Genomic DNA, 71,668 nt, shown 5'->3' with positions numbered 1-71,668 from the left:
AAATCAGCACAAAAATGGTGGGGACAATTCTCAGTATTTTTTCTCTTGCCACTTTGCCCCTAGGGAGGCCCCATCCCATGGAACTGTGTGACAACATGGGGGTATACGAAAACTCTTAGAAAACCTGTATTTCTTGTCAAAGGAAACAAGACAAGAAGCGCATCAAATTGGGGGCTGGGGTAATTTTATAGAGAAGAGAGCTGGAGAAGCAGCCACCATAATTCTGTGTAGGAACCATTACAAACCCCAAGCTCACTTTTGAACGGCACACATGTGGAACAGATCCAAAGAAGCATAGTGAAGACTTTGAGAAATGAACTATGATATAAAGACTGACTAAGTCCCAGACTAAACTCTGAGTGGTACATGTCTGCACAGATTCATCAAACTGATGTTGGATCTACCACCGCTAAGTAGGTAACACTGAACCTGCAGTCTGAACACAATCAGGTTGATTGCCTGTTAAAACAAAAAATAAATAAATAAACATTCTCCAGAGGATTTTAACAGGACTCAGATTTTCACAACATACTATTCAATGTGTTCACGGGATACAATCTAAAATTACTCAACATGCCAACAATGAGGAAAATATGGCCAAGGCTCAAGAAAAGACAATTTGTCTATGCCAACCCTGGGAATACCTAGATATTGGAATGATCAGACAGAAACATTAAAGCAATACTATAACCACACTCCATGAGATATGGATATATACTTTTGACAAGAATATAAAGACAGACATTCTCATCAGAGAAAAACTACTTTTTAGTGTACAACTAAAAGATATTATATCTGAAATAAAGAATTCACTCAATAGCAGAGTGAAGATGACAAAGGAAAAAGTGAGTGAATCTGAAGGTAGAGCAATAGTGATTTTCCAATCTGAAGAAGAGAGAAAAAACAAATTTTCAAACAAATAAATTTAGCTTTAGGAACTTGTGAGATGATATCAAAAGTTTAACATTCATGTCACTGGAGTCCCAAAATGAGAAGAGACATATTGGTACAGAAACAATATTTGAAGAAATAAGGGTGAAAACTTTCCAAATTTTGTGGAAGATATAGATTTACAAAGCAAAAGTATCAGTGAACCTCAATCAAGAGAAACTCAATGAAAACCAGCAAATCATAACCAAATTGATGAAAAACACATGGTAAGAAAAAAATCTTGAAAACAGCCAGAGAAAAATGACATATTACATACAAGAGACGTTAGTCAAATAACTGCAGATTTCTCATCAGGCACCATGGAGGCCAGAAGACAATGGAACAGAACCTCTAACAATCTGAAAGAGTTGTCAACTCACCCTTTAAACCCATTGAATATAACCTTCAAGGCAAATAAAAGACATTTTCAGCTTAAGGAAAAGTAAGAATTTGTTAGCAGAGGATCTGCTCTAAAAGAAATGCTGAAGGATGTTCTTCAGCCTAAAAGGAAATGATACCAAAGGGAAACTTAGAACTTCAGGAATGAGGAAAGATAAAGAATAACAGAAATTCTAAAACTCCGGATAAAAATCATGGGCTATTTTTCTTGTCTTACGTTCTTGAAAATATGTGTTATCATTAAGAGCAAAAATTATGTCATATTGTTTAGTGCCACTGGAATTCTCATACATTGCTGGTAAGAATACAAACAATACAGCCATTTTAGAAAGCCATTTCGCAGTTCCTTATAAAGATAAACATACACTTACCATATAACCCAGCAATCCCATTCCTAAATATTTACCTTAGAGAAATGAAAACTTATGTTTATACGAAAACTTGTATGCAGATGCTTAGAGCAGTTTTATTCATAATCACCAAACTAGAAACAATCCAAATATCCTTCAGTTAGTGAATGGATAAACAGAGTTACATCCACACCATAGAAAATAGTCTACAATTTGTATGACCTTCTGCAAAAGGCAAAACTATACAGATGGAGAACAGTTTGTCAAGGGTCAGGGGTTGAGAAAAAATTTGACTATAAAAGGGCAGCTCAAGGGAATTTGGGGGAGTGATAGAAATATTCTGTACCTTGATCATGGTGGTGATTACATGACTTTATACATTTCTCAAAACTCAGAACTGAACACCAAACAAGTTCATTATTCTCGATGTAAATTTATAAATATTTTTTTAAAATTTAGCAGTCTGTTAATTTCTTCAATTCCACATGTCCCTTCCTTAGGTAAACATACATATTTCTAAAAGCTGAATGCAAATGGGATTCTTGCATATTTCAATATTTACAAATTCACCAAGCAGGCTTACTTTTAAAAAGAATCTTCGTGTGTATTCTTTCGTGAGGTAAACTTATTGTATCTGATATGCACTATTATCTACGTAAACCAGAGTTTTGAATTTCATCGTCTGCTTAAAGTGAGGTGAATCTGCAACTGTGATGATCTCCCAGGATATTCTTTTTTCTCTACAGTTCTAATCAAGAACAGGTTGGTTAAGTTATTCTCACAGCCTTTCCAATACCACGACAGGAAGAAAAAAAAAAAGAGAGCAGTCCTAGGCAGTTCAAGTCCCCGGGACCAGCCACTTGAGAAACCCACATTCTCTGCCTTAATGAAGAGGACACCAGGAGACGGGGCTCCGGTGCCTGGTTGCACCAGGACTTGCCCTTTCTTAGACTGTGCTCACAGCTGAAAGTCACTGGGTCTTGAGCTCCTTTGAGCTGGATCACGGTCACATCCCTCCTCTCATCCTGCCAGTCCTAATGTCAAGTGCAAACAGCAACACCATGAGAAGGAAGAAGTCGTCTTTGTCTCAGCCTGGCGCTTAGTGATGTATGACAGAGATGACACCTGTTCAACAAACCAGGTAAACTTTGTGCACCTCGTTCTGGCTCCCTCCTCCCCCACAGTTAGCTCAGGTGCTCTGCTCATCAGTTTGCACATCCTCGTCACATTTCCTCAGGCCCCACTTTCCTGAGCTGTGTTTCAGGTTCAGTAGTCTTTCAAAAAATCACAGACAACTCTGGCTTTGCCCTTCTAGGATGGAGTTCCTCACTTTGCTCAGTAACTTTCTGGAAAAACAATGGATGCAAATCTTATCAATCACAGAGCATAACAGGTACCTGGGAATATAGGCATCCTCTATAATGCAAACCAGTGTGGCTTCTTCTACAAACTGAAGTCTCCTTTTGCAAAGAAGCTAATCCACCCCTCTCGCTACACACCAATTTCTCTGGCAACTAAATCCTTATTGGCATATAGTGGAGGTTTTGTCAGGTGAGCAGTCTAAGCAGTCTAGCAGTCACTCTCCTGGGTTCCTAAAATTCCCTGTGTTTTAATGCAGTGACTCTGGGAGACGTAAGCTTGAACTTAATTGCTGGGTATCAAAACCAGTCCTGGGAGCTCCAAGCTCCTGGCGAACCATTTCCTCCTCTTTCTATAGCATACAGATGCTTCTGCTTATCTCCCAGCTTCCTCCAGCACTCCCCGCCTTTACAGAAGGAGAAGGTAGTGCCATAGCTCAACCCAAGGGGAGGATGTTCTTACATAAAGCGTGCATTTAGTAACTAAGAAGAAATAGACTGTAATATGAGTGTCCTCTCATATTACCAACATACACCAAGAGTTTTTCTTTTTCTGGGGCTCTCACTGCCAACTTGAAAAGATCCATGGATGCGGCTAGATTTTTAAAATAAAGTTTAAGTCAAATTTAAATTGTTAATTTCCTTATTACTGAGAAGCCAAAGAGTATTCACTAATGAGAAAGAATCCACAGAACACTTTTTCCAATCCATTCTTCATCCTCTGTCAGGCTCACCCTCTGTCAGCTCACCACAACTACTGATCTAGCTGTTGAAGGAAAGTAACAGGTCGGGAGGACTGATAAGCCCCCAGGCCCTGCCTCATTTGGCACGACAAGCCAGCTCATCCTTAAGGATTCCATGACTGCACCAGCCATAGGAGTGGAACTGTTTTAAGAACTTTATAGGCCTGTGTCCCTAAGTCTTCATCCCACATCAAATCAAAAAGCTTTAATTTACTCACATCCCACGTTAAATATAATTTCTACGTGGCTATATAAGAGCTAGAAGCAGTTAACTAACTGATATAATGTTTAATAGACATTTAATTAAATGTTCATTAATTTTGATTTTTCCGTTTTCTTTTCATATTTCGAAATCAGTACATTTCTTTTTGGTTTCCAAACATTCCCACTGTTCCCTGTAAAGCTGGTACTCCTAAGGCACTGAACTTATAGTGCTTAATGGACACAACAGTTTTGCACACGGGAACGCGGGAATGGTGTCTCTGGGCCAAATCCTTGGGACATCCAGCTCAAGATGATTTTACATGTTTGAAAAGAGAAGAAACGCAGGGCCCTAATACCCACTGGCAGTTGGTTTCATTTATATTATTCACTCAATCTTTACAACAGTCTTTTGAGGTTTTAATTATCATCCTCACATAACAGAGAGGAAAAATAGAGCACAAACCATCTTAGTGACTTGTTCAAGGTCCTACTGCTAGCAAGCGGGCTTTTGAACCCAGGTCTCAGGGTCCCAAAGTCCACAGTTTTCAGCTGAGTCATGACCCCTGCAGGTACTGTGCAAGGTGCTAGAAACACAATGGTGAACCCAATCAGACTTGATCCCTTCCCTTAATGATCTAGAGACCTTACTCATACAAATGGTCTTCAACTTAGCCAATTTGCCTTGGGAAATTTTCCTTCAGGGTTGTTTCATGCATATATCTTGTATAGACCCAGCTTGCAACCTAGATTTTTGAGTAAAGGCTTCTCTGTACTGTCTCACTCCCAAGCAAAATAGCACGTGGCATATAATAAGCATATGTCAAAATAATTCATGCCTCCACTCTTGGGCGTAAGGCAAAGAAACACAAGGGAAAAGTTCCCAAACTATGAAGGATCTGCAACGCAATGATCAATTAAAAAAATGTGAAATGCACGAGCATGCCTTGATACAGATCTGAGTTACAGATACAAAAGATTTAGTTCAAGACTCCTAGAGGAACCCAAGGTAAAGCAATATCCTTTGGAAATGCTGCCATTTGAAAAAATTGTGGTACTCTAAGCAACCAGAGGCTGCGACAGATGTGGGCTTCCAGTTTGAGTGGTGAGAGATGAAGTGTGTCTCGGATATTAATGAAAATCAGATGCCACCCTGTGGCAAGAAATAGAAATTCAGCAAAAAAAAAAAAAAGAATTTGATTGCTCTGAGAATCAAATACTACTATAGAATTGTGTCCATAAGTAACACAGTCCATCCAAGTGGAGACAGTGTATTCACACATTAATCCTCAAAACACTTTTTTTTCTCTAATCTATGACATCCTTGCAGACATAATTCTTAACACACACACACACACACACACACACACACACACACACACAGGACATTTACAAGCCTCCTGAACGCCCTCCTCCTCCACTCTGATCTACAGGGCTGATTGTCACCTCCCTAAATCCAGGGCTGATTAACCCCTAAGGCATTGCAAACTCAGTGGGACTCCAGAAGTTTGCTAAAAACAATTAACAGTGATTGTTGCTTGAGATGGGAATGCAAAAATAGTAGGAATGCAAAATGGGACGGCCACTTTGGAAAACAGTTTGGTGGTTTCTTACAAAACTAAAATAATCTTACCATATAATTCAGTAATCACTTTTCTTTCAACCCAAAGGAGTTGAAAACTATGTCCGCACAAAAACCTGCACATAGATGTTTATAACAGCTTTATTCATAATTGTCAAAACTTGGAAGCAACCAAGATGTCCTTCAGTAAGTGAATGGACCAAAACAAAACAAAACAAAACAAAACGAAAAAACTGTGGTACAACCCGGCAATGGAATATAATTCAGTGCTAAAAAGAAATGAGCGATTGGGGCTTCCCTGGTGGCGCAGTGGTTGAGAATCTGCCTGCCAATGCAGGGGACACGGGTTCGAGCCCTGGTCTGGGAAGATCCCACATGTCACAGAGCGACTGGGCCCGTGAGCCGCAACTACTGAGCCTACGCATCTGGAGCCTGTGCTCCGCAACAAGAGAGGCCGCGACAGTGAGAGGCCCGTGCACCGCGATGAAGAGTGGCCCCCCCTCGCCGCAACTAGAGAAAGCCCTCGCACAGAAACGAAGACCCAACACAACCAAAAATAAATAAATAAACTTAAAAAAAAAAAAAAAAGGAATGAGCCATCAAGCCACGAAAAGACATAGAGGAAACTTAAAATGCATATTACTATGTGAAAGCCACTCTGAAAAGATGAAATACTGTATGATTCCAAATATATGACATTCTGGAAAAGTCAGAACTATGGAGAGAGCAAATCGATCAATGGTTGCAGGGGTTAGGAGGAAGTAGGGATGAATAGCAGAGCACATAGGATTTTTAGAGCAGTGAAATGACCCCGCATGACACTATAATGGTGGACACATGTCATTACACGTTTGTTCAAACCCATAAAATGTACAACACCAAGAGTGAACCCCAAGGTAAACTATGATTTTGAGTGATTATGATGTGTCAATGTAGGTGTTATCAATAGTAACAAATGTACCACCCTTGTCAGGGATGTTGATAATGGAGGAGGCTATGCATGTGTAGGGTCAGAAGGTATATGGGAACTCTCTGTACCTCAATTTTACTGTGAACCAAAAACTGTTCTAAAAATTGAAGTATGTATTTTTTAAAAGTTCAGACATACAGACCCTACAATTTTTTTAAATGCCACAGAAAAACCTCATTGTGTCTTCCTATAATTATGTACAATGTGAAAATGAGGGCCTTGCTGCTATCACGTTCCCCAGACTGCAGGCTCTCAATGTGACCTCTTTTGTTTCAGGCACTGGACCTGGAGTTCAACACAGACAACAGTCGTCACTCAGAATTCAGAATGACATAGGCAAATTATTTAATTACCATTGCATAGAGATGCAGCAATTAAAAACATGGTAAAGACAAGGATGTGAAATACATTTACATGCATCATTTTCCTATACTGAGTTCCTGGATTTTTATATTTTATTTGTAGAGTAGTTTAGGAAGTGAGAAGTAAATATCAGTAAAGCAAAATGATAATGAATGATTCCTTCTGGCAGGTACGCTAAAAGGCCTGTGAAGAGTCTCCTTCTCATCTCATATAAAAGCATGTAACCATACTTTAATTACAGACTTGGAGACTGGATAGAGCCTGTATTAAACAAACATAGACTATTGCAGTTGGAGTAACTATTACAGGTCATCTGACCCAACCCTTTCATTTTCCAGATGAGGAAACTAGACCAGAGAGAGTAAATGATATGTCCAAGATCACTCAAGTTTACCCCACTAGTTAGTGACCACCAGGACTAGTGTCCAAGCCTTTGGACTGCACCCATCTGATATGGTTTAATGGTTAAAATTAACCAGAGCAAATAAATTACTTCATTATATCAACAATAAAAAAATTATTCTCATATTAGTATTCACTATAAGGTAATTATACACTTTTCAAATTTGGCTTTTAGAAACTTGCTGATCTTAGAAACAAAAGAATTATAGAGGCCAAGGTTGAAATACAAGATAGCATCAATAAACAAAGATTTTCGACCTAAGTCAAATCAGCAAAAATAATCTCTTCAGAATAGGAAGCGGGATCAAATGAAGCATGACAGTAGGAATCTAAGAACATTTGCAAATGAGTGCTCTTGGCAACCCTAGCTCACTGGAACACCAAGAGGCTTAGAACCCCATGTTCCATGCTGTGTGAAGGGAGTTTTTCTATGATGAATAACAGGATCAGGGTTTGGTCCAGTATTACCATCTAGAACATCCCAGCTGTTCTTCCCAGTACAGTTATCATCTCAGTGTCATTAATCATAATCTTCTTAATGTGTAATTTACCCAGATCTCATTCGTATCATGAGTTTGAGGGGAAACATGAGAGGGAGACATACAACAGGCCCTCAGCCCCGGGCCCCTGCCTAAAGACTGTGAACTGACCATAGAGGTTAATTATTATGGACATAAAGTAATCCATAGATAAGACCACTGGAAGTGCTAGAAAATAAGCAAGAACCAAAGGAAGCTGCTAGCACTTGGGTCTTATCAGCTTCCAGGCTGGTGAAGTTGTTTTAGTCCTGGGCCAAGGCAGTTGAAATTTGGACACTGCTTTGAGTCCCCAGATAATTCTGTTGTCAAGGACTTTCACTACTGAAAGTGGTTTCTACCAAAAGCAATCTACAGATTCAATGCAATCTCTATCAAATTACCAATGGCATTTCTCACAGAATTAGAACAAAAAATTTTACAATTTATATGGAAACACAAAAGACCCCAAACAGCCAAAGCAATCTTGAGAAAGAAACACGGAGCTGGAGGAATCAGGTTCCCTGACTTCAGACTATACTACAAAGCTACAGTAATGAAGACAGTATGGTACTGGCACAAAAACAGAAATATAGATCAATGGAACAGGATAGAAAGCCCAGAGATAAACCCACACACCTATGTTCATGTAATACATGACAAAGGGGGCATGAATATACAATGGAGAAGAAACAGTCTCTTCAATAAGTGGTGCTGGGAAAACTGGACAGCTACATGTAAAAGAATGAAGTTAGAACACTACCTAACACCATACACAAAAATAAACTCAAAATGGATTAAAGACCTAAATGTAAGACCAGACACTATAAAACTCTTAGAGGAAAACATAGGCAGAACACTCTTTGACATAAACCGCAGCAAGATCTTTTTTGATCCACCTCCCAGAGTAATGAAAATAAAAACAAAAATAAACAAATGGGATCTAATTAAACTTAAAAGCTTTTGCACAGCAAAGGAAATCATAAACAAAACAAAAAGACAGCCCTCAGAATGGGAGAAAATATTAGCAAACAAAACAACTGACAAGAGCTTAATCTCCAAAATATACAAACAGCTCATGCATCTCAATATCAAAAAAACCAAATAACTCAATCAAAAAATGGGAGGAAGATCTAAATAGACATTTCTCCAAAGAAAACATACAGATAGCCAAGAGGAACATGAAAAGATGCTCAACATTGTTAATTATTAGAGAAATGCAAATCAAAACTACAATGAGGTTATCACCTCACACCAGTCAGAATAGCCATCACCAAAAATGTCTACATATAATAAATGCTGGAGAGGGTGTGGAGAAAACGTAACCCTCCTACACTGTTGGTGGGAATGTAAACTGGTACAGCCACTATGGAGAACAATATGAAGGTCCCTTAAAAAACTAAAAATAGACCTACCATATGACCCAGCAATCCCACTCCTAGGCATATTTCCAGAGAAAACCATAATTCGAAAGGACGCATGCACCCTGGTGTTCACTGCAGTGTTATTTACAATAACCAGGACATGGAAGCAACCTAAATGTCCATCAACAGAGGAATGGATAAAGAAGATGTGGTACATATATACAATGGAATATTACTCAACCATAACAATGAACAAAATAGTGTCATTTGCAGAGACGTGGGTGGACCTAGAGACTGTCATTCAGAGTGAAGTAAGTCAGAAATAGAAAAACAAATATCGTCTAGTATTGCTTATATGTGAAATCTAGAAAAATGGTACAGATGAACTTATTGGCAAAGCAGAAATAAAGTCATAGATGTAGAGAACAAACGTATGGTTACCAAGGGGAGAAGGGGGGGTGGGACGAATTGGGAGATTGGGATTGACATATATACACTACTATATATAAAATAGATAACTAATGAGAACTTACTGTTTAGCACAGGGAACTCTACTCAATGATCTGTGGTGACCAAATGGGAAGGAAATCTAAAAAAGAGTGGATATATGTATACGTATAACTGATTCACTTTGCTGTGCAGCAGAAACTAACACATTGTAAAGCAACTATACTCCAATTTATAAAAGTGGTTTCTATAAAGCAACACCCGTTAAAACTTTGTGAAGCCCAGCATTACAGAAAAAAAATGGCATATGGGTGGTATCCATAATTATTTTCATTAAAATTTGTACATTATTTTATTCCAAACTTTACACACATACAATCAGGCAAAGGGAGAAGATTTGCTGCAGTATTTCATTCACCTGATTGCATGAAGTTCAAAATATGAATGTTGAGATATATGTTTGTCACCTGTCAACCCAACTAGAGGCATCCTCTAAAAGTATATTCTCACTACTCAGCAGAAGCCACAATCTATATCTACACACCCACAAACAATAGGAGCAAAGGCTCCCAAGACCACTCTTCATTTATTCTTGTTTTTTTTCCTTCGTTGACTATAGATTTATTGTTTTCCAAGTCCTGGCAAGTTAAATGTCTGAGTTTTAAAATTATGTATGTATGTATTTAAATTTTTATTTTGAACCAAAACAAAATTATGCAGAATAATGTAATAGACATCTATGTATTCACTGTCAATACTGAACATATGTTAACAGTTTACCTTATTTGTTTCACACTTTTTAAAAAAGATGGAAAAAATCACAAATATTTGGAAAGACTTCCCTCATTCCTTCATTTCCATTTGCTTTTAAAAACTTAATTCTGTCTCTGAGATTATCCATGTTAATCTACATGGCTCAAATGCTTTCATTTAAACTGTTGTATAGTATCCCAGTGTTTGAGTAAATCAGTTTATTATTTATTCTCCCAACAAGCTCAATTTTTTGTGTTATTATCGAGGCTGAAGTGAATATACTTGTATGTATCGCCTTATGCCCAAAGTGAGTTTCTTTAGTGTAGAATTCTAGGCGTGATATTGTTGGATTTCCAAGATGAAGATCTATACCTTTTCTGTTTGGTTTATTTCTAAATTTCATGTAGTCTTTGTTGCTAGTGAAAATATCTTTTAAAGACTGTATTTTTAGATTGGTAAAAAGGGAATAATAGGAATGTTGGAATAATAACTGATTTCTGTTTATTAATCTTGTATCTAACAACATTTCTCAACTCATTATTATTATTTTATTATTATTATTATTTTTGCGGTACGTGGGCCTTTCACTGTTGTGGCCTCTCCCGTTGCGGAGCACAGGCTCCGGACGCGTAGGCTCAACGGCCATGGCTCACAGACCCAGCCGCTCCACGGCATGCGGGATCTTCCCGGACCGGGGCACGAACCCACGTCCCCCGCATCGGCAGGCGGACTCTCAACCACTGCGCCACCAGGGAAGCCCTCAACTCATTATTTTAACAGTTTATCTAATAGTTCTGACTTTTCTATGTGATTTTCATCTGGAAATAATTTTTATTTCTTAGCTCTACGTATACTGTTTTCTTGTACTGGCTGGTGCAAGAAACTCTGGTACAGTGTCTAATCGGAACAGTAGTAGAAGCATTCTTGTTTTGTTCCTGACTTTATGAGAATGTTTCTTACACTTAACCATTTGGTAAGATGTTGGTTATCATTTCTTGGTATATTTCTTATATCGGGTTAAGACAGTCCTATTTTATTTTACCAAAACTTTGTATGATGAATGTTTGTTGAAACTTACCAAAAAGTTGGTAAGATTGGGGATTCTTTTGACCATATGTTACTTTTCTCCTTTAATTTAATGTGCAGGAGATAGTTAACATAGCAGACTTGAAGCTGCTATCTTTAGAAGAACCTGCTTGCAACGATGGGCTCCCGCTAAGGTGTGAGAACTTGACTGCTGAAACATTCTCTAACGGGTATAGATGTTTCACTGTGGCTAGGTTGTTTGTATATTGTGATTTATGGTGAGCACCTGATTTCTTTCTCGGAGGCTAGAATTTTGGTACTTGAGGGCAGAGAATGTCTGTGTGACCAGACCCCCAGTAAAAACCCTAATTTCTGAGTCTCAAATGGGCTTTTCCAAAAGGCTTCATTTTTCTTCCTGGAGAAAGAAGCACACTCAAGTGTGTCTCTTCCTGGGCTGGGAAGGGGAAGCACAGGAAGCCTGTGTATTGATTTCTCCAGACCTCACCTATATCTTTTTCCCTTACTGAACCATCTAGCTGTATATTCTTACTGTGTTGTTTATAATAAATCTTAGTTGTGATTACAACTGCCTCTGAGCCCTGTGATTGCATCATCTCATCTTGGGGGACCCCTGAAACACTCAATAATGCAGTGATAATGTACACTGATAGATATTCTGTGTTAAACTGTTCTTACATTCTTGGAATAAATCCTGTTTCGGCATGATGTATTTTTTTATATCTATTTATTTATTTAAGTTTTGGCTGCATTGGGTCTTAGTTGCGTCATGCAGGATCTTTCGTTGGGGCACGCGGGCTCTTCATTGCGGTGCGCAGGCTTCTCTCTAGTTGCTGCGCCCGGGCTTAGTTGCCCCGCCGTAAGTGGGATCTTAGTTCCCCCACCAGCAATCAAACCTGCATCCCCTGCATTGAAAAGTGGATTCTTCCCTCCACCAGGGAAGTCCCTGGGCATGATGTATTTTTTAATTGCTTGATTCAGTTTGCTAATTTTCAGCTGAAATTTTGCATCTATATTTATAAGTGAGAACCGTCTGTAATATTCCTTTCTTTCACTTTCCTTCTCTGGTTTTTCTATCATGGTCACATTGATCTCAGCAGCTTTGTAAATCCGGCTTATAAAACCACTTGAGTTTGGACTTCCCTAGTTGCACAGTGGTTAAGAATCTACCTGGCAATGCAGGGGACACGGGTTCGAGCCCTGGTCCGGGAAGATCCCACATGCCGCAGAGCAACTAAGCCTGTGCACCACAACTACTGAGCCTGTGCCCTAGAGCCCGCAAGCCACAACTACTGAGCCCACGTGCCACAACTACTGAGCCCACGTGCCACAACTACTGAGCCTGCACGCCTAGAGCCTGTGCTCTGCAACAAGAGAAGCCACAGCAATGAGAAGCCCGCGCACCACAACCAAGAGTAGCCCCCGCTCGCCGCAACTAGAGAAAGCCTGCGCACAGCATCGAAAACCCAACACAGCCAAAAATAAATAAATGGATTTATTAAAAAAAAAAACAAACACTTGAGTTTGAAGAAAGGAGAAAAAAAGATGAAGAATTACTCTAACCAGTATTAAGTTTCATTATATAGCTATAGTAGTAAATAATCTTTCTCTTTTTTGTGTTTTATTCTTTGATTTGTTTTTATATTATTGTTTTATTTTTAAATAGTTTTTTTTTATTTTCAATATTCTGTTATCTGAATTTCTGGTGGATATATTCCAGTTGTTTGTCATGATTACTGACTTTAGCTTTCATTGGTTTGTAATTGTAGATTGCAAACTCATCTTTGGCAAGGCTTACCTTCCTAAATTGTTTTACCTATTTTACTGCTACTTCATACTTTTAGCTGTTTGCTGTGGGAGGATTTTCAGTTTATCTTAGTCTTCCACATTGCAGAAACCGGAAATCAAACCCAACATTATTTGCTTATCTGCTGTTGATGTTAGAGGTAACTTGGCAAGGCTGCTCACCTGATCTTCTGAGAGAGCACTGCTTGTTCTGCCAGCAGTTTTTGTGGGTTCTGATCCATCTGCTTCCACGTTAGGCCAGACTTTCAAGTCATGCATCCCCTGGCAAAACATGCCATATTTTCCAAACCGTGAAACGGTTGGTCCTCCCACAGACACTGCCTTTCCTGGCCCAACACATCCCAAACAGTCAGGGCCACTTGGGCATTCCTGGGCCAGTCAGGGTATTTCACAGGCAGATTTAGCCATTCATTCCAGTTCCATCTCATACTAAATGCCTTGTAGGAGGGTCTCACTGGCAAGGCCAGAGGCTTCCCTTCTGCAAAAACTTGGCAAGTAACATAGAGGTCAGAACATGTTTTTTGGTACAGTCCTGAAAACTTCCACACTGGGTCTTCTAGAACAGCTTTATAACTCTTTTGTTCTCTCTTCCCTTCCAAACTTCCTGTGTTAAACTGCACACTGATGTCCAGGTCACAACGGTAGATGTAGTGAAACTTCTCCGCTTCCCCCATGCCCTGCTCCACCCACCCCGGGCAAGAGCAACACCTAAGGCTGAAAGCAGGATGCTGGGCAGACTCCAGGACTGAACTCCTTCATTTATTCTTTTTAAACCACCTGTTCTCTTAAAGGAAGCCACCAAAAGCCAGGGTGACAATGACAAAGAACCCAGGTGTCCACAATGCCTCTGTCGCTCTGGGTTTCATGTGGGTTCTGCTTTGTAGTAAGTGATTTCAGTAGTAAGTCCTTGATAACAGAAATTCACGAGAACTCTAAGGCAATGCCTGGACTTCAACTGCCTTGGGTCAGAGACCCAAACATCTCCAGTGTGATCTTGATTTTATAGTTTTTCTTTTCACATAGGACTTTCAGATGACAGCAGACACAGGCTGGGCTATCCTTCCTAAGGTGGCACTTGTGTCCTCTCAGCAGTGGTGCTGGTGGCTCTCCCCAGCTGTCCCACCTGCTATAGAAAGTGAAAGATCACGGCTGCCACGTGTAAATAAAAACAAGAGCAAAGGTTTTCTTAAAGAAGCCATGTCAACAGGAAACTAAAGTGGAATTCTAAACCGTGGATATGCCATCGCATATCCACCCCTTCACAAAAGGGGACTTATGTGTTCCCCAAAGTAAGGTTACTTTTAGGAGGAAAGGCTAGAGAAATGAGTAAGCTTGGAAGTATTCTCGAATTTTATAAAGGTATCGGGGAGTCCACATTTTAAACAATGTATCTGACCCAGGACTCCTGATGAAACTTCCTTGGTTCCCACTAGAACACCAGGGTAGCTCGGATGCTCTATAAATCATTTAACTTCTTGATAGATATCCAGTTTGCTTCCAGATTTGACTTTTGTGACGGGCATTTCTGATTACTTGCCTGATTATTGTCTTAGGTGGCTATTGGAATATTCTGTCAGGTATATTAGGAACGGCGCTTGGAGGGCAAGCAGCTGAACCTGGGGGAGGTGGGGTTTAGCAAGGAATCAGAAGAGGCAAGAGTAAAGGGGAAGGGAGACAAACCAGGGACAAAGAGGGCAAGAGCAAGGAGAGACAATCTGGGAATTTGTAAATGGCTGTCACTGCTTTTACATCACACCTACCCAAGTCGAATGGATGACTCCTCCTCACCTCTTGGCTATCTTCATAGTTTTCTGACCACTCCAGTCTCTCCTGGTCCCCATTTCTCTCCTCACTATTAAATGTAAGCATTGCACATGGTTCTTGTCCTACCCTGTTCATGAGATCAAGACCTCAGGGTCTCATATGTCCATTAGCTGTTCTCTTTCTCTTTACTCCCTGAATCTGGCACTGCCATATGCAGGTTAGCCTATTCTTAAAGTCAATAAGCACTGGGGAGCCCTGGAAGGTTTTGAGCAAGTGAGTAACATGGTGAGTAGCATGGCAAGGGAGTAGCATGGTAAGGGAGTAGCAGGGTAAGGGAGTAGCATGGTGAGGGAGTAGCATGGTAAGGGAGTAGCACGGTAAGGGAGTAGCATGGTAAGGGAGTAGCACGGTAAGGGAGTAGCATGGTAAGGGAGTAGCACGGTAAGGGAGTAGCATGGTGAGGGAGTAGCAGGGTAAGGGAGTAGCACGGTAAGGGAGTAGCATGGTGAGGGAGTAGCATGGTAAGGGAGTAGCAGGGTAAGGGAGTAGCAGGGTAAGGGAGTAGCATGGTAAGGGAGTAGCAGGGTAAGGGAGTAGCACGGTAAGGGAGTAGCACGGTAAGGGAGTAGCAGGGTAAGGGAGTAGCATGGTAAGGGAGTAGCAGGGTGAGGGAGTAGCAGGGTAAGGGAGTAGCAGGGTGAGGGAGTAGCAGGGTGAGGGAGTAGCAGGGTAAGGGAGTAGCAGGGTAAGGGAGTAGCACGGTAAGGGAGTAGCAGGGTAAGGGAGTAGCACGGTAAGGGAGTAGCATGGTAAGGGAGTAGCAGGGTAAGGGAGTAGCATGGTGAGGGAGTAGCACGGTAAGGGAGTAGCACGGTAAGGGAGTAGCACGGTGAGGGAGTAGCAGGGTAAGGGAGTAGCACGGTAAGGGAGTAGCAGGGTAAGGGAGTAGCAGGGTAAGTGAGTAGCAGGGTAAGTGAGTAGCACAGTAGGGGAGTAATAACGTAAGGAACATGGTAAGCCTCCGGCAGGAGGGGCCAAAGTCTCTTGGGGTTAGGAGAACAGTAGCTGAGATCTGGGAGATCTCCAGCCAGCACCTGAACACCTAGATCTGGAGCTCCGGAGAGAGGTGGGAGTGCTATCTCCCACATCTGGGAATCATCTTTCCAGGGGGGCCAGGTGAAGCTGTGAGGGCAGATCAGCACCAAGAGGGGTGGAGAGCCAGGAGTTCCAAAGGCAAAACCTTCTCAAGCAGCCATCCTTAGGAGGCCCGGAAAGCAACAAAGAAGGTAGCCAGGGTGTGGCCCGAAGAAGGGCGAGGAACCAACACCAAGCGCGGGGGAGGTGGGAGGTGAAGAGGAAGGTCTGGCCAAGAGCTCAGCTCACGTCGAGCACGCCCAGGGAGGAGGGGGACCGAGGGGAGCCCAACGGCTCTAGAGACGAGGCACTTCCTCCACCACCTGCTCCTCCTGCCAGCCAGGTTTTCCTGCCGACGCGGCCACTGCCCTCAGCCAGCCCATCCTCACCTTGCCCTGCAGCCGCGCCCCGCCCCAAGCTCCACTGTACACGCTCATCAGCCACGCTCACGCTGTTCCAGTGTCCCCTGCCTTCCCCTCAGTCACCTCTCTTCTGGGCAACTTCACTGTGACACAAATCGACCATCTCCCGGCCTCCTTGGTATTCCACCTCCACTCCATTCTGTTACATCTGCCAGATGACTCTTCCGAAAGCTGAGCTCCAGTCGTGGAGTCCTCCACTCAGAGACCCTTAATGACTCCCCATTACCCACCGATTCAAGGTCAGATGACGGTCAAAGCTCACCTTTGCAGCTCGGCACCGAGGTTTCTCCTACAAGGCCTTTATGGCTCAACCCAGCTGTTCTCCCGAACTCTTAGGCCATGCATGCATTCTGCCTTAGACCAGAGCCAAGCCTTCATTTCTCTGTAAGCAGTACTAGCCCCCCTCCACCCCTCCCAGGGGCCGTGTCTATCTCTTGGACAACCCTGGGCTTCTTAGATGCTTCTCGGAGGTGTCTGTTGCATTTAGGTCACTCGAGCGGGCAGAAGTGGAGTCTCTCCCCGAAGAGGTGAGAACTGGAACAGAATGGAGCGCTTGGCCCGGGAGGAAAGGGAAGCCCTTCCCTTCATGGATTTTCTGGGCTGGAATTTAAAGAGTGTGGATGGGCTGGAAAGGGCTCCTAAGTGATGAAGATGGTCTCTGTCGTAGGACGAACCAGGAGCTCCAGAACTAGAGGGGACCCCGGGTCGAAGACAAAAAGTGCGGCCAGCATCTCTTTCACTCAGTGAAACTTCAGCGAATATCACACACCAAGCCCCATGCTATGTGCCCATAGTAGTGGACAGGTAAGCTGGCTCTTCAAAAAGAAAGAGCCCGGATTTATAGCACTGGCCCATTTCTGTGGTGTAAACATCCCTACCATTGCTGATTTCAAGCTACCAGCGTGACATTACCGAATTCGAAGCTGGGGAAAAATGTGCCCAGTCAGCTCCGGGGAGCTGGTGCAGGACAAGACGGCACACCAACAGTGGGGACAGAGCTGGGGATTGGATGGACTAGCAAGTGTCTCATGGAGCCTGGTCTAAAGGTTATCAAGTTACTGTTTTACATCCACGGCAGCCTCCACTACCATCTTGGTGGGTCTTGATTTGATGTCTTCCCTTATATTCTTCTATTAGACTGTATGGCCTGAAAGGGTGGGAACACCACTGACACTTGGCTCGTGTCCCCAGGGCGCCAGGCACGGTGCTCTGCTCGCGGGAGGCGCTCTGGACTTGCTGGCAGGTGGACTCCGTGGGGCAGGGAGAGAAATCTGCTGAATGGGTACATACGCACTGGAGGCCCTCCAGCCCGGAGTGGAGGCAATCAACAAGCCACAAGGCAGCTTTGAGAAGCACAGTGTTGGCCTTTGGTAAAAGTGCAAAGCAGGAAGTTTACCTAAAGCCTTCTCCACTCTCTGATCAGCACCGCTGCCCACCTCCTGGCACCGCTGCCCATGGCTGGTTCTCAAGCCTGACCTCAACCCTGACTCCCCACCCTCACTAAAGTCTTTGGTGGTTATGCTGAAAGCAGGCGCTCTGACCTCCCAGACTGTGATGAGTCAAGAGCTGTCCCTGGCTTTTCAAAGGGGTCCGAGACACCCCAGCCCCATTCTCAACTCCAGAATAGGTCTAGTTCCTGGTTTAAGCTGTGCTCTTTAGGAAGTATGGGTGGATTCTGGTCCCCCTCGGGGTCTTCCGTGTAGAGGGACCCTGATTAAGCCTCCATAAAGGGATGAGAGAGGGAAAACAGGCATGAGCGTGCCAGGCACCAGGGCTGGGCATCCCAGGTGCTGGCAGCCTCTCACACTCATGATCCCACAAGGACAGAAGAGCTGCCACCCTCCCCAGCAGAGTGAGCAAAGCCATGGAGGCTCCCAGCCCTGCTCCATCATCTCTCGTGACCATCCCTGGCCACCTGCTTCCATTTTGATAAGAGGGCTGAGGGGCACTTCCCATCGAAGCCATAGATCCTGGTCCTTAATGCACCAGACTGCAGGAGGCACAAGCTCCATGAATTAGGTTCCTTTTCTCCATCCACTTCCCTCTTATTTCAACATCCCCACCAAAGAGCCCACAACACTTCAAAGATCAAGGCTTTATTTTCTGTAGCTCCAGTGTCACAACTGTAGCAGCATATCAGAAATATCCCCACACAGAAACACACATTCCTCCCCTTCTTCCAGGAACTGGTGACAATCAAGAGGCAGAAACCATGATATTTACGACAGGAATTTAAGAAAGGACACTGGCCCACCCTAGCAACATACATCGTGCGTCTCGCAGGTGGGAAGCAGCAGTACATTTGTATTGAACAGGCACAATCATCCTTAAATAAAGTTAAATAAAACCTTAATGGCATAACAACGTGTTGCCAGTGCAGCCTTGGGGGGGGGACTTTGGAGGACAGCTCTTGGAACAAGACATCAGCATTTAAAAAAAAAGAAAAGAAAAAGAAACCACACAAAAGGATGCAGGCCAGTATCTAGCGAGTTTCGATCCAAAGTTAAGAAAAAAAAGTCATGGCTTGAAGATTTATCCCATTTGGAAAAAAATCAATTTTTTAATTCTAAGAAGTAAAACTCAGATGTGTGAGGGGTTGGATCACAAATCATGGTCTGGACAGAAGTCACTGTTATTGAGTATTGTACTCAAGTGGCATTGCTGGGCGGCAGATGACGCCCCCATGACACCGAAGACACCAGTGACCAAGTTTGTGCCGTGACTGACTACGTTAGGTTGGTCATCGCCAGGGCTGGGGGATGGGGAGAACATGTTCCTATTTCGTTCTTGGCCAAGTCAAAGTCACAGTCAACTGGGCTGCAGTCTGCATGGGGCAGCAAGACAAGCTTTGGAGCTCAGGGTGAGGCGGGGTGCGGTGGTTACCTCCCCCAGAATTCAAGACCACTTCTAGTTGTTTAGCGCTTCACAACTTCCAAAGCTTTTTCAGATACATCGCTCGTTCAGCCTCTGGAAGACCCAGTGGGGAAGGCAGGACAGGTGGCATCACCCCCATTTCCCAGCCGATCCCTACACACTGGGAAAGGAAAGCCAGGATCAGACCTTCCGACTCTGAAATCTGGACTCTATCTCTCCCGACCCAAAGGAGTTCTCCCTGAGAAGTGAGCCGTTTCTTTCCTCAATACCATCGAAAAACAAAATCCCATAAGAAATAAGGAATATTTTGCAGCAGTGTGGTGTATCTGAAGTGGACAAAAAGGGGTGGTTGGATAATTATTTTAGAATTCGATCTGGATTTTCTTCCATCTGCAAAATGTAACACTGACGGGGTATATGTTTAGAGATGTCAACACTTCCCCCAGCAGTTTGGTCTCCGTGGGCTTCTGGCATCCCTGAGTGGGGATGCAACTGCAACGGAGCGGGGAAGCTCGCTGCAACTGATTTCCACCGGGGGATGGGGGTGGGCTAACTCCGAGGTGGGACAGGTCAGCAGGCAGGCCCCCCAGCCCCTGCTCATCGGGGCACGTGTGGGAGCTGCCTGACATGGGTTTCTGCTGTCCTGGACCTGCAAACTACTCCCAGAGGCACAGCACACGATGTTCTGAGATGCGAAAGTCCCAGCACCACCTGAGTTCATCCCAGGAGTCACGGCATCCGAAGGAGCCCGGGTCTGAGCCTCGGTGAGAATGCAAGACATGGACCGTGCCTAAGGCGAAGGGCGAAAGGCGAAGGGCAAAGGGTCAAGGTCAGGACCAGGCCGACCAGAAGGAAAACACACACATACTTCCTGCTCATTTTGAAAGACAGCTCTAAAGGAAACTGTGAAGCCACTGGGTCTTCCCTCGGAGGGAGGCCTGGGAAGGCTTGGCTGGAGGAAACAGGCTTGCGTTTGCTCTCAGGGATAATCTGGCTCAGATAGGCCATTTCAGGAAACAAGGCATCGTGTTCCCAGCTGGCGTGGATCAAGCAAGGCTATAAAGATGGTTCGAGAGGCGTCCTGACTGAGCACGAGGGCCCGGGTCCCTTGCGCAGTGGGGCTGGGGAGCCTGGCCTGTCCCTGCGCGGTGAGAGGCTCTTAAGGTGGAAATTTGTGATGGGCAGGTGTACAGACAAATGCCGTAGATATGCTTGCTGTGTTTTGTAAAACCCCTAAAACTGCACAGGGAAACACAGGAGATCAGGAGATTTAGTCAAACACACACACAGACAAGGATACCTGAAGTGCCTGGGTTAAAAGACTGTTGGAGAATTAAGTCCTAGGATCAAGGTAGGATTTATCACACATGCCCGCCCAACAAGTGGCCAAGCATTGGCATTTCAAGGGCTTTTAAGTGCTGGCCCCGCGAGGCATACATTCACGTCACCCACAAGGGAAGGAAATGGTTTCAGTAAGTGTAAGACCAGCCACCCTAATTCCACTGGGGCCACTGTGCTCCAGTGTGAGCCGTGCTGCCGCCCAGTACGTGTGCGTGAGGGCGAGCGCACAGCAAGAGGAAAAGCCCCAGGGCCAGATCTTTGGTCCTGGAATTTCTAGGAAAAGACCAAGGGAAAAGGCACATGAAGGTGACTGATTGAGTAAGAAAGAAAAAAAAAAAAAAGTAGCTAAAAGTACTATATCATTATTTTGACTTGTTTTTCAACGTACCATTTTCCCCTATGAAAAGAAAATTCAAAATATAAACCTTATATTTATTATTTTACATTCAAGTGGAACTTCCATCTGGGGGGGGCTCAACACAATTTTAGGCCACGTGGAGCAACGTATTACTTTGGTGCCTTTTGACTTAACCCGATGGAAGAATTCAGCTATTTTTTTTAAACAGCTTTATATTCCCAGCTGTAACACTTGCTTGTACACACGCACAGGCACACACGCAAATCCCAAAACTTCTACATAGAAAAATAAAGGATAAACATTATCCATCTATGTGCTACTGTGTACTGGAACTTCTATATACATAATTTTTTTTTCCTCTTTAATGTTTTCAGTCACTCCACATTTTCTTCCCTCCTGGGTGATCTACGTACGATTCTAGGGGAGGAGATGCTATACTGAAGCAGAAAGGCTACATCGCTCTCGGGGGCGGGGGGCGGGGGGGGGGAGGAAGAGAAAAAGCACTTTCTCGCTCCCGTCAGTCTTTCGACACGTTCTACCACCTGGGATGTCCCTGCGGACGGACGGCCGTCGTGTAAGCGGCTGTCCCGTCCTCTCCTCTCTCTAAGGCGTCAAAGAGCAGATCCTGCCAACACTCTGCCCCAGGAATCTTGGTGTGAGGGCAGGGGAAGGGCAGCAGTCAGGGAAAGTCTTTGCACCATCAAAGATTCTGGCATCACTTCCCACAGCCCGTTCCTTTAGTACGGAGTTCGATTCTCTAGCTTGTGCTTGGTGAGGAAGTACTTGAAGAACTCGTAGACGGACCAGGAGATGGCAGTGGACGGCATCTGGTAGATGACGCGGGCCTGCACGCCCTTGAAGTAGCCCGGCAGGCCGTTGAGCTGGTACACCGTCCGGAAGGCGTTGGCCATGCCCGACAGCCGGCCGCTGACGTTGGCCAGGTTGAGGGCCATGTTCTCCTGAGTGTTGAGGAGGGTTTTACAAACGTCCAGAGGGGTGGTAGCGGCTGCAGCCAGGGCCCCGGCCAACCCGCCTGAGATGATGTGGGACTGCGGGTTGTAGCCCCGGTACGGGTTGATCTGCTCCTGCAGGAACTCATAGGTGATGAAGTGGATGGACTGGAAGGGAACGTTCATGGTCAGCTGCGTGGTGTAACTCCGGTAGAAGGCCCCCAAGCCCTCCGTCCCCCACACGGTCCGGATGCAGCTGAGGGCCGACCGGTGCGGCGAGTCGTACATCTGCAAGCGCTGCTTCACAACTGTGGGCGGGTCCCGGGTGGTTGGGTTTAGCCCCACCCCAGGTCGGAGTGAGATGGGAAGCCAAGCCATAAAGAGAAACAAGCAAGTTTAGACACATGGGTAACAGGGCACAGAGAGCTAGCACACACCCAGCCCCAGCCCGAGAAACCACCGAGGGCCAGCTCCAGGGCATCCCGTTTAAACACTTGCCTCCGGGATCCAGGGCCAGGAGGTGGCTGTCTCCTGACGTTTCTCCTGCCTGACTCCTGGTTGACGTGGCCCCCAAACCAGGCAGCCACTTCAGACGAGACTCCCCGAGCTGAGCCCCCAGGCCCTAGCTGCCTCGGGCTTCACACACGCTGAGAAATCTAAACACTGCTCCTGGCTCCTCGGCCCTCTTCCGTCCCAGTACGTCTATTGGACACGTGTCCCGTCTTTTATTCTCAGTGGTCTGTACCTCTGACAGTGTTTTTAGCTTCTGGGTCTCAGTGCTCTTGGAAGAGACACTAGAATGATATCAGCCCAAGCTCAATGGCAAACTCCAGTGAGGACCCTGGCTTTATTAATACAAAAGTAACTGGCGGGTCAAAGGACATGGGCCAAATACTTAGAATTTTAATTGTCCCCACGCTTTGCAAGATAAACACGTACAGTGTGCTTTACTTTTAAAGAAATGAAGTCCTTAAAACGATATAATGTCAAGGAGAGGAGGGTGGAGTTGAACCTCATTTTTCTCTCCTTCAAAAAAAGTAGAAATAAAATTCTTGCCTGGTTGACATGGACTAACTTACTGCTCATTGATATGAATTGCCTTAAACACACAGAAAAAGCAGCCCACCTCCCAATCTGACCCATACATCCCTGAAAGTCAGAACAAGTTTCCTATCTGCTAAGGCATGGGAGGCAGCTGACAGCAAATAAATTGTAACCTTAAACCAGACAAACTTATAATGCAAGATTTAAAATGCTGCACTTTTTAACCTCTGATTCTCCCTTCTGGCAAGGGACCATTTTCAGATAGAGGAGGAAAAGGGAGAGAGTCCTACATCTCACACAGAGAATAACCCAGCTGAAGGTATGCCCAGCACTGGGTCCAAAACCTCCTCACCATTCAGACCCAAGTTGGCTGAGGACGCGAGGATACTGAAAAAGCTGACAGAACTCGTCTGAACAGCTAAGAATTGCTTTATAATGCTCCCAAAATTCCAAAGGAAAAAAAAAAAGAAGGTAACGTGGGAGAAGACAGCTACAACAAAATGGCCAAATATTAATTTATGAAGTAGAGCGATACACACATGGGGGTTCACCATACTCTTCTCCCTACATTCGCCTGTTTGGAATTTTCCATAATAATTTCAAATTTCTTTTAAAAAAGCAAATTGAACATAAGTCCATAAGCCCTAATGAATGGCCTCTGACAGGTTCCTTCTAAATTCGTCTATGGTTGATAATGGTTAACGAGGGCCCAGTGGGGTGTGTGTGTGTGTGCACATGTGTACGCATGTGAGCACACACAGGTTTCAGAGTAGTGCAAACGTACACAAAAGAATTGGCAGGAGAGCCTGTTAAGCAGATATCCTGTCTCTACCCCCAGATATTCTGGTTTAGTAGGTCTGGGGTGGAACCTGAGAATCACCATGTTTAACATGCTCCCAGGAGACACTGATGCTACTGGTCTGTGTAGCTCTGTTTAAGCGAACAGGAATCCCAGAGCTCAAATGCTCACGTGCCTTCTCGAAGCCTTTGAGAACATGGTACGAATTCTCCTGCTTATTCCGACTGGGGACCAGGAGTTCCCTTGCCCGACCTTCTGTCCCCACCCCCCAACTTTGCTCCGGCCCCTCTGCGCATCCCCTACTGCCACTCCCTGGGACCATGAAACATTACCTTCTGCTGGATTCATTACCGCATCGTGGAGCAGGGTGGCCATACTCCCAGCTATCCCTGCAAAACAAACTCCAGAAAATTACCCTCTGGGACCAGGGGTTCTGAGGAAGTTCCTGGAACTCTGGACCTTGCTTTCTAAGAAGCAAAACTCACTACCAACTCCACCCAGGTGAGCACTGACTCTTAAAACCCTAAAGTGATCATGGAAAATACTGGATAAAAATGAGGAAGGTAACACAGGCACCGTTACTCACATTTCAATACTGCAGAACCTCATTTTCCCTAGGAAAAGGCTAGACCTGCCAACACTGGATGCTACCAGAAAACACACTTGGTGGCTTTTTCCACCACAGAGATTTTAATTCTCTCGCATCTCTGGCCTTTGTCTACAGATTAACCCACTCTGCCCTTACGCTGGGGGCAATGGAAGGGGATATCATGTATACAGCAGAGACGGGGTGGGGGCGGGGAGAGAGAAATCTTTAAGAAAATTCCTTAATAAAATCCAGGCATTTTTTAAAGCAAATGGCCAAGGGCAAAGGGCGTCAGGGAGATCTGCATATGGCAGATTTCCAGGGTGAGTCTGCAAAGTGATGACGTGTCTCAGAAATGGCCGAGCCCATCTGAGGGTCTCCTCTGGCCTGGCTTCAAGAACCAGGAACTTCGAAAGCCAGATTCCAGCCTGGAATTTTGCATTTGGCTCTGGGTTTCCTCCCTCTGTGGGTGACACTGCCCAGTAATTAAGATAACTGCTAAAAGGTGGGAAGAATGAGGGACACAGGCTAAGGCTTCACAAATGCATATCTATCCCCCTCCCTCCCTCCCTCCCACACGCTTAGGATCATCCCCAGAAAGGTCAAAACGCGACCAAAGCACACACCACAGTGAAGCAGTAACAGTGCTGGGTAGAACTTGACATAAACTGGGCTCCGTTCAAAACCGCCTTCAAGGGGCTCAGAGACCAAGGAGCTAAAAAGGCAGTTTCAGCAAAAGGAGGGCCCTGAGGCCACGAACTTGAGGACAGCATCAAGAGTGCAGATCTTGGTGACGGTCCGGACAAATGCAACTAGGGGCCGATTTTGAAAAAGCAAAACCAATGTCTGCAAACCAGCCAGGTTGGAGTCATTATTACCAGGGTTTGCTGATGGGAGGGATGCTTTCTCGTTCTGAGTAGCACAAAAAAGAGAAGGGGTAGAAAGTTGTTGCCAGTCACATCTACCTCTCTGTTGCTGAAAAATAAATTTGTTAAAGTAAGTTCTCCTTATGCCACTAGCCAGAGTCTCGCTCCAAACCCAAACAGAAACCAACAAAAGCCAAACCCACAGGAGGCGAAAATAACCACTTGGCAGGACCCAGTAAGACAAGCCTATAAAACAGTTGCCTGCGGCCAGCTCAGGCCACCCCCCACCCTCCTGGTTCCCTCAAAACAACAAAAGAAAACGATTTCAGCCCTTGCTTGCAGAGAGATGCAACAGACGGAAGAGAACGGGGGCGAAATTCCCCAATCCCCAGAAGCTTAGGTGGGAAAGGTCCTCTGCGCAGGAGCAAATCCTTTGTCAGCCATAAAACTTCTTGACCTTTTAAAGCTTAGTTAGATCTTGACGTTGTAGAGACCTGTTGGGCCAGTTTTTAAATAGTCTCAAAGAAGCTGTCCAGATAACCTTTTTTTTTTTTTTTTTTTTTTTTGGAATCCAGCATTCAAAAGTTTTGTTTCTATTCAGGGTTGTTTGTTTTTTTGTTTCTTTTTTTCTCCCCTAGATCTGATCATTAATGGCTTTTGAATTTTTTTTTTTTTTTAAAAAAAAGCAAAAAGGCAAAACCCACTCAACAATGAAACACCTCTGTCACTGATTCTCCCTGGGCTTCAGAGAGCGAAGGAGGGGAATGAAAAAAAGTGCGTGCGCGTGTGTGTGTGCGTGTGTTTGGGTGTGTGTGCACACACATATCTAGAGTCCTCGATTCATGAGCAAGCGTGGCGGAGATGAGGCATCAGGCTGCTGGGTCACAGGGAGGAGAACCCTGGGGAAGGGTCTGTTGAAGGAGAGACCTTTCTAACTCCAGACAAATGCTTGCAAATACCGTTGGCTAGGTGGCTGTTCCCTTGGTGGTGGAAAACGGCATTTAAAGTCCTTTTCATGTTTTCGTAGCAGGCAAAATACAGGGCGTGGGCCGGCCCCGCGCCCATCATCATCACGTTGAGGCCTCGCAAGGGCCTCCAGAAGCCTTCAGTCCGTATGATTTTCTTGAGGGCTCCGTAGACGCTTGTGTAATGGGCCTTGGGATCTGGATTCAAACTCTGCATTCGTGTCTGGGGGAGGGCGAGAGAAGAAAAGAGTGGGGTTAATGAGGCTGGTCAGGAGCGAGAGGAAGACCCAGGGAGAGAGTGAGAAAATAACAGGCCATTTTTATAGATTCACAGGATTTCTGGGTGAAGAAAACTTTTATTCTTCTCCTTTCTGGAGTAATCCACACACACACACACACACACACACACACACACACACACACACACACACACACACACACACACACACACACACACACACACACACACACACACACACACACACACACACACACACACACACACACACACACACACACACACACACACACGTTCACATGGATTTCACTATGCCCAGCAAAGGCGGTAAAAATGAGGGGCAGGATTTGGAGTAGGAACACCTGCCCGGCCACTGGGAAGCTGTGTGACTTCTGATGAATCCCTTAACCTCTCTGGGCCTCGGGATTTGGCACCAGAGACCAGTTTCCACGGATCGGAGTGGGGGGGATGGTTTCAGGATGATTCAAGCGCATTACATTTCTTGTGCACTTTATTTCTATTATTATTACATTGTAATATATAATGAAATAATTCTACAACTCACCGTAATGCAGAACCAGTGGGAGCCCTGAGCTTGTTTTCCTGTAACTAGACGGTCCCATCTGGGGGTGATGAGACCGCCTCAGCCCCACCTCAGATCATCAGGCATTAGATTCTCATAAGAAGCGCGCAACCTAGGTCCCTCGCATGTGCAGTTCACACATAGGGGTCGTGCTCCTATGAGAATCTAATGCCACTGCTTATCTGACAGGAGGCGGAGCTCAGGCAGTGACGCAAGTGATGGGAAGTGGCTGTAAATACAGATGGAGCTTCACTCACTCACCTGCTGCTCACCTCCTGCTGTGTGGCCCAGGGGGTGGGGACCCCTGAAATAGAAGTATCATTATTATCCAGGGGTTCCCACTCCGGTCCTAAAGTCTTCTGTGCCCTCACTTATCTGAGACCTCTGTGTTGTGGAAGCTCCATTCAGCCCCAACCATAAATCTCCCTGGAATCCTCCATCACCCACCCCCTCATCTCCTCTAAATGCATTTTACGTTTCGTCTATACAAGTTAGCACTGAACTAGATGGTCTTGTTCTTAACTTCTTCCTATGTATAGTCTTGCCCCCTGGAGGCAAAGACCAACTTTCCCCATCTCTGTCATCCCCATCACATTCCCCAGGCACTTGAGTAGGTGTGATGGTGAATCTTATATGCCAACAACCCGGCGAGGCCACGGTACCCATGCTGGCTCCAATTATGGCCAAACACTAGTCTACATGTTGCTGTGAATGCATTTTATAGTTGAGATTACCATTTAAAGTCAGTAGACTGTGAGTAAAGCAGATTACCCTCCGTTGTGTGGGTGTACCTCGTCTAATCAGGTGAAGGCCTGAAGAGAAAAGAAACTAATGTCCCCCAAAGAAGAAAGACTTCTGCCTCCAGTCTTTGGTTGTAACATCAACTCTTCCCTGGGCCTCCAGCTGGCCTGGCCTGAAGATTTTGGACTTGCCAGTCTCCACAATCATGTGAACCAATTTGTCTCTCTCTCTCTCTCTCTCTCTCACACACACACTCACACACACACACATATACACATTATTGGCTCTGTTTCTCTGAAGAGCCCTGACCAGTACAGTAGATAAGAAATATTTGTGGGTAACTGTACCACACTGGCTCAGTCCTGCAAAAGCAGCATTCCCTCCTCCACTCCCCTCCACCCAACACACAGAGTCTAGAGCAGAGGGTCTCCAAACTTCTGTAGGAATATCCTTTTACCTCTAAACAAAATCATAAAGAAACTAATATATAAAATAAAAGAGCTTCTCTGACTGGAAATGGGACAAAAAGTTCTGTCCCCTCCTCTCACTCCTCAAGGCAGAAATCCCCCCGACCAGGAACCCCAGGGCTCAGAGGAACAGCATGAAAACCAAATTAGTGGTGGTTTTATTTTTTGGCCCTGCGGCGCGGCACACGGAATCTTAGTTCCTTGACCAGGGATCGAACCCATGCCTCCTGAACTGGAAACGTGGAGCCTTAACCACTGGACCACCAGGGAAGTCCCAGGACACCTTTAATGCTTTAAAAAAAAAAAAAGTAAAGACTACTTCTGACTATAAAATTGGTCTTTAAGTTCAATTTAGCTTTATTAAATACTACTTTCCCTTCTTTTCTTCTACCACAGACTGGTGAAAATGCCCCCTGACTCAGCCAGAGGAAGCCGCCAGACACCTGGGTCCCACATTCCCAGGGGGGGAATGGACAGGGTCAGTGTCCCTGTACCTTTTTGTTTAAGTGTTTTCTATTCTAACCCGTTTCAAAAGGATTTTAGGCACCTTGATAATAGAGGACACATTATAAGCAAACAAGACCAAAGGAAGAAGTGGGTGAGTGTGCCAACCAGAAGGGTCGCTGACTCATGGCTACAAAACCTGTGCTTTGTTCCTAAGGGCACTGCTGGCCAGAGAAAATAAAGTACACGAAACGCAAAGTGCTCCCTTTGGAAGAGACAAAACTGGTGCTTCAGGGACGGCAGAGGTTCTCTAGCACTACATTCTAATGGATATTTGAAATTGCTCAAGCTTTAGAGCAAATGAAGCTTCATATTTCGCCTGGCTTTCTCTTGTCACTGCCCCCGATAAAAATCAGGAGCCTGATGCAGGAGATGGTACAACCAGGTGGCCGAGAAGGCAAGTTCTGCTCTCAGAACTGATTCCATCACTTACGGTGTGACCCTGGACAAGGCAGGGGTCCTAAGTTTCAGCTTCCTCTTTTGAGAGAAGGAGTGAGAAAATTAAATGTCTGTTACTATCCTTACGGTTAATAACAATAAAGGATTCGTCAAGAGGCTAAGTAATATGGTTCTAGTACCTGGCCTTCCAGACCGTTCTAAGCTCCGTGGAGCAGGGGTTGTGTCTGTCTGAGTCACAGCACATCTCCAATGCCTATTACAGTGTCTAACTCACAGTGGGGGACCAATAAATGTTTGCTGAATGAACGGATACGCAAACACACACACATGCAACTTAGGATACCCACAAGGGTGAAGCCGTACTATGTCCCTTATTCACCTCCCCTAAATATAAGCATGCTTTCCTGTAATGACCTGTCCCTCCCATCACCCTTTATATCTAGAGCTCTCCTTACTGATGAAAAGTTCACATCTGGCTGCATTTCTCAAGCCCAGAGTGTGAGCCTCTGAGCCACAAGAGGACCAGAGGCAGCCTGTCCCTGGGGGCCTAGCTGGGGCCTGTCACTAAGAAGTGGCTCCTGCCAGGCCCATTCCCAGAGGACAGACCCGCCTCGGGGAAGGTCTGCAGCAGCTGCCTGTGCCACCTCCTCCTGGTTTCTGGCCTGGGGTGGCAAGACCAGCCTACGGAGGACAGCCTTCCTCGGTCCCAGCAGCCCCTCGCAAGCAGGGGTGTGGCAGTGCGAGAGAACACACAGGACTGGAGTGAGACCCTGGTTCCTGGCCCTCACTGGCTCTGACAGGGTCAAGTGGCCTTGGTTGTGGCATCTCACCTCTCTGGTCCCCAGTGCCCTCAACCGTAAAGCAAAGGGGAGGATCCAAACAGCGGCTAATTATCAGTCACTTGGGAAATGTCTAAAAATACCTGTCTGGGCACCACCCCAACACATATTGATTTAAAACTTTTTTTTAATTGAAGTATAGCTGATTTACAATGTCATGTTAGTTTCAGGTGTACAGCAAGGTGATTCAGTTCTCTCTCTCTCTCTCTCTCTATATATATATACACACACACATATATGTATATACGTGTATATATATATATTATTTTTCAGATTCTTTTCCCTTACAGGGAAAAGAATTTTATTTTCCCTATTACAAAATATTGGGTATAGTTCCCTGTGTTTTACAGGAGGTCCCTGTTGGTGATCTATTTTATACATGGTAATGTGCACGTTACTCCCAAATTCCTAATTTACCCCACCTTTCCCCTTTGGTAACCATAACTTTGCTATGTCTGTGGGTCGATTACTGTCTTGTAAATAAGTTCACTGGTATCTTTTGTTAAAAATTTTTAGATTTCACATATAAGTGATATCATATGATTATTCGTCTTCCTCTGTCTGGCTTAGTTTTTTTTTTAATTCCCCAGATGACCCTGATCCTCACTCACACTTTCGGAGAACTGCTAAATAAAGGCCCCTTCTAGGGCTTCCCTGGTGGCGCCGTGGTCGAGAGTCCGCCTGCCGATGCAGGGGACACGGGTTCGTGCCTGGGTCCGGGAAGATCCCACATGCCGCGGAGGGGCTGGGCCCGTGAGCCATGGCCACTGAGCCTGCGCGTCCGGAGCCTGTGCTCCGCAACGGGAGAGGCCACAACAGTGAGAGGCCCGAGTACCGCAAAAAAAAAAAAAAAAATTAAAAAGGCCCCTTCTAGGCCCCAACGCTTTCTAAGGACGTTCTTCGCCCGGCCCCGGCAATAATCAACACAGCTTTGGTCGCTTGAGGAGCGGTGAGAGCTGTGTGGGAGGGCGGTGTATGTGGAGAGGCGAAGGTAGGGAGTAGTGGGCGCACGGTGGCAGGGCTTTAGAGCCGGCCGAGCCGGCCAAGCCGACATCGCTGGTCTGCACCATCCCCGCTCTGGGACCTCAAGCAGGTTCCTTAATCTTGGGGTATGGAAAAATCCCCCAGAGAGCTGTTGGCAGACTGTGAGGTAACCTCAGGAAACGCCTGGCTTGGAGTGCAGTCAACGATCATTGTCCCCGCTCCTACCTGCCCCCTATATATGGGAAGGCACGGCGGGCAGGGGGCGGAGGGCACGAGTGGTCTCTGCCTTACACAGCTGCTCATGTCAGCTGGCTCACGGAGACTTACAAGGGAAATTTGGGGTTGAGTTCTCACCTCCCCCCTCTTTATAGGAGGGGTGAGGCAGTTGGAATAAATAAATTTTGAACCAAAACATATCATCCTATGGAAAAGGACAGCTGGACTTCAGTGGACTTCTCTGTTCTCGGGGAGGTGGGCTACCCAGGTGGGCAGGCCATATTCAATGACCCCCGCCCGGAACAGAAGCAAGTGGCCCATGAGCGCCGAGGACCCAGGAAGCCCCCTCTCAGCCCACGTCAACCACCATGGCCAGGCTTGGGGCCAGCGCCTCCTTGGTCCTGCAGCACCTTCATTTCTCCAATCTGCCTGCAGGGGGCACCCACTCGGGGTCGGGAGCCAGGAGACAAGAGGAAATAAACAAGGAAAGTGTGAAGTAAGAGGAGAATGATACGGACTGTCAGAAAGAGCTCAGAAAAGGGGGCAGGACTGACCCATCTGTACCGTTACGTAAGGTCATGAAAGCATCCTCAGAAGGGAGCCTGAGAGAAGCTGAAGGTGGGCAGGTGAGAGCGAGGCTGCAGGGACCAGGGCTGGAGAGGAGATAATCAATAGAGTCTCTTTTTTTTCTTTTTCTGTGACACTGCCCATAAACTGTACAGCTGAGGGCTGGGCATTTTCTATCTACCTGTGGACTAGAGAAGAAGAAAAAGTTAGGGGTGAGTGGGAACCACCCAAGTGTCCATCGATAGATGAATGGACAAGCAGAATGTGGTCCACCCGCACAGTGGAATATTATTCACCTTAAAAGTGAAGGAAATTCTGACTTGTGCTATGACATGGGTGAACCCTGAGGACATGATGCTAAGTGAAATAAGGCAATCACAGAAAGACACATAGTGTATGATTCCACTTATAAGAGGTCCTAGAGACCTCTAATTCATAGAGACAGAAAGCAGAATGATGGTTGCCAGGAGTTGGGGGGGAGCGGATACGGGGAGTTATTGTTTAAAGGGTAGGATTTGGAGTTTGTAAGATGTAGAGTTCTGGGACTTCCCTGGCGGTCCAGTGGTTAAGACTCTGTGCTTCCATTGCAGGGGGCACAATCCCTGGGCCTCGTCAGGGAACTAAAATCCTGCAAGCCACGCGGCCACAAAAAATTTTTTTAATTAAAAAAAAAAAAAGATGTAGAGTTTTGTGGATGGATGGTGGTGACGGTAGCACAACAGTATGAACATACTTAACGCCACTTAACAGGACATTTAAAAATGGTTAAGATGGTACCTTTGATGTTATGTGTATTTTACCACAATTAAAAAAAAAAGGTGTGAGGGTGGAGAGAAGGAAAAAGAAAATGAATGAAGATGCACAGAGAAAAAGCATAAATTAAAATCAAATAAAATAAAAAAACAAGAAAATGGAGACAGAATTTCACCAACTGCCATTCATATCCTGAGTTTCGGTTCCTACCTAGCTGTCCAGCTCTCCTGTTTATAGTAAATTCCCATTCTTTGCACTTTAATTCTCCCCTCTTGGAAATTCATAATGTACATTAATTAGCACAATAAACTCTGGGAAGTCCTTCAGGAAAGCAGACTGTTGAGCTCTGTTTCAAGGCACTTTTTCAAGGTTTGTCTTTGGCAATTGGAAGCCTCGTCTCACTGAATAATCAGTCACACCTTGCAGAACTCACTTGAGAAGACACAGCGGCAGCCAGTGGCACGGACCCTGGAAGCAGGAAGTGCAGAGATCAGCTCTAGGAGTCAGAGGGACCCTCGGAGCAGCCCCTGCAGAGCATGGGCTGCAGGGAACAGCCTGGAAGACTAGGCCTGGTGGGGGGCCGTGCAAGGGACAAATGAGCGGGACAAGCCCCGTGTGGCACGTGACGGAGCCTTTTACTCCACATCAACTCGCATAACTGCCGTTGCTCTCAAAGGGACGGGATGGAGGATAGTGCATGGGCCCCAAGAGCAGGAGACCTGGGTCTCTGGCCTGGTTCTGCCACTCACTGCCTCACCTAAGCAATACCCCCCTACCCCCCCCACCCCCCTCCCCCAGCTTAGAACAGTAATTCTACAGGAGGGATCCAAATTTTAAACCAACTCCATCAAGACCGGAATGGAGGGGTCAAGCCCCTTCCTCAAATTCTCCCCTAAGAAGACAAAACAGGACAAGCCTACCTTGTAGGTCTGTACTCTCTCTTTCTTTTTTTTCTTTTTCTTTTCTTTTTTAACCGCGCCTGCAGTGGAAGCACAGAGTCTCAGCCACTAGACCACCAGGGAAGTCCTGGCCTGTTCTCGCACTGAGAGGGCGGGGAGGGAGTGGAAAATGTGTGTTCCGTCCCAGGTAAGCTCGAAGGATCGTATAACAGGAGCTGCAAGGGCTGGGCAGAGAGCACATCTAGCTTATTAGCACCTGCCTTTTCTGCTGGGAAACTGGAGCCCAGAATGGAAAAGGGACTTGCCCAAGGGCACATGGATAAGCAGTCACGGATCTGGGCCCACCAGAAAGAAGAGGGCAAGCTGAGTCTGGCAGGGAGTCCTCGGACCTCCCCAGGGATCCTGCAGAGGCCAAGCCAGCCTGGCCCCAGCCGCTGTGGCGTCACTTGGCCACTGTCCTCCCACCTGACCTGGACACGGCTGGGGATTCCCAATCTTTCTTTCCGAATTTCTCAAAAATAAAAACCAAGCAATAAGATAAAAAAAAAAACTTCCCATGACAAGTGGCACTTTCAAGACCAGAAAAAGATAGTGTGAAATCTATTCATCCATCCATTCAAATGCATTTGCCACGATCCTCCCCTGAGGCAGGTGTGATGGGGAGGGAGACGGGGAGGGGCGTGCATGGGGCTCCCAGTTCAGGGTATGAATGAACAAACATCACATGGGCAGCCACAGCTCCCACAGAGGGAACAAGGCTGCGCTTCAGAAGGTCGCCCAGGAATCTCGGCTCCAGACTTCCTCCCAGAGAAAGGAAATAAGGTTCAAGCACCGAGAAAGCGCTAGGAAAATGCCAAACAATGTGAGCATCTGCCGCCAGGGGCTGCTTCAGAATTAGAAGTCAGGTTGGCGAGTTGAATTCCCTCCCATCTGCCAACTGCTTCCAAGTAGCACTGACATCACTAAGTCGAACCACAGTAAAACGCCTACGCTGGATGGCAGGGCCTGCCCCCAGCCCCCTCCCTATTTTCCAAGCCCCACAGCCACGCACCCATGGGTGCAAGGCCTCCCTGGCAGCGCGTTTCCACCCGCAGCCCAGCCCTGACACTGTGTGCAGCTGCACTGGGGTCTGTCTGCCGCTCACGCTACAGCTCCCGTGCACAGCCGCCCAGAGGAGAGACAGCCGCCCAAGAACCGGTTCACACGCGGTCCAGGAGGGAGAGGCTTTTTCTGGCACAGTGCTTTGTGGGGAAAGGACTGCCTTCCGGAGCAAAGCCACAGACCTCATCGAGGGCTTGGAAAGCCCTCATCGCACCTTCCAGAAGCCTCAGGAGGGACATACAACAGACGAAGAAACCCGAACCACATCAAGGGAGCCAACGCACAGTAAACCTTTCAGCGCTCCGAGTTCAAAATGGCCAGCATCTTGACTCAGACAGGACTCACGAACTCATGGTGCTCACGACAGGGGATGGACTCCTGGTGGTGCTTCCAACGATCACGCCCTGGCCCTTTGAAAGCACACGCGGAAATCATAAAAAATGAGGCATGAGGACAGCATCTAGCATCACCCCCGCACCACATTAACCAGGAACGGAGCAATGCAGAAAATCCTCTAGGGGAACCATGCCGTTCGCGGCACTCTGAGGCACATCAAAGTGTATTCCCAGGTTCAAAATTCCAAATCGTGTCTTTTTACATCTCCCAAGTTGGCAAAAGTATATCCATAAGGAGAATATACTGTGTCTCTGATTTTTAATCAGAAGGAAAATTTAGGAGCCAGCAAGAGAAAATGAGTCCTCAAAAGCAGTCCTTGCCTCTCCCCATCCGCAAAAAAGGGGGGTCTGTTGGGAGAATGGCTGTACATTGGAGCAGGAAGACGGGTGGTGCACGGGAGGACCAGGCCTTTGCATTCTGAAAGCTCCTGTTGAGAACCCCTATATGAAAGCAGCCAAAGAGCCAGCTCTTGGAGAACCAGGCAGAAAAGGTGAACAGAAAAGAGATGAGAGGGGGGCTTCCCTGGTGGCACAGCGGTTGAGAGTCCGCCTGCCGATGCAGGGGACACGGATTCGTGCCCCGGTCCGGGAAGATCCCACATGCCGCGGAGCGGCTGGGCCCGTGAGCCATGGCCGCCAAGCCTGCCTGTCTGGAGCCTGTGCTCCGCAACGGGAGAGGCCACAACAGTGAGAGGCCCGCGTATGGCAAAAAAAAAAAAGAGAGAAAAGAGAAAGAGATGAGAGGGGTGAGACCACACCTCCAGCTAAATCAGGCCTGTGTCAATGTCCCTGCCTCGCCTACAGAAAGCCCCAGACCTCCCAGGGTTTTCAGGTGGCCCCGATGTTGGGGGAGGGTGGGAGGAAGTGGGTTCACACATGGGAGAGCAAACCTTCAAGCCCGCTCTGCCTTTTCACTTATTTCCCACGGGGTCCAATGTTCACAAAAGTCACATTTGCTCTTCTCATCAGACCAGCCACCGTCAGACGTTCCTGATTACCTGCTGCCTCGGTGGTGCTGGGCCTGGACTGCAAAGGATCCCTGCCATCTGTCATTCATGCTCTCCGGATGCAACCCTGAAACCTTCAGGCCCATTAAGGGTGTGCTTAGGGGGCATTGCTATTTCTAGGGACAAAAGGACTAAGTGATGACATCACTTATATGTGGAATCTAAGAAATAGTACAAGTGAATTTATTTGCAAAACAGAAACTGACTCACAGACACAGAAAACAAACTTATGGTTACCAAAGGGGAAAGGGGAAAAGAGGGATAAATAGCAGTATGGGATTAACAGATACACACTACTATATATCAAATAGATAAACAACAAGGACCCACTGTATAGCACAGGGAACTATATTCAATATCTTGTAATAACCTATATAATGGAAAAGAATCTGAAAAAATATATATATATTGCTGTACACCTGAAACTAACACAATATTGTAAATCAACTATACTTCAATTTTTTTTTTTTTTTTTAAAAAGGACTAAGTGAAGAGCTTCCACGATGCAGTCAGTAGAAAACACATATTCCACCAAGACAACCCAAACCAAGTTCCTCAGCCTCCCAGGGAAAAAGCCACAGCACCAAACACCGCTTCTCCTGGGAACGGGCCACAGACCCCAGAGCATATCCAACCCAGAAAGGGTGGCAGAAAAGGGCCATTTGAGCTGCACCTGGAAAGGGGGATGGTATTTCAACTGGCAAGAAATGGAGCTGTCATTACAGTCCCTTCCACACTATTTGCCTTTTTGACTAGGTGCACGTGTGACTTTGACTGAAAAAAAAAGCAAACAGAGCATCGAAAGGAAGAGAACATTCGGGCTGAGGGGGATGTGAATGTGCTGGTGGTTCTGGGAAACGGAGGTTCTGGCTGGAGGGCGTATGTGCAGGGGATGCAGCAGTAAGGTGTGCATGGAGAGGGAGGGCGGCTGAACTCCAGAAGGCTCTGTCTGAATAGGTTGCTAAGGTGTTTGGAATTTACTTTACAGTCAAGTGTTCTCTGTGGTTACGCCCCGCACTTGACAAAGCAGCTACAAAGAGCAGCACGGTAAGCAAGAAGGCTGGGATCTCCTGCATCTGGGAGGAGGGACCAGGCCTGTGCAACAGAAGCCCTCCCCATGGGGTCCCATTACGGGCCAGCAGCTGGCTCCCAAGCTGCAAGGTCACTGTAACAGCACAACCACGGAGTCTGCCTTCCCACCCACAGGCAGCAGCTCACAGCCTCCTCGCCTGTGGCTCCAAGGATGCCATTCCCACATTGCTTCATCATAGGAGCCAAACCTGCTCACTCCTCCCCTTCTCTAGAAAATTCTATAGCAGGAGGGAGGGATGAAAGAATCCACCTGGCTCAGGCCCCAGGTACCTAGGACACACTCAGAGTACCTAGTTGGTGGCCCGCCCAAAGGATTAAATGATCTCTGCTCTACAGGTGGGCAAATTCCCAAGATTCCAGGTAACAGGGTTGGAATTTCATGGGTGGGATTGGAGACCTCACTGGGAGACAGAGAGGGCGGGAGAGCACTGGGTGGAGGGGAAGCCTGGACCACTGGTCACTCTGACCCACCTTGCTTGGCTCCAGTAAGACGAGCCAGGGCTGGACTCCTATGTTCAAGTCCCACATCTAGCATGAAGGACTATGTGGCCTTAGGCAAACTGCCTTACTTCTCTGAGTCCCAATGCCAATACCCACAAAATAAATATAATAAATAAATAGGGCTTCCCTGGTGGTGCAGTGGTTGAGAGTCCGCCTGCCGATGCAGGGGACAAGGGTTCGTGCCCCGGTCCGGGAAGATCCCACATGCCGCGGAGCGGCTGGGCCCGTGAGCCATGGCCGCTGAGCCTGCGCGTCCGGAGCCTGTGCTCCGCAATGGGAGAGGCCACAACAGTGAGAGGCCCGCATACCGCAAAATAATAATAATAATAAATATAAATATAATAAAATATTTATAATAATAATGTATTATATATAATATAATAAATAAAATAATTATAGTAAAGTTAGATATCAGCTAACTATCCCCGTTTTACAAACAAGGAAACTGAGGCACAGGGGGATAAGCGACTTGCCCCAAGGTCACAGAGTACAGACAGGACCGGAAGCCACACGGTCTGGCTCCAGGACTGCACCATTAGCCTGCACCAGGCTACAGGACCTCTCATGGAAAGGTAGACTGGAAGGGTCACCTATGACTTCCAGCTTCTCCCTGGTCTCTGATGTGCCCTGCTTCTATGACTGTGCTAAGTCACGCGTACACCACCTCACGTGCCGGACCTTTTAAAGAGGGAGTAGCCCTGATGCGTCAAAGTCACCTAAATCCTTGCTGCTTAAGTCCATGCAGGTCCTGGGGAGGGGGGCGGGGGTGTCTATGTCCAGGTGGTACTTAGAGTCAGTCATGGAGACCCGTCCCCTGGAGGTCACACAGCATCACTGTTTCCCAACTCTGGCTGTCAGCCTGGACACTGGGCTCACACAGAGCTGGGTAATAGAACCCGGTTCAATACCAACCCACCTCCGTCCTGGAAAGGAGCTCGCCCACCCAGGTGGGCAGGAAGGGCATCCTGACCCACGAACACCCCCGGCACTCTATCAGTATGCAAAAGCTGAGACTGAATACGCCCATGGTCAGGCTGCTTTCAATGAAGAATTTCACTCACCTGGCCTCCCCGGGGCCTCCCCTGACTCAGCAGCTTTGTCTATGTCACTGGCTTAAAAACACCCCACCTACAAGTAAGGAAAAGGCGTCAGAGGCAGCACTGGAGAAACACCTCACTCTCCAAAGTGTTCTGTTTTCCTGGCATCTGGGGAAACTCGCTGAAGCATTACAGAACCGCACTGAAGAGCAGGCTTAATACGAGGGTCCACGTGGAAGCGCCCAGGGAACACACGAGGTCCCCCACCCCGGAGCACCAGCGCATCTCCTGCATGCAGGAGAAGCAGAGTCCGGACAGCCCTGCTACCTACTTCAGCCCCCCCAAGCTCCAGCAACATCTGTTTTGTTTTGCATGGGGTGGAGGGGCTCCTCCCTCTGGGCTTCTGTTTGATGTCAGAGTTTTCCCACCCATCCAGCCCTCCCCCAATTCTGCTTGGCTGACGAGGAAACGGTTGGATGACTTGCCCAAGCTCCCAGAGTTAAGTCGCCACTGCACTAAGACTGGACAGCACTCCGACTCCCGGACCCCGCCCACTTGACCATCCTTCAACAGTACTTTGCTAAAAATCCCAATCATGGAATCTCAAAGAAACCTCGTTCGATCACCCACCCACCCAATGCTCAGACCGTTCCTGGGGTTTGAAGTTCATCCATTCACTCCACCATCACATACTGAGCTCCTACAACATGCCAGACGCCATTATTAGGACCTGGGGACACAGAGATGGCCCCGTCCTCAACCACGTCACTATTTTTGAGCTGTACACATTAAGTTACTAAAATTCTCTGCCCTTCAGTTCCCTCATCAGTGAAAACCCCAACCTCACGTGCTTCCTGCGATGAATAACTGAGAAAACACGAGCACATCGACCACCTAGCACCGTAGAGGAGGTAGTAAATGTTAGCATCACTGCAACTTTTTGTAGAAGGGCTCCAGCGAGTATGATCCCTAAACTACCACCTGTGTTAATACAAATGGCTTTGAAATATCATTAAGAACTACCACCAAAACTAGCTTAATCTTGCCTAGAAGGTGAGGGTATTTTTCCCTGCTTGCTCATAAATGGCTGTTTGGCACAAAGGATCTCATTACAGGTTTGAACGGAATCATTAGACTACAGAATAGGATAGGCCATAAACCACACAACAGAGCTCAGGGTCCTGGAAGGAAGCCACCAGCCACAGGGCACTGGGGACTCCAGGCCACAATTCCTACAATCTCATAATAAAGGGACAGGAATGGAAGCCCTACTCCAATCCCCTCTGACCAGAAAGAGGCTGGACAAACCTGGAGCAGCCCTCCAGTTTCCAGTGGAGTCCAGACCCACGACAGTCAGCTGAACAGGCTCTGGGGCCTCACCTGACGTAAATCCCAGCTCTGCTGCTTCCTCTCTTGCACCTTTGCTCCTTTGCACCTTCCGCGAATTACTGAATCTCTCCCAGATGCTTCCCTACCAGAAGCGTCCAGCTGCTGGTGCTTCTATTAATCCTTTTTATGGGGGTGAGGGGGAGATAAACAGCAAATTCCTAGGAAGATGTCATGTCACTTTTATTCTAATTCCTTCATAAGATGCTCATTTCCTTGGGGAGGATGCCCCCGGGATCCACCCTGGTTGGAAGCAAGGCCCCCGCAATCACTGCATATTTGGACTAGACGACCTGACTGATTGTCAGGACTGCCCAGCAGCCCTTTAGTTCGCTGACCCTCCGAACAGAAGAGAAACTGAGGCCCAGGGAGGTGAGGGATCTGCACAAAACAGCCCCTAAGGGTCTCCATCCCTCCCACCCACCCCGCTTGCACAGTCACCTTTCTCTGCTCCCCATTTCTAAATGAATGGAACCGGCTGCTCACATGATTCCTGATTATGTAACAATCAGGGGAGCTAGAGGTGGGGGAAAATCTAGTGTCAATTTACACTGGTGCAAAGGGTCCAGAGGAAAGCGCTGCAGGAAGTTCACTAAGGGCTCAGGGCAGTTCTGGAGACTTTACCTGGTGCTTAAGTCCAGGGCTAGGGCCAGGCAGAGCCCTTAAGTGCCAAGGTTCCCTGAAACGGCTGATTGGAACCCACTCCCGTGCAGTCACCACAGTGGTAGTGAAGGCCCTCCCCAGCTCTCAGGGACCCACCACCCTCGGAACTGCAGGGAGGCAGCCAGCTGGGGCCAAACTGAGCTACAGGCCCGGGCACAGGGCGCCCTGCTTGGGGTCTGCTCCCTCTGCCGCGTTCCACCTGTGGGTGTGGGCCGGCTCTCAGGTCCCTCGGATTCTGGGGATAAATCCAAGTGTGTCTCACTTTCCCGAACGGGGGATCTGGGGGATCCCCCCCAAGACGTGCAACTAAACGTGAGCATGACAGAACAGAGAGAGCCCTGTTCCAAGCGTCACAAGACCTCAACTCCCATCCAGCCTGGCTACCAAATCCCTGAGGAACTCCTAGCAATCGGTTCGCCTAGCTGGGCATCAACATGAATTTCCACCAGCGGGTAAACCGAGAGGTGGAAGATTTCCTGCGTTTTGTTCACCCATCTATTACAATTGCAAATATTTGTCCAATGGATAAATGGAGTTAATAGATTATCTCTAAGGAGGTCCTTTTTGGCCTCTAACATTCTAAATCTATAAAGCCAATAAAGAGTCTTTTAAAAAACAAAACGTGTGGGAGGGGAGTGTTTTATCTGGGGGGGGGGGAGGTAAATCTACATTACTAAACCTTAGGACTACCCGCAGCTTAAAAACACCTGTATTAAAAAAAAAAAAAAAAGGATTCCAGCAGAGGTTAGAACCCTTGTGTGTAGCTGGTGTGCGTGTAAAATGGTGCAGCCCCTACGGAAAACAGTATGGAAGTTCCAAAAAAAATTTTAAATAGAATCATTACACGATCCAGCAATCCCACTGCTGGGTATACATCCAAAAGAATTGAAAGCAGAGTCCCAAAGAGATATCTGTACACCCACGTTCACAGCAGCATTCGTCACAATAGCCAAGGGGTGGAAGCAACCCAAGTGTCCATCCACAGATGAATGAATAAACAAAAGGTGCCATTATCCATGCAACGGAATATTATTCAGCCTCAACAAGGACGGAAATTCTGACACATGCCACAACACGGACGAACCTTGAAGACATCAAGCTAAGTGAAATAAGCCGATCACAAAAAGACAAATACTGGGGGCTTCCCTGGTGGCTCAGTGGTTGAGAGTCCGCCTGCCGATGCACGGGACGCGGGTTCGTGCCCCGGTCCGGGAAGATCCCACATGCCGCCGAGTGGCTGGGCCCGTGCGCCATGGCCGCTGAGCCTGCGCGTCCGGAGCTTGTGCTCCGCAACGGGAGAGGCCGCAACGGTGAGAGGCCCGCGTACCGCAAAAAAAAAAAAAAAAAAAAGACAAATACTGTATGATTCCACTTACATGAGGTAACTGAAATAGTCAAATGCAAAGTGACAGAAAGTAGAATGGTGGTTGCTAGGGGACTGGGGACAATGGGGAGATGCTGTTTAATGGGGACAGAGTTTCAGTTTGCAAAGATGAGAAAAGTTCTGGAGATGGATGGTGGTGACGGTTGTATTATACAATAAATGTCGATATACCACACTACTGAACTGTACTCTGAAAAAAGGGTAAGATGGCGAGTTTTATGTTATGTGTATTTTAACCACAATTCTTAAACAATCCTCAATCTAATCGACAGCTCACTCCGTATGCATTTCTGAAATCACAGTCTGAAATCCTGTCACAATCCAATGGTTCCCTGAGGTTTCTTTGCACAGCTGGGAGAGCAATTTTTGTTTTTCTTGTCTGTTTTTGGCGAAGGCGACCAGAGGCTCAAATGCAGAGCATAATCGCCTGGACACAGCAACATCCCTGGCTCCAAGGCCTGCCTTGGAAGGGAGTACCTGGAAGTTCAGCCCAGGGGCTCTTGGACGGAAGGCAAAGCTTTGACGTAAGGCAGAAAGGCTTAAGATGCAGAGCTGGGATGCTCGCCCTTTTCCACATGCTGGCCCCCCGCCCCAGTGATGCAGTGTGTCCCTGTCTAATACACCCTTGGCCTGTGTCAGCCCAAAAGATATCATGCCAGGAAGATATCATACCCCACCTGCTCAGGCATGGAGGTAGCTGTCAAAAACCAGCCAAACGTTTGTATGTGAGAGACTGGGTGATGATGCCGGTGTTTCCAAGGCCCTACCTTGCCATCAGAGCCAGGGAGCTGTGGGTGACAGCCCTCCTGGATCCACCCTGGACAGGCTCAGGGAGCCAGGCACCTCGCGAGTCCCGTGCACGGTTCCCAAGCCAAGTGCGGTCCTGCCAGCTTCTGCAAGACTGGCTTCCACGCCCGCCAGAGAAGCCATACCTTCTAAAGCAAGCCCCACTATGAGCCTGTTATCCACAGGAAAAAAAGCCTTTTCAAAGCTGCCCTGTCACCAGCCTTCTCTTGCTCATTCCTCTACTTATAATTATATCAGGTGATGCGTCTGCATGCCTGTCTCCCATTAAAGTCTGACAGAAACACGAAGGAAGGGGCAGCCTCATCTGTTGTGATCTCAGCACCCCAGCACTGTGCTTCGACACTCCGTAACGATAGTCAAGGACTCAGAGGTACGCTGCATTTCATCCACAGACGTACACAAAGCAGGCACGTTAAGCCCCAGATATACTCTCCTCCCCAAACAGCTATCTATCTGCTTACTGAGGATCTATGTCCCACAGCGTGACGCATCTCACATTTGCTGGGATCTAACACACAGGATAAGAGCCCAGGATATAAGCCCTAGGAGAGCCAGGCTCCAGAGTTCAGGGAACACTAGAGGGCTAAGCATGGGCCCTGGGTAAATGTCCCAGATGTTCCCGAAGCCAGATTTCCCACAAATGCTGCTGTCAGATCATCTCCAAAATGCTGGGTGATTTACGTGTAGGCGGGGCCAGGCCACAGCTGGAGGGGATGTTCTTCTGCTCCCTTCATATACCAGACAATAACAGAGAAAGATGACAAAACACCAGAAACACCAGGCTCGATGTTCTAAGGGTCTCAGGGGAAAGACACCAAAGGTAGCATCCTGAAGACTCGCCTCTCAGCCTCCAAAATCCACTTGCACGTATAATACGACTTTTTGCACGTATAAATTATTTCCTAAGTTTTGGGGGAGCTATTTGTAAGTTTCCCTGGATGCCTAAGAGAATGGCAGAAACCTTCAATCCTGGGTGAGATTTCATGCCGTTGAAAACCCTCATCCTGGAAACAGAGCTCCAGTGTATGATTTAAACCAAAGTCAACTGATGAGAAGGGTTTCCAGGGGGAGAGAAGCAGATGGGTGCCGGGGATGAGAGTGAGGGGCCAGACCGCAGGAGTCTCACATTGGTAAAACTGGGTCATTCGACCAACAAATTCTCCCTACGACATAAACAGGGCGCTGCTAGGGGGTGCTGGGGATGATGGGGCAGGCAGCAAGTCCTTGCCTTCAAGGAGGTTAGAGTCTAGTAGGCGAGGGGAAGAGCAAACCAAAACTCATACAAATAGGGACTTCCCTGGTGGTCCAGCGGTGAAAATTCCGCGCTTCCAACGCAGGGGGCCCGGGTTCGATCCCTGATCAGGGAACTAGATCTCGCATGCTGCAACTAAGAGCCCACATGTCGCAACTAAAGATCCTGCATGTTGCAACTAAAAAACAAAAAAAAGCTCCCGCACGCCTCAGTGAAGATCCCACGAAGATCCCATGTGTTGCAACTAAAGACCCGGTGCAGCCAAATAAATAAATATATAAGTTTTTTTTTTTAAGTCATACAAATAAAAACTTTCAAACTCTAAATGTCCTGAAGCAAGGGAGAAGGTGAAGGTGCTGAGACAGTAAAGGCAGGGATCCTAGTTTAGATTTGGGGCGGGGTTCTGGAAGTGACTTCGAAGCAGGGACCGGAAGCCTGGGGGGAGCCATGCAGGTGAAGCATGGGAGAAGGGGACCACCTGGGGGCACGGGTAGTGGCAGGTGGGATGTGAACAGAGGCCCCAAGAAAGGTGTTGTCATTGCAGCCAGCTGGGTACTAGGAGCACAGCACAGAGCCCAAGTGGAGCCCTGAAAAGAGGACAGTCCTTTGACCCTCCATGGGATGTTTCAGTCTCTTTGGTCCCGACCTCACAAGCCGTGAGGAGTGATGGGGTTCCCATCACCGTGCGGGGAATGGCTGCGGCAAGCCTCTCAATGTGGCAATGCTGGGTGACCGTGGCCATGCCGGCTGACCCCTCGATGACTCAGCTTCCTGGTAGTGAGCTCATGAAAGGTCCTCGGCAGGAAGGACTCAGAGAGCTATAAACAGAGCCTTCCAGAAGCATCTGCTACAAGGCTCTCCTTGCTTCTAGGGTGGGGCTGTGGCCATTCAGCATTTCTGGAATAGTGTGAATGAATCGTTTGCAGTCTTTCAGTGCTGCAGTTGGAGGTTTCAAGTAATTTAAATAAATGATCATTTCTCGGCAGGTACTCTGGGAAACAGGGGCCCCAAATGGTAGTTGGGCATCTAGCTCTTTTCCTCCTTGGGCATTCTAGCCCTGGGAGAATTCCAGAGCTGGGGGCCGTGGGCAGGGGTGGTCTTCCTAGTTTCCTCCTTCAAGCAGAAGTGCTTGCAAGTCTATATGTTACATTCCAAGTCAAAAGACAGTGCCCAGAGTTATACAGCCCATGCAAATAAGGAGTGGAAATTTTAGAACGGGAAGCTTCCTAAGAAACCATATAGTTTTAGTTCCATCTTGCCATTCCACAGATGAAGAAACTGAGACTCAGATTAAGTGACGTGTTTTCCCAGGGTCACTCAGTTGGTGGGCTTTTGGTCATCAGGAGCTAATTGTAACTCACCCTAAAATGGAAATTAAACGTTCTGTGTGTGTATCCAGAGAAAGAATCCGTTTCGCCTTGATTCTCCTCATATCATCCCCCTGCCCTCCACGTTCAAGTTCTGGGCTGACAAAGCTTCTTCCTGTCCCTTAAACTCAGAGAGGATCAGAAATCTGTTTCCAACTTAAAAGCAACTTCTAGTAAAAGCCCAGCTTTGTAGTTAACTTTCATTTTTTAGGGTCTGAAAGAGAATTTCAGAAACTTTCTTGTGATTAGATTATCAGAAAATTCAAAAGAACCTTGGAAGAGACATTCACGGGAAGGTTAAAATGAGAATTCTTACCCCAGGTCAGGGGAAGCACCACTGTCCGGCCCAATCTCAGGAGCCTGTGGAGGGAACAGTGCTAATTCCAAGGATAAACAGAACCACCTAAAACTGTACCCACACAGACCCCATTGTGACAAACTGCAGTGTTAACTCCTTCTCTACCTCCTTCTGAAACTTGAAAGACTTTTTTGGAGGCAAAGAAGGAACTAGGAGTCACTCTAACTTGTCCATGTATTCCTCATTGTTATTCTATTGTTTTTACAATGAAAAGTCATTTCTAAAGCTGATTTAAATCATCTTGCTTTATGTATTTTTTTTTTTTTTTTTTTTGCTGTACGCGGGCCTCTCATTCTTGTGGCCTCTCCCGTTGCGGAGCACAGGCTCCGGACGCGCAGGCTCAGCGGCCATGGCTCACGGGCCCAGCCGCTCCGCGGCACGTGGGATCTTCCCAGACCGGGGCACGAACCCGTGTCCCTTGCATCGGCAGGCGGACTCTCAACCACTGCGCCACCAGGGTAGCCCTTGCTTTATGTATTTAAAAAAATTGAACTATAGTTGATTTACAACTTTGTGTTAGTTTCAGGTGTACAGCAAAGTGATTCAGATAGATACACCCCCCCCACACACACACACCCCCACACACAATTCTTTTTCAGATTCTTTTCCATTATAGGTTATTACAAGATATTGAATATAGTTCCCTGTGCTATACAGTAGGTCCTTGTTGTTTATCTGTTTTATATACAGCAGTGTGCAGCTGTTAATCCCAAACTCCTAATTTATCCCTCCCCCACCCCCTTTCCCCTTTGGTAACTGTAAATCTGCTTTCTACGTCTATGAGTCTGTTTCTGTTTTGTAAATAAGTTCATTTGTGTTATTTTTTTAGATTCCACATGTAAGTGACATCATATGATATATGTCTTTCTCTGTCCGAGTTAATGATGGGGATATTCTCAGTACTCTAAGGACTAACTATAAATCTTTAGTCATTTTTGAAATAAATTTAACGCTTCACGTTTCCTGGCATAAATACACGTTCATTAATTCAATGATTGCCTGAGAAGCCAAGATTTAAGGAAAAACAATTTTTAGTGTAAAAAGAGAACTCTCTAGTCTCTCTTTCATATTTTAGATTTTTAACCCTTTCACTGACAACTCCTATCCCAACGGGGCATTTTCTATGGCGTAACGTCCACCAGATCAATCCTTTGCTTCTATCCCGACTGTTTCTCCTGGAGAACAGCTCAGCATTGTCTATCGACACTGAAAAAGGCCCACACACGTCCTCCTTCAAAACACCCAGAAGATTTAGTAACAAAGACCTCCTGTGCCACGGGAATCCGCAGACACAGAAAGGGAGGGCTGGCCTTGGGGTCGGCTGGCTCTTGCCCATGTCACTGGACCAGTGTTTTGGAGAAGCAGGACTCAGATTTTAGAAGCTGTGAGATCCAGGAGCTTCTGTCTAAACCTGGACTAGTACAGGCACCAGGAGGAAAAGCCTCAAGAGTCCAGCTTCCAGCCTTTATCAGAATCACTGGAGGTTGATGGATAAGCCCCAGGAACTGAACCCTCTGCATTTATAGGAGGACCCACCGGAGAGAGAAGGGCTCAAAGGAAAGAGAGGGCAGGAGATAAATGTCCAGCTATTCAGCTGCCTTTAAATTAAGAGTGACAAGGAGGGCTTCCCTGGTGGCGCAGTGGTTGAGAGTCCGCCTGTCAATGCAGGGGACACGGGTTCGTGCCCCGGTCCGGGAAGATGCCGCAGAGCGTCTAGGCCCGTGAGCCATGGCCGCTGAGCCTGCGCGTCTGGAGCCTGTGCTCCGCAACGGGAGAGGTCACAACAGTGAGAGGCCCGCGTACCGCAAAAAAAAAAAAAAAAAAAAAAAAAAAGTGACAAGGAATGAGATAGGAATCTGAGTGTCAAGAACAGGGCCCTGTATGGGGCTCCAGGTCAACCTCTGTCCTTCAGAAAGCAAAGTGGTCACCGACACTGTGTGTCATGTCTCTCAGGTCACCCTACAAACAGTGACCTGGGCCGAAAAGGTTACTCAGGCAAACCCTAAACCTCGACAAGTCACGTGACTATTTAATTTTTAGCCACTTGTCCGGCTGCTGCTCCAGCTGGCGTTTGCCAGTCATGTCACCCATCAATTACGAACCAATTATGAGCAGAAATGCCTTTGACATGACAGCTTTCCTCCCTTCTTCTGGGTTTTCACCCTCCTCTGGTCCTCAGCTCTGCAGTGAAAGTTCTCATCCAGGGACGAGGCTGGGCCTCCTGGATGCCACCGGGCAGTCACTCGGAGGCGAAACAGTGAACTAAAATTTCAGAACAGGGTGGGGAGAGAAGAAGAATTTCAGAATGCGGGGCAGGTCCCACGTGGAGGCCCCAGTGTGACCCCAAACCACAAAAACTTTCTCAGCTGATTCTGTGATCAGACAGACGGCTCAGAGCAGAAGCCCAAAATCAGAGTGTCAGGGGAGGGGTACCTTGGGGACAGGCCATGACATTCTAGGGGACAGGGAATCGTACAGCCCTGTTCTAACATCTCCTTCTCCTTCAGTCTAGATACAGATATGTTGAGACATTATTTCTTCGAGGGGCCCTTTCCTGACTGCTCCTGAGGTTCGGTTTCCATGAGAAGAGGCTCATCGCCCCCTCCGGAAATGATTCATTGATAGCTCTGTCCTCCTGGCGGACGGGGGACTGCTGTGGGGTGACCTCGGAGGTGTCGAGCCCCCCAGCTCCCAGTGCCCAGCACATGTGGTCCCACCCACATGCTCCCACGCCTGAATTAATTTGGTTATTCAATGAAGTCCAGGGGATGAAGCTGCACTTTTACAAATGCCTTTTAACTCTTTCTCGGTAGAGATGTTTCTATGAATCATGCTAATGCAAGCCAACATTTAGCAAACAAGCCGTGGAAAGAGTGACTAAGGAAGGAGACTTGGTTCTATAGTCAATGACACACCCCAGGTTCGTCCTTCCACCCTCACACTCAAGTACACACACACCAGCATCCTCTTTCCTTTAGAAAGGCTTCCCGGGACTTCCCCAGCAGCCCAGTGGGTAAGACTCTGCACTCCCAGTGCAGGAGGCCTGGGTTCGATCCCTGGTCGGGGAACTAGATCCTGCATGAATGTCACAACTAAGAGTCCGCATGCTGCAACTAAAAGATCCCGCATGCCGCAAGGAAGATCCTGTGTGCCGCAAGGAAGAGCCGGTGCAGCATGAATGAATGAATGAATGAATAAATAAATAAATAAATACTTTAAAAAAAGAAAGTCTTCCCCCCGTTTCTCCCCTCTGACTTCTTAGATTTGATCATCTGCCAACCACCCACTCCTTTAATCCAGGCTGGAGACAGCCCCAGGACACCCATGGGACCACCTCTATTCCAGGGGAGCAGAGTACCCCACTGCAAGCCAGAGGCAGGGCCCTGCATGTTCCCATCCCCAGCAAGCCAGCCAGCAAGCTTCCTGCGGGCTGCCAGTGCCCACTCTCCACCTCCACCCTCCACACTGGCTGTCAGGCCCAGGGCAAAGCAATGAGCAAGCAAAACCCTCCGTGTCGGCAGTGCGAGGAAAGGAGGACCAGGGACCCCAAGACAAAGGCATCTGTGTCCTACCTCCTTCCCCTCTTACTTTTCACGGTCAGTGGCCATGAACAACCAAGGCAAACAGAGATGGGAGGGACCAAGGTAGGTAAGAGCATCAACAGACACACAGAGACACACTTCAGGGTGATCAGCCACCTTCCCTGGTCCCCAGCCTCACACGCCTGCCACTCAAAGAGGCAGACTCACCTGAAAAGTGAAATGGAGCCTCTAAGGCGATAACCCTACGGAGATGAACGGGGCCCTCACTCCCTGAAGTCAGCCTTAATCACTGGCCTTAATCACCGTAGCCAGCCGTATGCGGCCCCGCTCGTCACTGGTCCTACATCATCAATTTTAAATGTATTTCTGAGCACGCCCCACAGTATAATTGGCTCTTCGTCATTACCCAGCTAAAGAGGTGGCAGCAGCCGGCCACCCTGGTCTTTATTCAACAGATGGGAGACACTGTGTGTAAGGAGAGAGGTTAAGTGCCCAAGGCCATGCAGCTGTAGCAAATCCTGCAGTGGCTGGAACCAGAGCCCGTATTTTCCATTCCAACGAGCTAACCCTACCCCTTCAACAGGATCCCAGTTTGATAATAAATACCACAACCTGGCGCCTGCAGAGAGCTTTATACTTTTTAAATGGTACAAAGGTTTGTTCACTGCAAACCGGGCTGTGTTTTCTTACTAGATGTATTAAGTAGACCTGAAACGGAGGCACGACAGGCATTGTTACTCTGCCCTATTTAAGATGAGGACACTGCAGCCCTAGCAGACCGATGAACTATGAGGTAATGCTCTTCCCAACAGGTCATTTTCCGGCTGTGTTCTGGAAAGGAATCCTCAGGCCAGTCCAAATTCAAATTACTATATTGAGTCCAACATTGACACACTGCTGAAATGAGAGCTGCAACTTGCTCAAGAGAGAGAAGCCAGACAGAGCCAAAAATATCCTATGGCAATAACCATTTGTCATCATCCGCTTGCCCTGCATACTAGAGTACTTGACCCAGGAACTCCTACCTATACATTAGAGCCCCGTGTTCCATGCCACACTTTGATTTCCTGCTGGTGTTCCCTCAACTCCAATTCCTCCCTCCCAAGAATGCAGCTGAGGCCCCATCGCCTCCTCTCAGAACCCAGCTCAAGGGCTCTGCCATCATTAACATCTGAGTCTGCACCCCAGCACCTCACTTGCTTGCTCCTACCTGATTCCTTTCCTCAACTCTGGTACAGCAGAAAGAGGCCCAAGTTTCAGGGCATGTTATTGTTCTGAAGCTCAGTTTTCTCATCTACGAAATGAGAAACTGCACATGCCTTTTCCTATCTTCAAAGGAGAGCTAAGGGCTTCCCTGGTGGTGCAGCGGTTGAGAGTCCGCCTGCCGATGCAGGGGACACGGGTTCGTGCCCCGGTCCAGGAAGATCCCACGTGCCGCGGAGCGGCTGGGCCCGTGAGCCATGGCCGCTGAGCCTGCGCGTCCGGAGCCTGTGCTCCGCAACGGGAGAGGTCACAACAGTGAGAGGCCCGCGTACCGCAAAAAAAAAAAAAAAAAGGAGATCTAGGAGGATCAAGGGACAGAATATAGGTTGAAATGATACAAAAATACTGTAATATACAATTACAATAGCAACATACAAGCATAACCAGGCATTCAAGAAATAACCCTTTCAGAAATGATATTACGAGCTAATATTAAAGGAATGCTTTCCACGTCCCTGACGCTCTTCTTAACACTCTAGGTGTATCATAATTCTCACAGCAACACGCTGAGGTGAGTACTATTTTATCCCCATTTCACAGATGAGAAAAATAAGGCACAGAGAGTTTTCAGTAACTTGTCCAGGCACCAGCCTAGGGAGTCTAGCCCCAGAGCCCGCGCTGTTAACTTGAAGGGCTCTTAATCATTAAGCATATTGCCTCTGATATGATCTGTCATTAGCTGGGCCTGTCAAGGTTTACAGAAGCCGCCCGCAAACATGATCCCACCTGAGCTTCTCAACAGTCCTGTCAAGTAGGTAAACAGACGATGTTAGTCTAGGTGACTAATAGCAGTCCATGAGACAAGGAGACACTGGCCCAGAGAAATGACTCGTCCAGGTTTCAAAGCTGGCGCATGGCAGGACTGGGACTTAAATTCACGGGGCCAGCCCCAACCCCTCCTAGTTCAGTGCCCTTTCTAGGGGCTTCAACACCAGCACCAGTCTGACAGACACGCCCCCCTTCCCAGCCCCTGCCCACGGCAGCATCTCCAGGGAACAAAGGCTGTCGCTACAATGAGAGATCCATCGGGGCTTTTGCCCCCGGACCTCATGGTACCGTGGCTTTCTGAGTCTCTCGCAGGATGTGTGTGATGAATCCGGAGGCCGCTGGCCTCAGAGGACGTCCTCTCCAGGACACGAAGCGGCAGTCCCTTCACCTGATCCACGGTGGCCAGACATTTCTTAAACCTGTTATGCAACTCTTGCTTCAACCAAGCTGCTGCTGGGATTTCTCTCTATTTCAACATGTTTTGTTTTCTCTTCAGAGAGAAAGCACGAATGTGAAACCAAAACACCTCTTAGTGACCAGACAACGGCCCTTCCCGGCAGTCTGGGATTACTGGGAGGGTACGGTGAGGGGATTCTCAAAGGTACCTTCTGGGAACCAATTTCAGCTCCCAGAATGACTAACAACCGCAGAGGTGAGGAAGAAGATGGGGGTGGGGGGGCACGGAGGAACAGTACAACTGAGGGCCAGTGTCTCCCACGGGGACAGGAGCCGATGCAAGAATGCCAGGCAAAGACATCCCAGTGACACTCCCAATCTGACTCCAGACCTTCAAGATGGCAGCCTGGGCCCTCCAGACTCCACACCCCAGCCCTCATGCCCATCTGAAAGCAGATATCAAGTTGGGCCATTCATCTCCTCAAAGGGAGCCAGCCGGTCCCATCACCTAAGCTCAGGGTCTAACTATAGGGAGCGGCCTCTGGAAATAGGGGCCAGGACTTATTTTTGTTGCCCGGGGTAGGAGGGGCCTCAGTTAAGTGTGGAATGAATGAAGTGGCTGGCCAGATGAATTCCTAGCCTCATCAGGGTTTCACTGAGGCTTATGGGTTCTACCACAAGAAAGGGACAGGCAAAAGGGCTGAGAAAGTCTCTTTGTGACCAAGATACAGCAGAGATTCCAAACGCTCAGCAAAACAAAAACTAGCATTTGTTTCATAGCAGGTTTTAAAGCGCTTTTTCCCCCACATCTTTTTTAAAACAACTGATTCATTCAACCAAGAGCCACAGAAAACCTTTACGTATCCCCGGTGGCTAAGTCAGAGGGGGAGAAGGTCTAGGTCTTTGCATGCCATGCGAGGTAGTCCAGGTTTTATTCTGAAGGCAACGGGGACAGCTAGGGGAGTGTCAGGTTGGGGGGAGACACCAGTGGATGTGAACTGAGACAATGGGCTGCCCCTCTACCCCCTCAGGCCCCTTGCAGGCTCTGCAGCACCGTAGAGAACAGGCTGGACTTTCCATTCCAATCGGCTAAACTTACCCCTTTAACACGATCCTGGTTTGATAATAAATACCACGGCCTGGCACCTGCAGAGAGCTTTATGCTTTTTCAACTGTGTTCACTGCAAACCTGGCTGCACTTTCTTCCAAGATCCAGTAAGTAGATCTGAAAGGTGGGCAGGATGGGTATTGCTACTCTTCCCTACTTAAGGAGAGAAAACTGGGAGTGTGCAGGACTAGCTAGGAAGGATTTGTGGGAATTCATTCAACAAATATCAATACTTAACTGAGCACCTACTGTGTGCCGGGTACTGCTTCTGGCAATAGGAACACACCAGAGAACGAAGGAGTAAAACATTCCTGCCCACTGGGAGCTGACATTCCAATGGAGGGAGACCATAAACAATGTAAATAACATTACAAATATGAAGAAAATAGTAGACAGTATAAATAATAAATATGAGGGAATTCCTTGGCAGTCCAGTGGTTAAGACTCTGCACTTCCATTGCAGGGGGCACAGGTTCGATCCCTGGTCAGGGAACTAAGATTCCACAGGCTGGGTGGCACGGCCAGGAAAATAAATAAATAAATAAGTATGAATTAACAGTATTGTGTGTTATAAGGTAACACATGCTGTGGAGAAAAAGCAGGGCCGGGCAATAGGGAAGTGTGGGTGCGTGGAGGGGAGGGTTTGTTCAACTGTGACTCTGTGATCAGGGAAGTCTGCCGTGTAAAGGCGACAGCTGCTGAGTCCCCTGAACCAAGGTAGAAGCAGTAGGAGGGAGAAGAAAACAAATTAAGAGGTATTACAGATGCAGGAGGGGACAGGTCTTGGAAGCATACGGGGAGAAGGGGAAAGGAGGCAGAGGTGGGGGAAAAGCTGAAGACCATCCCCAATTTTCTGAGGGAGGGGGCCCAGGCCAAAGGGCAGGCCAGAGGGGAGGGCAGGACATTCCATGATGGACACCAAGACAGCCAAATGGACATGTCTTCAAGGCAACTGTTTATCTAGCTCCTAGAGAGTCCGGACCAGAGACACAGAGATGCCACCTGCGAGTTACCAGGACCCAAGCAGAAATGGAGACGTGTCCCGAGGAAAGAAAAGAAGGTAGAGGGCAGAATTCTGAGGAAGACCAGCAGGCTGCCTGTCGTCGGAGGGGCCAGGAAAACGATGGCTGCATTTATTAGGCCAGGCGATCACTGGCACCCTAGTGCCAGCAGAGCAACGGGCACAAAAACCCAGAGAGGCCTGGGGGGTGACAAGGGGAGGAGGGAGAGACTGAATGTCAACCATCCTTCTCTAACATTTGTTATTTTAAGGGTACGTGGGCTCAAGGTGAGCTGCCTGGGGTTGGTTCGTTATTGAAGATGGGAGAAGTACGGATTGGACGTAGAAATGCTTCTAAGAAGGAACCCATGGTGGGGTGGGGCTGGGTGGGGGTGTGCTAAGGATACTGGAACCGGGTTACTCATGAGACAGCTGACCAAAATAACTACCCCCATGACCTTTATTGAGAACTTCAATAAGCAAGAGCTTCACGTATGTCACCCCACTTAATTCTTTCAACAACCCTGTAAGGTAGGTCTTGGGATTCACATCCACACTCTGCAGACAAGGAAACTGAGCTTAGAGAGGCCAAGTAAGGTGGCCCAGGTGGAGAGCCAGGATTCAAATCCAGGTGTATGGGGTGGTCCCTACCCATCACCCTTCCCCCGCTGATTCCCCTTAGAGGAAGGAAGGACCCTCTTACCTTAAGATAGGAGGAGGGAGGGGCGGGAGACGACAGGCTAGTTGGAAGGACTGTCACAGGAGAGCCTGACTGGGGGCCTGGTTCCTCTATAAACAGGGAGCGAGATGCCACACTGAGGCTGAGAGAAGTGGAGGGGTGGGGCTCCGCGAAGCAAGACGCTCTGAAGCAGCTGCTGAGGAGGACAAAAGCAGACTGACCAGAACACGGGAAAGGACAGTAGACGCCATTCTGCTTCGAAAGGGCGTGAAATCCCAAATTGCTCTCGTTCTTGCAACAAAATTATAGTGATCTTTCCTGTCTCCTAGAGATCCCGCCCCTCCCTTCTTTTCCGTCCTCCTTCAGCGGGAGGCGCTTTTCTAAAAGGTGGATTTCGGAGTGGCGTGGAGTCCAGCGAGGAGTCCTCTTGAACTTCTGTCCGGTTGTCTGTGTCATGAACACCCAGGCCGCGTGCTGATGCCCAGGGCTGGGGTCTGCTGGAGGAGTGGGGTCTGCTGGGGGCCGCAGAGGCCTGGCACACGGGGCAGCAGTGTGGGTTTCTCCCGAAGGGCTCGGCTGCCCAGCGGGTGGTGGGTTGTTAGGGATTAGGTGTGGGCAGGCCAGCGTTGGAAGGACCAAAGGCAGAGAAACTGCGGGCCCGGGAGTGGCTGCAGGGATGGGCTGAGGAAGCCAGGGATGCGCTCAGAGGAGAGAGAGAAGAGACAGGAGCCCTAGCACAGTGTGACCATGAGAAAGCTGTGGCCAGGCTATGAGACGTCTGAACGCACGATTTCAGAGGCGGAAAGGTTCTGGGTCAGGACAAGGCCCCGTGGAGGTAACAGCCCTCGATCTGAGCAACATAAAGAATGGAGGGATTTGGGTGTTCGTTGGGTGGTGGCCAAGAGGGGACAGTCTCAGGATGATGATGGGATTCAGGGTAGAGGAGCGGTCTATGAGCCAGACGCCAACATTCAGAGAACGAGGGAAAGCGACTGGATCACGTCATTGATGATGACCATGATGAACCTGAGAGCTCCCACCTAGGGGACACTCATACACGGCAGGTTCTGATAAGCGCAGTAAGGACTCAACGCTCACAGCCACCTGGGACATCAGTACCATCTTGTCCTTTTTTTTACAGGTGGGGAAACTGGGCACAGAGGTGGATGAAGAAACTTGCCCCAGGTCACACCCAAGTGGGAAGCAGGACCTAGTCCATGCAGTCAGGCTCAGGGGCCCCCGCCCCTACCCATCCTGCCATCCCAGTAGAGCAGGAGGTGAGTGGGGACAGAGAGAGAAGAGGGATGGACACTGGTGGAAGTGGATGGCGGGAGCCTCAAAGGGGAAGGAGCAGTTGATAAGGGGGGTGATGAACAGCCAGAGGGCAGCAGCCCCAAGGCATGTGGTTTGAGGCGATGGGAACCATCTTTTCTTGAGAGGCTTCAGGGAAGTGGGGGTCTCAGGAGAAGAGCACCGGCAGGAGGAAGGAAAACTCAGTGAAGATGTAAGGGAGCCTGTTACACGGAACTTCCATGGGTTCCGACGGGAAAACAAGGGAAGAAGGAAGCAATGGAAAGTTGGTTCAGGTGAGAAAAAGCAGGAAGAAAATTTGTGTCTGCATTTCACAGATAAGAGAACTAGACCTCAGAAAAGCTAAGTGTCCTGCCCAACCGGTTAAGTCCAAGACTGGGACCTGAATTGCCCCAAGATAGTTCTCTGAGGGTGAGAAACTGTGGCTCAGAAGGAGCTTGAGGGCAGGTTTGCAGTTAAAGAGACAGTGATCGGATGCAAGCCTCCTATGAAAAAGGACGGCAGCAAACATTCCAGGTGGAGGCTGGGAGGGGAGGGCAGACTGTCGGAGAAGCAGAACTCAATGAAGATTAAAAACAAAAAGAAAACTCTCTGAGAAGGAAAGTACCCCTTGGGTACCAGGGGAGATATGAAAAGAGCCAGTTCTGGGGTTCAAGAGGGACTACCAAAGGCTTCCTTGAACACAAGCAAGCCAGTTCATCCAGTGGGTCAGGGAAAGTCAGAAGGGGTCCAGAACCCAAGCCTGTGAAAGAAGAAAAGTGGGACTCAAGTCTGGAGATTGGTCACCGCCCCCAAGAGCGGTGGGACAAAAGTCCTCTTCAATGAAAGGGCCACAGATGGCTAAAAGGTGCCCAACGGAAACCAGGAAACTATGGAAGGCCTACTCCACAGAGCCACGCCCTCCCTTCCACATGACACGCCCCCCCACTTCATGTGCACACCCCTGTATGGCTTAAACAATGTAATTGAATCCCCCCAATTAGCCCCAAGTGCCTCCCGCTGTTAAAAAGCTGAGGCCGCCTTGACTGCCAACTGCCCCTGTAATCCTAGGGGCTCCCCTCCAAGCCCTTTGCTCTAGCCTCCCTCTCCCCCACTTCTGGGCAGAGGGGGCCCGCAGCCGGCCGGAAAGTGGCCACATGGGGACCAAGTGCTGATCTGGGACCGCCTGAGATCCCTTTCCCACTCCTCCAGCAGACCCCAGCCCTGGGCATCAGCACGCGGCCTGGGTGTTCATGACAGACAACCGGACAGAAGTTCAAGAGGACTCCTCGCTGGACTCCACGCCACTCCGAAATCCACCTTTTAGAAAAGCGCCTCCCGCTGAAGGAGGACGGAAAAGAAGGGAGGGGCGGGATCTCTAGGAGACAGGAAAGATCACTATAATTTTGTTGCAAGAACGAGAGCAATTTGGGATTTCACGCCCTTTCGAAGCAGAATGGCATCTACTGGACGGTACTTGGTTTCGAAAGCACTGGAGTGGGTGGGAGGGACACTGGCAGCTGCCTTCGCCCCCTGCCCCCCACCTCCCCAGAGGACCCTAGCAGTCAGCTTGCACTGCTGGGACCAGGAAGGATGAGCAAAGTCAGAAGTGGAGGAATGCAGAGCCTCCTGGCACCTGCCTGGCTCGCTGCTGCTGCTCGGAGCTCAGCAGGGCCGGCGACAGAAACCCCCAAGGCCAAGCGAGGTTTCTAACTGGCCCGGCAGCCACCAGCTCCTAGAGAGAAGGCTGAGCCTTAACCCACTCGGCCGGCAGTCAGTGCCCTGCCATCGGGCTGCACCCTGGCGGGGAAGGAGGGCTTCCCCCAGCAGAGCTTGAGGACTGAGTTTCCCTGACGAGCAAAACAAGAGAAGGGCTGTGAAAGGGTCAGCGGAAGTTCCCTCGCTTCAAATCTTTCCTGTTTCCTTCTGCCCCGGCTTTCGCCACCGCAGGACTCAGCATGGTCTGCGAGCGGTGTGCCTAATCTGGTTGGAATTTCCTCCTCCACCCACCTGGCATTCTCCCCACAGCCCTGAGCGCTCCCGATCAGGGGTTCTCACATCCACCCCAAGTGCTGGTCTAGGCGACCACGCCACTGGCCCCTCTGGAGCACCAGGGAGAGGCTCACGGTAGAGGGGCTGCAAAGCCCCAGCTGGAAAGGAGCAAGTCGTGGCTACCCTTTGGCGAGAGCCCTACGGAGGCCCCTCACTCGCTCCCCTGGGACCAGTACGGGGTCCCAGCAGCCTGGCCCTTTATGGATGAGTGAGTACTCATATGCCACCAGCGCGGGGACAAGTGACAGAGGAAGACACAGGAAAGAGGAAGACACAGGAAAGAGGAGAAAAGTTGCCCAAAGTCTTCCAAACACCCACTTAATAATCACAGGCTGTTGACTGCTGGAGCTCAAGAGGCACTAGTGATTATGAGGTTCAGTGTTTTTCAGACGTTTTTGTCCATAATCCCCAGCCAGAAGTGCACTTTACACAGCCACTCGGGGAACACACACACACACACACCCAAGCAGAATTTCATGGAGCGACACTGCTCCTTACCGCATGCCACACGTGCCCGTGTTTTGTACTCGCACCAATCTGGCTTTTTAAAAATGTTGCTCCCGGGACTTCCCTGGTGGCGCAGTGGTTAAGAATCCGCCTGCCAATGCACGGGACACCGGTTGGAGCCCTGGTCCGCGAAGATCCCACATGCCTCAGAGCAACTAAGCCCATGCGCCACAACTACTGAGCCTGCGCTCTAGAGCCCACGAGCCACAACTACTGAGCCCGCGAGCCACAACTACTGAAGCCCATGTGCCGCAACGACTGAAGCCCGCACGCCTAGAGCCCATGCTGAGCAACAAGAGAAGCCACCGCAACGAGAAGCCTGTGTACCGCAACGAAGAGTAGCCCCCGCTCACAGCAACTAGAGAAAGCCCACACGCAGCAACGAAGACCCAATACAGCCCAAAATTAATTAATTAAAAAAAAATGTTGCTCCCACTGATGGGTCACCACCCAGTTTGAAAAATGCAGATCATTAAGGTGACATGGTGGGGGGGATGGGACTTCATGGGAAAATGTATGTAATGTTACAGTGGGAAGCATTAGCAAGGCTGACCTATTTGCACTTAATGACCCAACCTAACAGCTCGCTGGGCTCAGAAATGAAAGTGACCACCCCTGAGCACCATGGTTCACACTATCTAGGAGAGAAAAACTGGAAAAAGCAGGCCCATCCAACACTCTCACTGAACTTTACAAGAACAGGTTAAAACTGTGTGCCTTATAAAATCAAAGAAAACTTTTTTTTTCCCTTTCAAGATACAACTTACATTGATTTGGCTTCAGGTGTAATAACTTTTTGAAATTTCAAGAACGTAAAGAGGACGAGTGGGGGCTTCGCTGGTGGCGCAGTGGTTGAGAGTCCGCCTGCCGATGCAGGGGACACGGGTTCGTGCCCCGGTCCAGGAAGATCCCACATACCGCGGAGCGGCTGGGCCCGTGAGCCATGGCCGCTGAGCCTGCGCGTCCGGAGCCCGTGCTCCGCAACGGAGAGGCCACAACAGTGAGAGGCCCGTGTACCACAAAAAAAAAAAAAAAAAAAGAGGACGAGTGTTCTGTGTTCATAGAAAGGGGGACAGGTTAAAAATGGGAAATGCTGAACTGGTCCACAGCCTCCGTTTTACTAGTGACAAAACTAAGACACAGAACAGTGCCTAAGGCATGAAACAAGTTAGGGGCCGGGCTTGAACCCCAGCCCAGGGCTCCTGATTCAATTACTCACAGTCTTCATCTTCCCAAATATTTAAGAAGAACACAGTGAAGGTCTCCCCAAGTAGAGCATTCCCGTGACTGAAGCATATCTCATGTTGGACACATGACAACCATGCTGGTCTTGGCACACGTTGGCACTCTGCCACAGCCTCACTGGGGTCACACAGCGGGGCTCATACCACTTAACTCTGTGCCTTTCATCCCTGCTGCAAAGTGAAAAGAGTAATCCAAGAAAGTTGTAGCCAAAAAACAAGAGGGGCTTTAAAGCCAAACCTGCATGCTCAAAACCAGAAGAACCCCTAAGGGTCATTATTCAGAGCTAGGATTATAATCGCAGAACCAAGAAAACCTTCCTGGTTAGTTAACCCAAGCCTTCATTTTACAGTCAAGCCCCACAGAATGACTTGCCTAGGACAGTAAGACCAGCTCCTTCGATCATACACACCACGTTAACCTGGTCACAGGTGAAAACCAACCGCTACGGAAAGTAATACTAAGTACACAGTGACAAATGGATCAAAACAGACCAGCGTCCTGGGGCAGAAGGAGGGGCAGGGAGGAAACTAAACACAGATCACAACATTTAAACACGTGAGATTAATGCCTCTTCAGAGTGTCTCAGGGAGCTCAAAAGGCACGACTGACTATTCCTAATCCTAAAGATAAGCTAAAATGATGCCCTGAACCAAACTCACAGCAGAGGCCAAGGGCCTCAGAAGTGGTACAGGTCCTTGGAACATTCATCTCCACGACCCAGTGGGTCTGGTGCCTGCTCAAATAACATCTCCCTGCTCCTAACTTTCCCACACTCTGTCCAAGGCCCCTGAGACAACAACTTCAAACATGGGGAATGTTATTGCATGTGAGGGATTCTTTCCTACACAAATGCCACCTGGTATCTGTCCAGGGTCTTTCCTGGAGCAGCTTCGGAAACCTAAAAGACAAGATCTCCCTGTGGCCTCTGTAACCGTGGCAGGCAAGGACCATTCCCTTAATTCCCCACTGGGATGTCGGAGGGAGAGAAGGGGTGATGGCTCAGTCCCAGCAGCACAATATAAGACTTGGGCTCACCTTACTGCCAATGCCCATGGTCTTCTCTCCGGACCCGTGTCTGTCCAGCCCCTGACTGCCAGCTCTGAGAGCTGCCCAGGGCAGGGAAAACCCTCTGCATTAGACATTCTGGCCTTCACGCCACTCACATGGGGCCAGCATCAGCAACAAGATACAGATGCTAACTGGGGAACTCTGCAGGGCCTGCCTTCCAAGATAACTGCCACCCGGAGAGGTCCCCAAATCTCCCAAAGCACACTGAGGCTGGAGTCGGAGGATACAGTGGCTCATGAGCCCGGGCAGGCTAGTCTGTTCACCTCTCTGTGCCACGGTTCCTTCATCTGTTAATCCCCAGGGTTGCTGTGTGTTTTAGATGAGTTCTGCCCACAAAAGTGCGATGTGTCAGTACTAGTATTATTCCCCCTCAGCACTCTATCCCCTAGCCATTCGGTATCCTGAACAGGCTGACTGAGGTCAACTCAGGCAAAATCCGCCTGGCTAAAACTGCCTCCTTACAGAAATGCATTTAAAACTACCCGGGAAGTACCGGGCCAACTGAACCTCTATTACACAAACCGTAAGAAAGGCTGTATAGCACACGCTCTCCCTGCCTGCCCGCCTCCCTGCAACAAAATGAGAAGGCAAATGTCACTGCAAGTCTTACTGCCTCTCAGCGGCTCGACAGCCGGAGGGCGGGTGGCCGGGCCGGCCGGCCGGACCGGGGACACGTTCCTCGGCGCGAGCGTGGTTAGCGCTCCCGGCGGCGGGTCCCTCCGGGACAGCGCACGTGTGGGCAGCCTCGGCCACCCGGCACCGGCCGGCGGACGCCGCTCGCCACGGCTTGGACACCGGGAGCGCCAGCTGGAGCCGCAACGACCCGGGACCGCAAACTCTCCGATCGCGTGGCCAGACAGTGGTAAGACTGTGCAAAGCTGCACTGGCCGCCTCCCTCGGGAACCCCGCCGCCACCACCGAGGCCAGCGGCGCTCGCCACTCCTCCTCGCCGGCCGCAGCGCCGCCAGCAGCCCGGGCCGGGAACTCGGCGGGAGCGGCGGAGCGGGGCGCCGGCTGGGGCACTCTCGTGGGCGCGGGGGGTGCCCCCAGGGCCCAGGCGCACAGCGGAAGGAGCTGCGCAGCGCGCTCCTCGGCGCCCCGGCTACGCGCGCCAACTCCCGGTGAGACCCAGGAGACCCGGGGCGCCGCGGCCCCGAGGAGAGCGCGGTTTCGGAGAGCTGCATCCAGGCTGCTCCTGCGCGGGATGCAAACGCACGCGCGCGCGCTCTCCTCTCCGCTCGCTCCGTCCCTAAAGTCCCCTCGCGCCTCACCTTCACTGAGTCTACCGGGTACATGACCGAGTGCTCCAGGATCCCGGCCATCGCTCCGGCTGTCATGTGGATGGATAAGGAGACGCTGGTCGGCAGGTTCTCATAGTCCTCCGACCCGGCGTCCTTGCAGCCGCCGCCGCCGCCGCCATCTCGGCTGTCCCCATCCATCCTGCGCCCTCCAGCCTGGCTCCCTACGCCGCCGCAGCGTAGCTCCATCCGCCGGCTCCGCTGGGCGCGGGAGGCTGCAGGAGGCGGGCGGGGAGGGGGAGGGGGCGAAAAACTTCACTTCTTTAAAGTGGGAACCACCTCCCGGGTGCTGCGGCGCCTGACGCCATGGCGGGCTGGGGTGGAGCAGAGGGGCACCAATCACTGGGAAAGTAGAGGCCGGCCGCGGCCGCACCATTGGTGTGCGGGACAGTGGGGACCCGCCTCCCAGTGTGACGTCACTGCCCAGTGCAAATTTCCAAGCTACCGGATGGGGGCGAAAGGAGACGTTGGGGTGTCCCGGAAAGTTGTCTTACCTCCTGTTGGGGTGGTGCTGCCTGGTTTGCGGCAGTCGCTGGGGAGGGTCAGCCGGACCGTAGGGATTGGGCAATGCTTGAGGCTGGAGGGAGATTCGGAGCAGCGGAAAATCTGCCCCCAGAGCCGGGGATTTTGCAAACAGTATTGCTCAGCAAGCTTTGGCATTCCTCAGGCCTGGAGGGGGGAAGTTGCTGCGAACGTCATTTATGGAGCAGTTATGGTGGCTGGAGGAGGGGAGGGGTGGAGGCACACGTGGAGGTGGAGTGGAATTCTAGAATTGAGGACCCACTGCGCGATATGAGGGGTGCACCTCCTTTTGTGCAGCTCGAGAGCATGTCCCGTGGAGGGAACAAAGTGAAAACTCAAGATGCTGTGCCAGGCTGCTTCGTTGAGGAGAACGGCCACTTACTCGAATTTTTCTGTCTCACTGAAAACACATAATACATAGAGCAAAACTTGTGCCTCCTTATTCTCACCAAGAGGCTAAATCCACCCTGCCCTGGACCGGGCAATAAGTAGTCACCAGGATGGAGCCCTTCTGAGTAGGCGCCTTCAGCACGTTTTCCTGGGGCTGGAGGGACTTTAGAAGCCTGGTCTCACAGTAGGGTGCAAAGTGGCCAAGAGAGTGAAATCGTGCAGGATTGCATCTGCTTATCTTTAAAGACTCTGGTCTTCTCGATCTTAAACTCATCCCAAGCTATCTTCTTAAATAAAGTGTAACCCAGACTGTTTTATTTTAACCTAAATAATATTGTCTTTCTCCATCTGGGGGAAGGGGGAGTAATCAAAAAGTAGGGGAGTAACCTGCCTGTTTATCTAAGGCTCCCTGAAAGCATGGCATCTGCACATCTAAATGTGCATGTTCTGGGCTTAAGATTTGGCTGGAGCTGATCAACTTTTACTGCACCTTATCCAAAGAAGGCTTCTCTGGTCAGAAAAGCTGTGCCTTGAGATATGAAAAGGTGCAGGAGACCCTGAAGATGCTGCACACCCTCTTTGGCCTCACCCTGGTCCCAAGATTTGGGTCATAACAACCCAGGCAGCTCTCTGGGATTTGAGATTCAGTGATGTCAATAGAGTCTTCATAGCCAAGGGCACCATTTCCCCAATTTTGGTAGCTGCCAAAAGTTGCTCCCAAGACCGGTGCTAAGGATGGGCTAGGTAGAAACACGCTCTGTATTTAGTAATTGCTGGAGAACAATTTAGTAATTGCTTTTGCCAGAGGTGATTTTGAAGAAACGTTGGTCAAAACCTGTTGATACTCGTGTAAAAATGGATACCCTTTAACCAGTACATATTAACTCATCGTCCCACTTCAGGGAATGTGACACAACTGTCTGAATGTGCATGACGCTCTTCAAAGCATTATTCATAGTAATAAATAATTGGAAACAACCAAAATGTTCAACTAGAGAACATTGGCTGAGCAAATTATGATACCTGTATTCATGAAATATTATGGGGCCATTAAAATTGTGGCTACGCAACGACATGGGAAATAATTATGATGCAATGTTATGTGAAAAAACAAAACAAAATTCTATGAACATTACATTCACAAAGATGTAAATATGCAGAGGAAAAGAGTGAAGTGGTTATTGTGATAGTGACATAGGATTAGAGGTATTTTTACTATATTTTTCAGACAAACAATGCTTGTATTGTTTCTATAATTGAAAAAAATGGAAAGAATGAAAATGGATCATTCTTTTTCGGATCTAATCTCCCAACGGATGAGAAACCCCCTGAACTCTGCAATGGTGATAGTGGTGGAGAAAAGTAAGCTTGTGGATGGTTAAGAGGACTCTTGGCACTTGTGAACATGCCCATAATCTTCAGGTACCTAAGACTTTTTTTAAATTTCATTAAACAAACGTTAAGCCAGAAGCATTTAGAAAATCTTTGGAATATTTATTTTGAATATTCAATATTTTTTCTCACCAATATATATGGTGGTTTGGCCCTCAGCGTCCACCTTAAACTTCTCCTTGTACTGTAGTGACCAGAAAATTTGAAACCACATTTCTCAGACTCCTTTGCAACTAGGAGTCTAGATATAATTTATATTCTGCCAGTTAGGTGAACTAGGGAGATCTGGGAAGTGGAAAGCAGATAGAGACCACCTTCCTGCTGCTTTGAAGTTATACGCTGCCTAGTGAAATCATAGGGTTAGGAGCAGTTGGGGTGGGCAGTGGCTTGCCTGTTACAATAGCATTGCAGGGTCTGGACACCAAGTTCATGAATGTTGAGAGGCAATTGTGGCAGTGGGAGTGGCAGCAGGGATGGTGGCAGCACCATAGCTTCCACAGGTGGCCTTCACCTTTGAGGATGTGGTGGAGGTTCCCTTGGGAAGCCAATTTGGAGGTGTGGGTCTGAGAATCATCTCTGGAGTCCCCGCCTAGGTTTCAGCTCTTCCTTCCCATCCAACAATATTCTGTATAGTAGCAAATGGGCATCATAATGAAGGAGGCTTCCCTAGATGTCAGAATGCAGCAGCCAGACGTGGTCTTAGATCTCTGAGGAAGGCCTGCTTGCAAGGAGGGGTGAGACCCCAGACACCATAACCCAGTGCTTTGACCACACTGCCAACAAGGAGGCAGCACTGGAAGGACCCAGGAGCAGAACGGAGATCCTGCCCTGTGGGGTAAACCAGGAGACTCAGAATGACTTGCTGGTTCCAGCCGAGTCTTACATAAAGTTCCCGAATGTTGAAGTTCTGAAGACATCATCATGCTGCTTTAGCCCAGCTGGGAGTCAAGCTCCGCCTAGAAACGGGAAGTTACAGAGGGTGTAGGGGGAAGAGCACTTGAGTTGGAGTCATGGACCTGTTCAAGCCCAGATTGCACCATTTAGCAGCTATGTGGCTCTGGCCCTTTTGGTTGGCATGCTTCCTCACCTGCTTACCATGGGCACTGCCACTTAACACATGGTGAATGAAATACAGAAAAAAATAGAATAGAAGCTCGTGGTGAAGTATATATAATTTGGGGGTGTTGGGAGGAAAGAGGACAGAAAGGAGTTAAGAGTATAGAGTTAAGAGGTCCAGGCTTCCTCCAAAATCCTACCTTTTTCACAATAATTACTTAAACCCTGGCATCCACCTGCCCACCCATGCAACACACAGATATATTAACACCCTACCCAGAATTTAGCCAATGCTGTGTCTCCCCCTGGAGCCCCAGAATTCCTCTAACAGAAGGGAGGCCCGGACCATGGAGGGACTGCAGCTGGTGTGATGTCTCCTAGATCATCGTGTGCTGGGTACCAGGTGGGGTGTGCATTTTGCCTTTGTTTTTCACAATGTGAACTCCTCCACATCTGCGTTATCTTTAAGTCAAGTGTATACGTTGGAAGGGCTGCGCGGGCCTCTAGACATACAGGGTGTCTCCCTCATGTACACATCTGACCCTATAATCCCAGAACTTCTTGCTTTCCTAAAGACAGCACTGTGTTCCCTAAAGGCTCTATCTGTGATTCATCCTTAGGGATGAGTCCCTCCTTGAGACAGAAGAAATGGAGGCCAAAAGCTAGCCTCCCTCCAGAGCCCCCCATCAAATAAGGAAGGGATGGGGGGGTGGGCCACCAGGCACAGAGAAGGCAGAGCTGCCTCAGTTTACGGGGCTTCCTTTTATGAAAGGTGGTGACAAGAGAGGGTCCGAGCTGGTAGTTTAATCAGCGGGTTGAGAGAGGAGTGTTGCCCAGCTCTGCCTCCCAGAAGCCTGCCGGGCTCGCACTGCTGCAGACTCTGCTGCTGAGTCCCTTGTGATAGGGCTGGGCCCCCCTGCTGTGCGACAGCCACCCCCCACCCTGACTCCTGTCCTGTGGATGCGTGTGCTATCCTCCATGGCAGCTGCCCCCTGCACTTTCACAGATGAGACCCAACGATGCCAGCCATACCCTCCTCACATCAGGGTCTCTGCACTGCGGTCATTCCCACTCTCACTCAAGAACCCGTCACCTAGCAGATGTCTCAAGGCCCCAGAGGTGGACGGAATGGGTAGCAGAGGAGCCCTGAGGCCCCAGTGGAGGCCAAGCAGTGGCTGAATTGTGGGTAGGGTGTGCCACATCTGTGTGTTTGCATGGGTGACCTTGGGCCATCCGTAGCCACCCACCAAAAGAGCTTGCATCTGTCATCTTTCCCTTTCCTCACCTTTTTCCACAAATATACTCAATCCTCCATAGCCTAATAAAATCCCTCTTCCCTGTTCCCCGCCTTAAGCTATTGCCCTATTTCTCTCCTCCATTCTGAAGCCCCAGAAAGAATGATCGCCCCTGGCCATCCCTCCTTACAAGGCATTCACTCCTGAAGCCTTCCCGTGGTTTCTAACTCCTGCACTTTTTTTTTAATAACATCTTTATTGGAGTATAATTGCTTTACAATGGTGTGTTAGTTTCTGCTTTATAACAAAGTGACTCAGCTATACATATACAAGTACCCCCATATCTCTTCCCTCTTGCGTCTCCCTCCCTCCCACCCTCCCTATCCCAGCCCTCTATGTGGTCACAAAACACCGAGCTGATCTCCCTGTGCTATGCGGCTGCTTCCCAGCAGCTATCTATTTTACGTTTGGTAGTGTGTATATGTCCATGCCGCTCTCTCGCTTTGTCCCAGCTTACCCTTCCCCCTCCCCATGTCCTCAAGTCCATTCTCTAGTAGGTCTGTGTCTTTATTCCCGTCTTACCCCTAAGTTCTTCACTCCTGCACTTTTTGAAAGGAGCTCTTGAAAAGGTCACCAATGATCTCACTGCCGGATCAGCCCGCCTCTCCTGGCGGGAACCTCTGAAGCCCGCCTCCTCAGGAATTCCTCCCTCACTTCCGCTCTCTTCCTGCCCTTCAGGCAGCACCCTGTGCCTCCTCGGCCTGTCCTTCCTCCTGACAGTCTGTCCTCAGAGCTCCTTTCTTCTCTTCCCTTTGGTCCTCGCTTCCATTCCCACGTTCCCGTTCCCAGCCCAGGCTCTGTTTTCAATCCTGACCACTCCTCTGCACTCCAGCCCCATATGTTCTCATGCCTCTCAGCTCCATGTGAAGCTCAGATGGTAGATCAGTGTCCCAGGGCTGCTGTCACAAAACACCACAAACGGGCAGCTTGAAACGACAGCAGTATATTCTCTCACGGCTCTGGAGGCTAGAAGTTCAAGATCAAGGTGTTGGCAGGGCCATGCCCCCTCCAAAGGCTCTAAGGGAGGATCCTTCCTTGCCCCTTCCTAGCTTCTGGCGGCTCCCCTGCAATCCTCGACGTTCCTTGGCACCTGTCATTGGATTACGCCAGGATGACTTCATCTTAGCTTGATTATATTTGCAAAGATATTTCTAAATAAGGGCACAGGTTCCGAGCAGATATGAATATTGGAGGGAAACTGTTGAGCTCAAGACGGGGGTGGGTGGTGGTGGTGAGGGGCTAGAGCTGCAGGCTGTCGCGGGAAAAGCCCAGGTTCCAGTCCTGACTCATATCCTTTGCCTGCGTCCCTTTATCTTCAAAAGGAAGAGTTGGACCCAGTGTTGTGCCTTCCAGCTCTATCTGTCCAATCTAAAACTGAATTCATAATCTTTCCTCCTAGTTGACAACTCCTTCTCAGGCTACTTTTTCCTGTATCTTACCTCTGTTTTACCAGGCAACCGACTGGCAAGTTTACAGTCATTCCTGGCTTCTCTCTTCTTCTCTCAGATCCTGTCAGCCATGGGGAGATTCAGGCCTCTGAGAGAGTGTCACTTATAGCTACGGCGACTGTGTAATTTATCTTCCAAACTGGGATGCTTTTTGAGAGTGACAAGGGACACTGGTGAGAATTACACCAGGACAGAGGTAGAAACTGAGACCGTCCTGGGGAAACTAGGATATGGTCGTCCTACTTATAGCCTACCCTTGCCTTCCATGCCCCACCTGTCACAGGTACTCATTTCTCAGCTCAGATGGTTCCCCTTCCAGGAAGTCTTCTCTGACCCTCAGGAAGTGAGCTGAACCCTGTCACTCTTTCACGCCTCCTTCCTGGCTCTCCCAACCTTCTATTTATTATTATAGTTATGTTGCCTCAAGTTCTTTGAGGATGTAAATTGAGTAAATGATCAATATTTATTAGAGTAGTAAGAGTTTCCTTCAAAGGAGCTCCATATTCCTATATAATAACATTAAAATGCTACAGACATTCATGAGTTCCAGGAAATTAAACCATGTTGCACCATAGCTCCTGAGGCTCTGAGCACAGACGGTGGAGAAGAGAGATAAAAGGGACATTTTCTTTTCTTCCAAAGTATTGATACATGTCACAAACACTAAAACAGGGTGCTACTTTTCTTGGGAGCATGGAGTTGCAAAGCCTGAGAAGTGGAAGAGACCTAGAACATGATATAGTCTATAATCCCATCTCACAGGTGACCAAAGAGGTCCAAGAGGTAAAGTGACTTGTCCACAGACACAGAAGTGGATAGTGGAAGAACTGGGATAAAAACCCAGGTGTTCCATTCAGTACTTTTTCAATTCACCCACCTTTGAAATAACCCTAGAGACTGATAAGACTCCTTTATTGCGGTCATTAGTCTTATCTCAGATGCCTTCTCTGTAAAAACCAATAGTCATCGATGCTCGCTCTGGCCGGGTTCCCCTGACATAGCACATTAGCACACGCCCGCATTTGCCAGATTCCGCAGGTGAGTTTCACCCTGAGCCTTACCATCATTGAGAACGTGTTGATCACAATCCTCTAGGCAGCATAGCTGCCATATTTCCAACCATTCAATAGATTGCTGAGCATAGAAGATGCACTCTTTAGGAGAATGGAGATGATATTCCCCCTGCCTGGAATGTCCAGTGCCCGCTCTTCCCATGGACAGATTCTTTTTTTTATTTTTAATATCTTTATTGGAGTATAATTGCTTTACAGTGGTGTGTTAGTTTCTGCTGTATAACAAAGTGAGTCAGCTATGCATATACATACATCCCCATGTCTCCTCCCTCTTGCATCTCCCTCCCACCCTCCCTATCCCACCCCTCTAGGTGGTCACACAGCACCGAGCTGATCTCCCTGTGCTATGCAGCTGCTTCCCACTAGCTATCGGATTCACATTTGGTAGTATATGTAAGTCCATGGATAGATTCTTGTCTTTCAAGTACCAGCTTTAATGTCACTTCCTCAGAGAGAACAAATTAAACCAGTACCACAATCACTTTTTAAAAAAATGTATAGCACCCATTACTTTCTTAATTTATCTTTGTTTGTTTTTTTGTTTGTTTGTTCTTCCTCTTGCACTCTCTCTCTCTCTCTCTCTCTCTCTCTCTCTGTGTGTGTGTGTTTCTATCACACAGAGTAAGTTTCAAGGAAACAGACATTGGGTGTCACATCTTCACAGCTCTGTCCCTGTGCCTAGAACCGTGCTGGCACAGAGTAGGCTACGAATGAATAAATGCAAATGAATAAATAAAATGTGCCCTCCTCCAGGAAGCCTTCCCTGACCCAGGCAGCCCACACACATCTTTCTCCACTGAACTTCTCTAGGATGTGTGTACTACCTCACCCACATGACATTTACCATTTACTTCCTTGTACTGTAGTTTGTTTCAGAACATACCTTCGTCCCCCATCTAGACCCTAAGCCCTGGAGAGCCGAATCTCTGGTTTATGCTCCTTTGTAGGCCCAAAACCTAGCACAGATTCCTGCACATAACAGGAGAGCAACAGGTATGTGTTTAATCGATTGAGGAGGAAGCAGAGCATAGCAGAAAAGATGAACTTTGAACTCAGACGTCCTGACTTACCACTCACTATCTAGCTGTGTGTCCTTTGAAAAATTACTTAGCATCTCTGAGTCTAGTTTCTCAATTATAAAACGGGCACATTAATTCCTACATTACAGGATTAAAAAAGAAAATATATATAGCACTCTATATATGTATATGTATTTATGTCTTCAGAAATGTCATTTCCCCGTTAGTGTTTGACAAATGTTTTTAGCTCTTACAGTAGCCATGGACATTTTTCATAGCACACTGATGTTCACCAAAGATTTTCTGTCTCTTAATCAGCAGTTGATTCTGCTTTTTAAGTGTTCTTTTTATTTTTCAAAAATGCAAGTCTGTAACATTTTTATCAAAATGTTTTGATAAATGCAAGTATATAAAATCAGGACATGAACACTACTTGTTACAGTTAACAGATTTCCTTTCCATATTATCATAAAAAGGACCAATTCACATTCTCACCATTTGCTTCACATTCACAAAAGTCACTTCAAGAGCTATAGCCATCTCTCAAAACTGATCAGTTTGGTGCAAGTAAAGCATGTTTCTTTTAAAAGGCTATGCGCTTGCCCAGGTGTGAGGTTATTACAATGTAGCACATTTATACAGGTGGAAATACAGAGAGGCTGCTCTGTCCTTTAATCACCTGTCCTATGACAGCAGAGTCCTAACTTAATCTCCATGTCTCTTCATTCCCAGAAGTTTGGTGGCCAAGTCATACTAAATAGTGGCAACTTGTAGACCTCTGGAAAGTTTTCGAGCACTTTCTCATATCTTATCTCATTTGATTCTTAGGGCTGTTACTACAGAGTTAGTTGGAGAAATGCAGGCCATGTTATATTATTTTATGGTTGGATTGATTTGTAAGCTGTACTACCCAAGGAGGTTGATTAATGGGGCCAATACCAGCAAGGGAGGTGTCACACAGTACCCTGTCCTCGACCAAGTTCAATTCAACTATTTTTTTTAATCAACTACTGGAAAAAGTCATGGAATGCAAACTTATCAACCTCTTGGAAGATGCAATACTAGGAGTAGCTTTACAGAAGGCTAAAAGTCAAGGTTGTTTTTTTAAATCTCTAAAAACATATTGATAAAATTGTGCCCTTAAATCCTGAACCTTACGGACAAGCAAGGCAGGACAGGCCCTCTTGAACTGGTAAGACTTCGCATGATGCTGTAGTTGCCCATCAGCTTGGGACAAGCTCCAGCTCCCAGGACGTTTTTCCTGGCTCTCTTCACTTGGACGGCCACTGTTTGTCCTTCCAGTCCCCAGTTAGATGCCACTTCCTCTGGGAAGCATCCTGACTTCACGGGTTTGCTTCTAGTTGTTCAAGTCAAAAGCCCTGGATTC

The 71,668-nt window shown here is 48.2% G+C and overlaps 1 protein-coding gene across 3 annotated transcripts; it reads right to left on the bottom strand.

Annotated features, from left to right (window-relative positions):
• Window positions 1-18,647: 18,647 nt before the first annotated feature.
• Window positions 18,648-62,389, bottom strand: SLC25A37 (solute carrier family 25 member 37). 3 transcript variants are annotated; one of them, XM_030879039.2, is made up of 5 exons: window positions 62,060-62,190; window positions 38,678-38,744; window positions 26,325-26,553; window positions 24,246-24,302; window positions 18,648-22,378 (listed from the first exon to the last, which is right to left on the bottom strand). In XM_030879039.2, exons 3-5 carry the CDS (start codon window positions 26,545-26,547, stop codon window positions 21,858-21,860), a joined length of 801 nt encoding a protein of 266 aa, XP_030734899.1. In that variant the 5' UTR covers window positions 26,548-26,553; window positions 38,678-38,744; window positions 62,060-62,190; the 3' UTR covers window positions 18,648-21,857. The 3 variants fall into 3 exon arrangements, with proteins under 3 accessions (XP_030734899.1, XP_030734897.1, XP_030734902.1); XM_030879037.2 differs by lacking the exon at window positions 38,678-38,744 and having other exon boundaries at window positions 62,060-62,389; XM_030879042.2 differs by lacking the exons at window positions 26,325-26,553; window positions 38,678-38,744; window positions 62,060-62,190 and adding an exon at window positions 25,126-26,240.
• Between the last annotated feature and the right edge of the window lie 9,279 nt (window positions 62,390-71,668).

Source organism: Globicephala melas, chromosome 6 (genome assembly GCF_963455315.2).
Source record: "Globicephala melas chromosome 6, mGloMel1.2, whole genome shotgun sequence".
Lineage (NCBI taxonomy): Eukaryota > Metazoa > Chordata > Mammalia > Artiodactyla > Delphinidae > Globicephala > Globicephala melas.
The sequence above is the reverse complement of the archived record's forward strand: the minus strand, read 5'-3'. Positions and strand labels throughout refer to the sequence as shown.

Excerpts from the sequence above, each read along its gene's own strand:
- SLC25A37 (XM_030879037.2), bottom strand. The coding sequence starts at position 62,275 with ATGGAGCTACGCTGCGGCGGCGTAGGGAGCCAGGCTGGAGGGCGCAGG. Across the intron at positions 24,303-26,324 it reads GAACAGCCACCTAGCCAACG|GGATAGCTGGGAGTATGGCC; the intron begins GTATTTGCAAGC and ends TTTGTTTTGCAG. Across the intron at positions 22,379-24,245 it reads GGTAATGAATCCAGCAGAAG|TTGTGAAGCAGCGCTTGCAG; the intron begins GTAATGTTTCAT and ends ACCCGCCCACAG.